The 72089-nt window shown below is 46.3% G+C and overlaps 1 protein-coding gene across 1 annotated transcript; it reads left to right on the top strand.

Moving 5' to 3' along the window:
- The first annotated feature begins 15000 nt into the window (after positions 1-15000).
- Positions 15001-35061, top strand: LOC136573417 (vomeronasal type-2 receptor 26-like). The gene is made up of 6 exons (XM_066574708.1): positions 15001-15039; positions 23505-23738; positions 26613-26809; positions 26915-26975; positions 29104-29248; positions 34154-35061. Exons 1-6 carry the CDS (start codon positions 15001-15003, stop codon positions 35059-35061), a joined length of 1584 nt encoding a protein of 527 aa, XP_066430805.1.
- Positions 35062-72089: the final 37028 nt, after the last annotated feature.

The following is a 72089-nucleotide window of genomic DNA, read 5'->3' on the forward strand; positions in this document are numbered from 1 at the left end:
GACGCCTCTGCCCCCTACAACTACTGGGTGTCGAAGCTGGACACAAGGCCTGAACTCGCGCTGTATGCCCTGGAGGTGCTTGCTTGTCCTGCGGCTAGCGTTTTGTCAGAGAGGGTGTTTAGTGCGGCTGGGGGAATCATAAAGGATAAGCGTACCCGCCTGTCAACTGACAGTGCCGACAGGCTTACACTCATAAAGATGAGCAAAGCCTGGATTTCCCCAGACTTCTCTTCTCCACCAGCGGGCAGCAGCTGTACCTAAAGAATTCGTAGGCTGCACCCGCGGATGGAAGCATCGTTCTCTATCACCGTAAAAAACGGGGACCTTTTAGCTTCATCAATCTGTGTATTATATTCCCCCTCCTCCTCCTGCTCCTCCTCCTGAAACCTGACGTAATCACGCCGAACGGGCAATTTTACTTAGGCCCACAAGGCTCAGTCATATTACTTTTGTAAACAATGTTTATACTTTTTAATTCTCATTAAAGCATTGAAACTTGCACCTGAACCAATTTTTATTTTAACTGGGCTGCCTCCAGGCCTAGTTACAAATTAAGCCACATTAACCAAAGCGATTAATGGGTTTCACCTGCCCTCTTGGTTGGGCATGGGCAATTTTTCTGAGGTACATTAGTACTGTTGGTACACCAATTTTTTTGGGCCCTCGCCTACAGTGTAATCCAATTAATTTTTATGGGCTTCGCCTGCACTCATGCTACAGAAAGGTGTGTGGGGTTGGCCTACACTTTTGCTACATAAATGTAACTGGGGCCTTGTCTATACTGCAACTACTGAAATGTGAAAGAGACTGTTATCTCCCTGAACTGCTGCAACGGGAATGTTGCTGTGGCCTGTCTTGACTGCTACTACTACTGAAATGGAACTAAGACTGTGCTCCCCCTATACTGCTGCTAGTGATATGTTACTGGGGCCTGTCTTGACTGCTACTATTACTGAAATGGAACTAATACTGTTCTCCCCCTATACTGCTGCTAGTGATATGTTACTGGGGCCTGTCTTGACTGCTACTACTACTGAAATGGAACTAATACTGTGCTCCCCCTATAATGCTGCTAGTGATATGTTACTGGGGCCTGTCCCTAATGCTACCGCTGAAATGTTACTAATTCTGGGCTCTGCCTATACCGCTGCTAATGCTATGTCACTGGGGTGTGGAAACGGAGGCTTCCCAAAGACATGATGGTGGCGAGGCCATTTCCCACCAACGCGGTTACTGTTAAGGTGCATATAACCACGGACACGTGGAGAGGACACGTAGTGCCTCAAAAACATCCCCCTCCTCCTCCAACAATGAAAACATTCTTGGCAAATACCATTGCATTGGTCCGTCTGGTGGCAGTCCAAGAATTTCACCTTTACCGACACAACAAGAGAGCCCCCCCCACCATCCTTGCCACATTCCGAAAACCAACTAAATAAAACCGCGCTACTAGGTCCGCAATCGCCACCACATTCCCACCAACGCGGTTACTGTTAAGGTACATATTACCAGTCTGACTGGGGCATGCACTGTGGGCCGAAGCACACCTGTATTGTATGTGATGTTAGCTCTGCTGAGCAGGGCACTGCAATGGGATATATTTATGTACCGCCGGTGGGTTCCAGGGAGCCACCCATGCTGTGGGTCCACAGGGGCTTCACATTAGGGATTTGTACCTGCCAGTGTCTATGTATTAAAAACTCCGGTCAGACTGGGGCATGCAGTGTGGGCTGAAGCCCACCTGCATTTAATCGGATGTAACCTCAGCTGTGCTGGGCAATGCAATGGGATATATTTATGTACCGCCGGTGGCTTCCTGGGACCCACCTATTCTGTCGGTCCACACGGAGTTGTAACTGCATGTGTCTACTTATAAAGAACCCCAGTCTGACTGGGGCATGCAGTGTGGGCCGAAACCCACCTGCATTAAACCTGACGTTACCTCAGCTGTGCTGGGCACTGCAATGGGATATATTTATGTACCGCCGGTGGGTTCCAGGGAGCCACCCATGCTGTCGGTCCACACGGACTTCACATTAGTGAGTTGTACCTGCCTGTGTCTATGTATTAAAAACCCCAGTCTGACTGGGGCATGCAGTGTGGGCCGAAGCCCACCTGTATTTAATCTGACGTTAGCTCTACTATCCGGGGCACTGCATTGGGACAAACTACAGGAGCAATACAGCGATAATGAGACGTGCACAGCTACGCTAGCATTGGAGTCCGCTGTAGGCCCCCGATTGCTGAGGGTTTGTGCAGAGGCCTATGTCCTGGGTGCAGTGAAAGTCCGCTTCCTGCCTAGGATTGCTGAAGCTGTGGGCCGAGGCCTATGTCCTGGGCATGGTGCAAGTCTGCCATGTTTGGCCGCTCAGATCAATTTTTGGTTCATGTCTTGGGCTTCCTAGGACCCCCCTATGCTGTTGGTGCAAACTTAGTTCCCATCGCGGTGTTTGACCTGTCTGGCACAAAGGCACTGACTGACTTGGGTAGAGGGCAGAGCGCTGATGGCTTTCCCATTGCAGTGTGGATTGAGCTATGCGACACCTTGACAGAATGAATACTGTGTGGCACATGGATTCCCCATTGCTATGCCCACGTTTGCAGCTCCTGACGGAGGTGGCACAGGATTGGAGTTCTCATTGCTTCTGTACAGCATTGTGGGCTATCGCCCCTCCCCTTTTAACGAGGGTCGCTGCCTGGCCCTGCCAACCCTCTGCAGTGTGTGCCTGCGGTTCCTCCTCATGGCAGACGCACTTATAAATAAACATGAGGGTGGTGTGGCTGTAAGGCCAGCGTGTGGCATGAGGGCAGCTGAAGGTTGCGCAGGGACACTTTGGTGTGCGCTGTGGACACTGGGTCGTGCGGGGGGGGAGGGGTTTGGGCAGCATGTAACCCAAGAGAAGAGGCAGGGGTGTGTCCCGCAGGCAGTGATTGTGCTTTGTTGGAGGTTGTGTGGTGCTTAGCTAAGGTGTGCCTTGCTAATGAGGGTTTGTCTGAAGTAAAAATAGGTAGGGGGGGGCACTCTTGCCGCTATTGTGGCTGAATAGTGGGACCTGGGAACCTGAAATGCAGCCCAGCATGTTGGCCTTCGCCTGCCCTATCCGTTTCTGTGTCGTTTCTAGCACTTTCTTGGGTTTTGCAGATTTTCACAAATGAAAACCTTAGCGAGCATCGGCGATATACAAAAATGCTCGGGTCGCCCATTGACTTCAATGGGGTTCGTTACTCGAAACGAACCCTCGAGCATCGCGAAAAGTACGTCTCGAGTAACGAGCACCCGAGCATTTTGGTGCTCGCTCATCTCTAGTTATAACATATTTGAGAGTACATTATAAATTCAAAAAGCAAGGTAGATTGACGATAAAACTGCTAAATTAGCAGTCTTTGCACATTATATGTCTCTGTGTTGTCCTGCGGTATTTTTGATACCAGTGTTCGTATCTAGGTACTTGCAACTTCAGGTACTAGAACATTGTTGTGTTTGTGCCCTTGTGTCATATATATATTTTTAATAATTTATGAATAAAGATTGGAATTTTTTAGCCTAGTCCTAACTGTGAAGGGCTAAAATCTTATAGAGTCACTGTCAGCTAAACATCAAAACATCCGGGACTTCCTAGACTCGGTTAAACTCCTTAGTGTGTCTATAGCTAATTACAACCTCTCCTTGAACCAATCTTCCCTCGGGAAGTGGAGAGAAGTATTCATTCAGCCCTGAACAGGAAAAGCCCTGGCCCAGATGGCTTCGGATCCCTATATTTCAAAACTTTCAAAGAAATCCATACTCCACATCTTGTCCATTATTTTAACTGTATTACTACTGCAAACCCTTTCCAAAAAGAAGCGTTGATAGCACATATAACATTAATCCCCAAAGAGGGAAAAGATGCAGCAGTTATAGACCCATATCCTTAATTAATAACAATATTAAAATATACGCCCAAATTTTAGCTAACAGAATAAAAGTGATCCTACTCGGGCTGATTAACTCTGAGCAGGTGGGCTTCATACCGTTTATAGAAGCAAAATATAACACCTCAAAACAACTTAAAGGAGATGTCTCGAGGAAGCAGTTAATTTTTTTTTTTGCCCAGTCCCCCCCATTAAACACACATTACTAAGCCCCCCTGTAAATGACATTTCTAGCTGGTTCGTACTTACCGTTCCAGCGTTTCAGCAACTTATAAAAGTTTCCTCAAGATGGCCGCCGGCTCTTTCCCCGTCGCTCGCTGCAGCCCGACGTGCGCGCTCCCGAGACGCCGCCAGCTGTGTCTCCATGGCAACCGGACGCATCGCAGCCGCCGACCAGACGCCCCGCAGTCGCCGACCAGACAGCAGGTAACCGGCGCTAGCCCCCGGCTCCCCAGCGCTAGACCCTCAGCCCAGGTGAAGGCCCCGGAGCCCAGCGCTAGGTTCCGGAGCCCAGCGCTAGTTCCCCCGGCCTAGCGGCAGCCCCCCCCGGCCTAGCGACAGCCCCCCCGGCCTAGCGACAGCCCCCCCGGCCTAGCGCTAGCTCCCCCGGCCTAGCGACAGCCCCCCCCATCGCAGCGACAGCCCCCCCGGCCTAGCGCTAGCTCCCCCGGCGCAGCGACAGCCCCCCCGGCCTAGCGACAGCCCCCCCCATCGCAGCGACAGCCCCCCCGGCGCAGCGACAGCCCCCCCGGCCTAGCGACAGCCCCCCCCATCGCAGCGACAGCCCCCCCGGCCTAGCGCTAGCTCCCCCGGCGCAGCGGCAGCCCCCCCCCCCCGGCGCAGCCCGGCGCAGCGGCAGCCCCCCCCGACCCATCACTTACCTGGGAGGCTTCTCGGGGCTGCTGGGCTGGTCTTCTCCGCTGGGCAGCTCCAATTTCTGCACCTTCCTCTAACAGAGGATGGTGCAGAATGGCCGCTTCAGCGCGCTCCCGAGCAGTGACAGCTCGTCTGCGCATGCGCAGAAGAGCTGTAGCGGGGAGCACACTGAAGCGGCTCGTGCTGAATGGAGAAGACCGGACTGCGCAAGCGCGTCTAAAAAAGCAAGCTGCCAGCGAATTTAGACGGAACCATGGAGACGAGGACGCTAGCAACGGAGCAGGTAAGTGAATAACTTCTGTATGGCTCATATTTAATGCACAATGTACATTACAAAGTGCATTAATATGGCCATACGGAAGTGTATAGACCCACTTGGTTTCGCGAGACCACCCCTTTAACTTGACACATATAACCTATCATGATAAATTACCCCTAGCCCTTCTCACTACAGATGCCAAAAAGGCATTTAAAAGAGTCGACTTGCTATTTTTGAGAATGTTCCTTTTAAAAATTTGGTTTTCCAGAAGCATTCATAGACAAGATTATGACCTTATACGCCCTTCCCTCAGCTTGAATCAAAATTAATTCTGATCTCTCCCCTAGAGTCCAAAATAACAATGGAACTAGAAAGGGCTGCCCTCTGTCTCCTTTATTGTTTGTTCTAACCATGGAGACCTTTCTGGAAAAAATCTGACAAAATAACAAAATCAAGGGCATGAAATATAGCTCCAGTGAACACAAGTCGGCCTCATATGCAGACAATGGGCTGTTTTTCCTCACATACCTCAAGACCGCAATCCCTCACATTTTACACATTTTACAAAAACTTTGGTGAGATTTCCAACTTTAAATTAAATCTCTCAAAATCAAAATTATTAAATATAAACATTAAGCATGACCAGTGGACAGAAATCGTAAAAATCTCTGCATTCAAAAACACTAGCAAACATATTACATATCTTGAGGTGAGCATCTCCTGGAACCTTGCAGATCTTTATAAGTTAAAGTTTATACCCTTACGTGAGAGATTAGAGAAGGATCTTATTTCTTGGAGTACACTGCTGATTTTGTGGTTTGGCAGGAAGAACCTAATAAAAATGGTCTGCCTGCCAACAATTTTATATGTACTGCAAACGCTTCCAATAGAGGCCCCGCAGACCTTCTTTGCCAAACTAAAACAAAGTTTATCTGGCAGGGAAATGGACATAGGGTTAATCATGCAACGCATATCATAACAAAATGGTATGGTGACATAGGGCTCCCAGATTTTGAGCTATATTGGATTGCATCCCACCTGAACCGTATGGTAGACCTTACTCGCCAAACAAGTCCTAAGCTAAGGGTGAGACTGGAACTCCTTTCATTAAACAATGATCAGAAACTATCGCTCTGGTCCACCCTATATAACAAAGTTCAACTGAAAGAGATCCAAAATCCTTTCACTCAACCAACCTTGAGTTTATGGCATAAATCTAACAAAAAGCATAAACTAGTACCTTGGATCAGCAGCTTTTCTGCATTCCTCATCCATAATAAATTTAGGCTGCTTCAACAGAAAATTGCGAGACATACCCATCTATCGGCATTCCAATGTGACTACCTCATTAATTACAAGTCTGTACTCCAAAATAGTCTCCAGGTTGTATAAGACCCCAGCCCTACTCAACAAAATAGACCCAGACTATTCTTGTCTATGTTGGCGATGCTCAGATAGTACCGGTTCATACACCAATATCTGGTTCTCATGCCCATCCTTACGACCTTTCTGGAAAGAGATCCAGAGGTTACTCAGTCTTATTTTTAAAACTAACATCCCCCTTACACCCGAGACTGTCCTCCTAAAAATGGATGTTCCAGGCCTCACAATTAAGCACAAGTCTACTCTCCCGTTCTTCATAAACGTGGCTAAAATCCTAATTCCCAGACACTGGAGAGACAGGACAGCTCCTTGTATTTTGGAATGGTATAATGAGGTGAACACTATCTACTCCTTTGAGAGGGTCAGAGCTAGGTGAAAAGGAGACTTAGAAACATTTGCAAACATCTGGAACCTCTGGTTCTCCTACACACTCAGAGATCCTGGTCCACCACCACAATTCATTGATGCATCTTAATTATTGAGTCTTTTTTTATCTCCCCATTTTACTACACTGCACTAACGTCTATTTTTTTGCATAGGTATCTTTTTGCATCTGATGTTTTTCATTGCACCTTCAACAGAGCTGTCACTGTTTTTGTTATGTTCAAGATTGATTATTTTACAATGTGATTACCCTTTGATTTCACCTTACTTTTGCTGTAACCCCTTGCCTTTTATATATATAGAAACAAGAGGCGCTGAAAGATGGTGGAATGTCACTTTTTTTTTTACTCAACCTAGAATTTTTTATAAGTTTTTCAGTACATTATATGGTACATTAAAGAGTGCTATTGAAAAATACAACTTGTCCCATGAAAAACAAGCCCTCGCACAGCAACGTCGATAAACAAATAAAGAAGTTATGATTTTTTAAAAGGGGAGAATTCACTGAATTCAATGGGGTTGCAGAGAGAAGATTGCATTATTTTTTTCATTTCATGACACTTAGTTCTTAAAAGGTTTTGAAGTGCATTATTCAGTACATTAAATGTTGTTCATTACATGAAAATGGAAAGTAATCTTAGCTGATTACCCGGCGTTGCCCCTGTATGTTATTTTTAGACACAAAAAGAATTTAAATATGTGTGTGTGTATGTGTGTATATATATATAATATATATAAAATGTACTGATTTAATATATTAGTATATGAGGAGGAAGAGGTCATCTGTGTAATATATTAGTATGTGAGGAGGAAGAGGTCATCTGTGTAATATCTTACTGCATGAGGAGGAGGTCGTCTGTGTAATATTAGTATTTGAGGAGGAAGTTGTCTGTGTAAGATTTTATTATCTGAGGAGCAGGAGGTCTGCGTAAAACTCACCGACTTCCCCTGTAATTGGTGTTGCCAATAGCAACCAATCACAGCTCAGCTTTTTTATACTGCTGAGGTAAAATGAAAACTATGCTGTGATTGGTTGCTATGGGCAACACAGATTTCCTTTTGGACAGCTTTCCTAAGAGTGGGTGCTAGGCTCATCTCTGTGTGGTACACAGTGGCATAGTGCTGGTATGATACTGTGTGGTAGTTGGAGCAGAGGAGGAAATTGTCTGTGTAAGATATTATTATCTGAAGAGCATGAGGCCTGTGTAACGTATTAGTATTTGAGGAGGATGAGGTAGTCTGTGTAGTAGATTACTTTATGATGAGAAGGAGGTTGTCTTTGTTAGATAAGACTGTGAAATAAAAACCATCTGCTCAAGGGCAATTCCGGCATTCACCCCCAACCCCTAGAGGTAGTGGGGCTGTCTAATCCCCACCAAATGTGTCCCCATGAGATGAGTTATATATGTACCAAATTTGGTTGAAATTGTTTCAGGCGTTCATGAGTTGCCACAAACACACATATAATATGTCTCCATATTGCCCTGCACTGACTCCATGCAAGCTGTAAACTGAACTGACTGATTTGACCCTCTGCTATTTGCTGTATTGCTGCCCCAAGCACATTTCATGTTTAAACTGTGAATGGTATGTCTCCATATTGCCCTGCTTTTTGGCTTTATTTATTACTATATACATCCCCCCCCCCTTCTCTGTTTTTTTTTTTTTTTTTTTTAAATCTTTTTATTAATAAGATTTTTCAATAATAGTGTACAAGGTATAACAATTGACATCCATATACAGTATGCTTTTCGATCAAGATTGCATCCAATATATCTAGTTATGCAAGTACAGACTATTGCAATCATAAATAACTTTGGGCGTCGTATGATGTGGGACAGTGTCGGGATATTAGGCTCCGTTCCTATTGCGTCTTCCACTTATATCCCGATTGTCTCCAATAATTTTTAACAAAAAATGAACTAACGTGTGCAAGGTGGGTTGGGATAGGCGAGTGGGGGGGGGGGAAGATTGTAGGGTAGTGGGGGTGGGGGGGGGGTATCTCCATATGTATTTTAGTGCAAAGTTTTACTTACTTTCACTGTCTTCTCATCCTACTCTCAGGTGTGGGGCTGATCCCCTCCGGGGGATGTAAGGGACTTTCTCTCATCTCATCTGGTCCCGCCTCAACGTCCGGGGCGCGTATCATGTTTTTACAGCCTTGGGTGGCTAGGCCACCTTCCGGTGGGGATTAGAGGCCTGAAGCTCCCTTCGGTCAGTGCGCCATGGCCTACGCCATTTATCCCAACATTTTTTATCTATTTTGGGGTACCAACATTCGCTTCCACAGCTCCCAGTCCTTCATGAATTTGTCATGGGTACCTCGTTTCCAGCTAGTGAGTTCTTCTAGGTTGTAAATTAAGTCTACTCTATCCCTCCATTGTGACACCGTGGGTGAATGCTTTTGGAGCCACATGGCCGGAATGAGTGCTTTAGCTGCGTCAATGAGGATGGCGATCAAATTGTCTTTAAGGGGGTGGAATGTGGCTGTTGGCTTCCATAGAAAAATGATTTCGGGTAGTAATACAAAGTCTGGTTTAACGCTTTTAATCGCTGCCTCCACATCCCTCCAGAAGGCGGAGAGCACTGGGCAGTCCCACCATATATGTCTGTGGGAGCCCTCATCTGCATCGCATCTCCAGCATTTTTCCTGTGTAGCTAGTTTATGTGAGTAAAGCCACTGTGGTGTCCTGTGCCATCTCGCCAATGTTTTATAGTGGCCTTCTTGCGAGAGGACACACGGTGAGAGTCCAAAGGCTAATCTCAGTATTATTTTTGTGTCTTCCGGGGTAATTGTAATGTTTAGCTCACGTTCCCAAGAACTAAGATAGGCTGGTTTGTAGCTTGTGGTGGGAGAGATAAATTTCTTTTGAAGATTGGATATTAGTTTGCGTTTGGGAGCCCCTTCCAAGCAAAATTTTTCAAATGCTGTTGTGGGTCTTGTAGATCTAAACCCCTTAAAGAATTTCTCTATGGTTCTGGTTATGTGAGCTTCCTGCAGGAAGGACAGGCGTAGGTCTGGTGCCAAAAGGCGAAGGGCCTCCCCTGGGTTGCTACTGCTTAGGTGTTGCAGGTCGCCCAGGTTGGTACCTGTGCACCTGTTCCACAAGCTTCTAACGCTGGGGTCAGAAGTGATGCCCAGGAGGGGACAGATGGTACTCAGAGGGGCCATTGGAGAAGGGTCCGGAGCCAACCGGGTCCGCAACATTTCCCAGGTCTCGCAGGGGGCCCTCAGCAATGGGTTGAACTCCTTGGAGGTGTACCTACGTCTTGTCGGATGCCATAGGTCTTCCGTCATAGTCTCGCCGTGTGTGTTACCTGCCAGGGCTTGGGTAAGGGGGTCTCTTGTCGCATGAGTCAAGTCCACCCAATTGCTGAGTTGAATAGCTCTGTATATGTCTGGGACATTTGGCATGTCGATACCCCCTTCCCCTCTCCTTTTAGTCAGTAAGCTATAAGCTATGCGTGGTCTTTTTTGCTTCCAGATGTAGTTTGAGAATAGTTTGCGTAGGGAATGGAAGAAAGTTTGAGGGATGTGGATAGGCAACATCCTTAGTTTGTATGTAATGATGGGAAGTACATATGATTTAACTATATTTTTTCTGCCTAGCCACGAGATGTACGGTAGATCATAACGTCTCAGTAAGTTCTTTATTTGTGGGAGAAGTGGTAGAAAGTTAGTTGTATATAGGTTTTCCGCTTTCTTTGTAATTTTTACCCCTAAATATTCTATCGAGTTCTCCTCCCAGGAGAAGGGTGATTTGAGTTTCAGGGTGGTGCTCTGTTTTGCGGGTATAGATACATTGAGTATAGTAGACTTTGAATAGTTTATTTTAAAGTCTGAGAATGTGCTGAATTTCTCAAGGATTGTGACCAATTCTGGGATCCCTCTCGTTGGGTTGGATACTAGGAACATGATGTCATCAGCGAACGCCGCTGACGACAGTTGATGCGGGCCGGCTTTAATGCCTTCTATGCCCGGGTGCAGTCTAACTTCCTGTAACAGCGGTTCGAGTGCCAGGACGAACAGGGTCGGGGATAATGGGCACCCCTGTCTCGTTCCGTTCCGGATCGCGAAGGGGAGAGAGAGGGAGTTGTTAATCCTCAGTCTCGCATAAGGATTGCCGTATAGGGAAAATATTGCCGATATCCAGTCCTTTGGGAAGTTAAAGTTCGCCAAAACTCTTTCTAGGTACGACCAATTCACGCGGTCGAATGCCTTTTCGGCGTCGGTACCTAGCAAGACCAGAGGGATTTTGCGAATTTGCGCTAGTCTCATCGCATGTAGCAGTTTATGGCAATTGTCTTTCCCCTCTCTTCCCTTCACGAACCCCGCCTGCTCCTTATGGACTAGGGCTGGGACCAAGTCCTCCATTCTTTTCGCTAGAAACTTTGCCCAAAGTTTCGCGTCCATGTTAATGAGAGAGATAGGTCTGTAATTTGAGCATATTTCCGGATCCTTATTTTCCTTGTGTATGAGGGTGATATGCGCCTCCAAAGATTGTTTCGGAAGCTCCTCTCCCTGCATTAAGGAATTAAAGAGGTCTTTCAGTTTGGGGATTAAGTTTTTTCTAAAGGTCTTATAATAGGTAGCCGAAAAGCCGTCCGGCCCAGGACTCTTGCCCGACGGGCTAGAGGTAATTAGATCCTCCATTTCTTGATCTGAGGCTGGCATGAGCAAGGTTTGGGTGGCTTCTTCATCTAATTTAGGAAGTTTTAGGGCTCTTAAGTACTCGTCAATATTGTTTTTGAAGGATTCTTGTTCTATTGGGTTAGGTTGGTCTCTTAGGTTGTATAGTTTGTTGTAGAATGCTTGGAATGCTTTAGCTATTTCCCTGGTTGTAGTTACTACTTTTCCCCCCTGAACTTTGATTGCATTAATATGATTTCTGGTTTGGGATTTCTTAAGTAATGTTGTCATATATTTGCTACCTTTGTTCCCCTGCATATAGACCGACTGTTTGAGGAATAGGTGTTTTTTGTTGAATCTCGATCTGATCAGTCGCCCCAGTTCTCTCCTTTTTTCTGTTAGTTCTATAAGATTGTTTTTGATTAGGGAGTGTTTGGCTGTCCTCTCTAGTCTTGCTATTTGATTAAGAAGAGTGTCTATTTCTTGGTTCAGTTGCCTTTTTCTTTTAGTCCCAAGGGCAATGAGTAGACCCCTCATGTAGGCCTTGTGGGCCTCCCAGATTATGGGAGTCTTCACTTCCTTGCTATCATTCAGCTGAAAGTACTCTTCCAGGAGCTCTGAGAGTTTTTGCCTGTCCTCTTCTCTATCTAGGAGAGTGTCATTCATTCGCCATACCCACTCTTTTGGGCCTTCATGTATAATCTCAACGTCTACATGTACTGGCGCATGATCTGACACTGATATGACATCTATTTTAGCCCGTTTTATATTTGGGAGGAGGGTGTTTGATATGAATATATAATCGAGTCTTTGGTAGGACCTATGCTGCTGTGAGAAGTGGGTGTAGTCCCTATCCGAGGGGTTTAGCGTCCGCCAAACGTCCACCAAGCCCAAGTCTCCCATGGCCTTAATAACTTTACTCAAGCGACCCTGCGGGACCTGGGATCTACCCCTGGAGGAGTCAAGGTGAGGGTTAAGGGTTACGTTCAGGTCCCCTCCCAGTATTATCATACCATTTGCAAACTCTTTAAGGATATTAATCTGTTTGGATAGCCATTCTGCTTGGTGAGTATTCGGGGCATACAGGTTAGCTATAGTTATTTTTACCCCATTTAAGGTGCCTTTTAGGAATAGGGCCCTCCCCTCTTCGTCGGAGTATTCCGACTGAAGAGTGAAATTGACTGATCTATGAAATAGAGTCGATACACCCTTGGAAGCCGATCGGGGGTGGGAGCTGTGGAAGCAATGCGGGAACTGTTTCCCCGGGAGGGCTAGGCGTCTGTCTCCTTTGAAGTGTGTCTCCTGAAGGAGCAGAATTTTTGTTTTGTACCTTCTTAGTAGTTGGGAAACTCCATACCTCTTCCGTGGTGTATTGAGGCCCCGGACGTTGAAGGACGTGCACCGCAGAGGTTCCGCTTCATGAACGGTGTGAGAGACGTCTCCCTGCATCTAAAGAGTAAGACAATGAAATCAAGCTCAAAAATATAAAGAGGTTATGTGAGTTGTTGGTGGATCTGTTTGTTGTGGGCTCTGATGTCCCTGGAGGCCACTGAAAGGTGGTATTCTTGTGTCAGCAGTATATGCTTATTTGGAGTTTTGTCGGTAGTGAGAGAGACTGGAGATTCTGGGGTAGGGTAGGGAAAGTGCGGGAAGGCAGGGGTAGGAAAAAAGGTTAGGGTGTAAATGGGGTGGGGGTTTTCACACACAACAAGTAGACAAACAAACAAAGTTATCTATCCCACTATAAGTGAGATGTACGGACAATAATTGGGTTAACGGTTACCCTCGTCCGTCGGTTGGCGGTGTAAACTATATATCATTAACTGTAAATAACACTCTAAGTGCCTGATCGGGTGTAGACAGACAGGCGCCCCTTTTTGCATATGCGCCATGGTGCAAGAACAATCGTGGGAGGGCGAAGGTGCCCTTAGCATGTTAGTAAGGGTGGGGTATGTGGGGGTGGGGGGAAGTTAGAGGGGGGGCTCCGCCTGTGCCGGCCAGTCCGGGTTGTCGATACTGAGGGCGAAATATAGGGGGTAAAGTCCCGCAATGGTCTTTTGTGGCGGTAGTCCTGTGATGATCCAAGTCCTCAAATCAGACTAGTTTCCAGGGTGGGGATCTCGAGGGGGGGGATCCCTCATGGATTGTCTCCTGTATTATCTTCTCTGGCTTTTTTCTTGTTTTTGTTTCTAGGCGACTTCGCATATGGCACTATGTTCCAGTTTTCTGCTGATGGTAGGTGAGGCAGATCCGGGAAATCTGGTAGGGGGAGCCAGTTCGGCAGGTCAATGGGTTCTAGCTCCAAAAACTTCCAGCTGCTCTGTAAATCACTTGGTGTTCTGATATTAATCCTCTTCCCTTTGTAGGTTACCCCCAAACCGAAGGGGAATAGCCATGCATATTTGGCGTTTTTAACCCTTAAAGCGTCCAACAGGGGCCTTAAAAGCCGTCTCTTGGCCAGTGTGGTAGGGGATAAGTCTTGATACAGCTGTATCGCAGCACCAGCATACTGCAAGCTCCTGTGATTTCTTGCTGCCTCTAAGATGGCCACAGCGTCTGGAAAGGACAGCAATTTACATATCAGGTCCCTGGGGGGTTCCCCCGCTGCCGGTTGTGGACGTAGGGCTCTATGGGCTCTTTCTATGGTCATTGTAGCGGCTTTTTCAGGGCCCACTAATGATGTGAAAATTTCTAGGATGACTTTAGGGAGGGCTTCCGTCGCCCACGTCTCCGGGACCCCCTTTATACGAACATTACTCCGGCGGCTGCGGTTCTCCAGGTCCTCCTGCATTAGGAGGGACCTGTTGAGGTGGTAATGCTGCGCCTTTAGAGCCTGTGAGAGTTCTATTGCATGGGAGGAAATGGCTGCTGTAGATCCCTCCAGGTCCTCTACCCTCCTCCCCATGTGTCTTATCTCTTCTTTTATTACTGTCAGTTCAGCAAGGACTGGGCTCATGGCTTTGCTGATGAGATCCCTCATAAATCCTCTTGAAACCCCTTCCTCCTCCTCCCCCTCTGAGGATGACTCACATTCTCTCCCGGTCCGAGGTGCTGCTGTAGCTGCCGGCATTATCTTACTTGGAGCACGAGGAGAGTGGGAGGCTCTTTCCTTCAGGTATTTTTGTAGATCAGCTTGTCCTCGGGCCGGTCGGGGGGTCCCCAGGGGTTCTCCACTCCTTTCTTTAGTTAGTTTGCCCATGATAGGTAAAGATAGCTGCTGTGGGGCGTCTGTTTCTCTGTCTCAGCAATGGAGCAGTTTCAACATGCAGCCATTGCTCTCCTCGGTCAGGCTCCGCCCCCCCCCCTTCTCTGTTTCATCTAGTGTTGCTGGGCACATTTTGTTTATTCAGAGGGCAATCACCCCCCCCCCATCCTATTCATTAGCCTCCAGGATGGGGTCAGCTGGTTGATTAGTGCTCTACACCTGTCACTCCAAGCTGTAGTCTTTTAGTTGGAACTTTAAATTCAGTGGTAGTCTCTATGGCACATTTGTGGTTGGCACGCATGTGTGCCTAGGACTTAGTGTCTGGAAAAAAGTGTATTTGGCAGTCGAGCAATGCAGTTTAACATTGCAGTTCGACAGAGCAGGAGACAGGTAAACTTCATGCCCACGCACACCCTGCACACTAATATCCTCCTCTTCAAACTAATCTCCACCACTATCCTCACTGCAAGCCTCAACACCTTCTTCCTCTGCTCAGCCCCAACACACTCCATTCACATCAGCCCCTCCTTGCTCCCCTCACCTATGCACAGCTCCCATGCACTTTTCACCTTCCTCAGACGCCTCCATCCTCCCCATACTGCCAAGAAACAACTAAGCTCACAAATCCCCCAACCACCAGCTTACCCTCACTACCCTGCTACTCCTAGCTGCAGGGGACATATCCCCCAACTCTGGCCCACCCTGTCCTGTTCTCTACCAAAATCCTCCAACAATCATACCAAACCACACTGCTATACCACGTGCCGCCCCTGACCCATTCAAATGCACCAAATGGAACCCCAATCAGCGTACAAAAAACTCCCAACTATGCACAACATCTTCATCACCAAACACTTCAACATGCTCGCCCTCACCGAAACCTGGATATACCACCTCGCCTGCTGCATTGTCCTATGATGGCCTGCAGTTCTCCCACACCCCCAGATCGGAAGAAAGGTGCCCTACTCGAACTGTACCTTCCAAGTCATTACCTTGGCTCTCTTGCTCACCTTCCAGTTAATCAAAGTCCGCACCCTACAACTCTTCCACCCACTGTCCCTGCCTGTCGCAGTTATCTACCAGCCCCCAGGTCCCTCCCGGCTATTCCTAGACCACTTCGCCACCTGACTCCCCCACTTCCTATCCTGTGAAATCCCAACCTTCATCCTTGAAGATTTTTATATCTCTACTAATGACCCCAAGTCCTCCTCTGCCTCTCAGCTTTTAACTCTCACCTCCTCCCTCTGACTATCACAACTCTCAGACTTCCTCACTCACATAAACGGCAAAACTCTTGATTTAATCTTCGTACACCTCTGCTCTGCCTCCCACATTACTAACTCCCCCTTTCTGCTCTCGGATCACAACCTCCTCCCTTTCTCAATTGGGCACCCTAGCATCTACCCTGACCCTCCCATCTATTACACCTCCAGGAACCTCCAGACCGTCCACACCCATCATTTCATCCAGTGCTCCCTGTCCCCTATCTCTCTCCTCTTCTGTCCTAACCTGGCAGCCAAACACTACCACACCACCCTCAGATGAGCACTGGCTAAAGTGGCACCACCTGTGACCCAAGCTGTAAACCGCAGACCATGGCAACCTTCACTCACAGCCCAAACATGCTTCATCTGGCAGTGCTCTAGGTGTGCCAAATGGCTGTGGAGAAAATCAAAGCTGCTGCAGACTTCCTCCACATCAAATTCATGCTTAAAACCGATAATCTAGCCCTTCACCATGCCAAAAAGTCTACTCCACCTCCCTTGCCTCCTCACTATCCCACGATCCCAAATGGCTCTTCGACACCTTCCATTCCCTCCTCACCCCCAAAGAACAGGTCCCTGTAATGAATATGACTGCTGGAGAACTAGCCACCTATTTCAAAGAAAAAATTGACAACAACCAAAGAGAAATCTTTAAAAACTGCATGACTAGCCTGACTCCGGTCTCCTCAGCACTGCATCCAACACTCAATCACTATCTATATTAAAACCAATGACAGAGGAAGTCCCCAGGCTGCTCGCCCCACCACCTGCACTGGCGACCCTCTTCCCTCTCACCTCCTCTGGTCCCTTTCCCCAGCTGTCCTTACCCACCTCACTACCATCTGTAAACTCTCCATAACCTCTGACACCTTCCCCTGCTCATTCAAACACTCCATCATATTCCCTGTGCTTAAAAAACCCCTTGACCTGACCAAAGCTACCAACTGCCAATCTCAAACCTCCCCTTCAGCCTCAAATTACTAGAACGTCTGGTCTACTCCTGCCACACGTGGTTTCTCTCCCACAACTCTCTCCTTGACCCCCTCCAGGCAGGCTTCTGCTCTCTACACTAGACCAAAACCACCCTCAAAAAATTACCAAATGACCTGATCATGACAAAGTCAAGACTTTTCTCTACTAATCCTCTTTAACCTCTCTGCTGCATTTTACACTGTCCACCATACCCTCCTTCTGACTATGCTCCACTCTATCGGGCTAAAGGACACTGCTCTCTCCTGGTTCTCCTCCTACTTCTATGACTGCTCTTTCAGCGACTCATTCGCTGGCTCTATCTCTTCTCCTTTTTCTCTTGCTGTCAGGGTCCCTCAGGGCCCAGTCCTTGGTCTCCTTCTCTTCTCTATCTTCACAGCCCCTAAATGGACAAACTATCTGCACATTCGGCCTCAAATACCATGTCTACGCTGATGACACCCAATTATACACCTCTTCCCATGACATCTCTGAACCATTGCTCCAAAATATCACAGACTATCTGTCCACTGTCTCAAATACTATGTCCTTCCTTTTTCTCAAACTTAACTCCTCTAAAACTAACCTTCTCTTCTTTACGCCTTCCAACCAACCTCCCCTCAACATCTCCATTACAGTGTCTGGCATCACCATAACCCCCATATAGCACATCCGCTGCTTGGGGTCACACTGGACTGTAACCTCTCCTTTACTCCCCACATCCAATCTCTTGCTTGAGCATACCACCTACACGTTAGAAATATTCCTAAAAGCCATCCATTCCTCACCATGGACACGTTAAAGACACTTCTTAACCTAATCCACTCCTGACTTGACTACTGCAACTTCCTCTGCATTGGCCTTCACCACACCAGACTCACTCCTCTCCAATCCATACTAAACGCAGCAGGTAGGCTAATTTTTCTATCCAGCCATTTCTCAGACGCCTCTGCATTATGCCAGTCACTGCATTGACTGCCCATCCACTGCAGAACTAAATTTACACTCCACACCCTCACTCACAAAGCTCTCCATGGTGCAGCACCACCATACATCGCCTCCCTCCTGTCTGTATACCACCTAGCCCGCTCACTCTGATCTGCTAATACACTTAAACTAAACACCCCTCTAATAAGAACCTCACATGCTTGCCTACACGACTTCACCAGAGCAGCACCCATCCTCTGGAATGCTCTACCCTAAGGCATCCAGGACAATCCCCGAAGCATGAAATTTCAGACGTGCCTTAAAAACGTACCTCTTCAGGGAGGCATACCAAATCTCCTGACCTAGTCCACCTGCCTTTCCCTATGGCTCCCCACACTTTGCACCCTGCTTATTGCATACAACCTCTACCCCTGCACTTCTTTACCACCTCTTCCCTGTTTGCTTCTTAATAATTAATTTCCATATGTAATTTTCGTACAGCCTGTGTTCCCTCATGCCCGATTTTCCCTCCATCCTTATACCTCCTGTATCACCCCTACCCCATTTGTTTTAAACTGATTGTTTATCACATGCTATTGTTGTATTGTCTGCGTTCTTACGTGCTTGAAAATGCTGCATTCTGCATGCTGCTACATTCATACATACATTCTATTTTATATAGAGAGATGTTAAATAGAACCTAGTTTATCTGATAAGAAATGCATACCTTAGTAATTTGAGCTTAAAGTTGCCATGTAAATGAGGCAGAGTAGTCTGGTGGTGTGCCGTATGTAAATTAGGCAGAGTAGTCTAGTGGTGGGCCATATGTAAATGAGGCAGAGTGGTCTGGTTGTGTGCCGGCCCTGTTAACTGCCTATTCATCCCCCAACATAAACAGATAGTCAGGGAGGCGCTCCAACTAGTTAACTGGGGGGTGTCGCTGGGTGTTCAGAATAAGTGAAATAAAGATAAAGTATTAAAATAAAATAAAATAAAATAGGACTTACCCGGTGTATGGTGGAAACCCCTGTGGAGAGGGGTCCCACCAACACCTCCTAGTCCAAGTTTGCTTGTCAGACCTCTCAAGGGTCTTAATCCTCTGGTGTCGACCTGGTTCCTGAGTTGTTGGAGTCTGCTGCAGAGCTTCTGTGTCCAATAATAGATTGGACCCACGGAAAACGTGATGACGAAAAAAAGTTTGAAAAAAATGCTCTTGCGCTGTCTCAACAAAACAACTGGAGTTGACAATGCAATATTGTCTAAAAGATTTAATAAAGTACAACGCGTTTCATCGCGTAAAAGCGACTTTATCAAGTACATAAAACATAACATAACAATGCATCCTTATATAGGGACTTACATGTATGTAATGGTGTTCATTAGGTGAGTAGGAGGAGGTGGAGGTCATGTGAGCTGCTTACACCCGGTTACTCACCTAATGAACACCATTACATACATGTAAGTCCCTATATAAGGATGCATTGTTATGTTATGTTTTATGTACTTGATAAAGTCGCTTTTACGCGATGAAACGCGTTGTACTTTATTAAATCTTTTAGACAATATTGCATTGTCAACTCCAGTTGTTTTGTTGAGACAGCGCAAGAGCATTTTTTTCAAACTTTTTTTCGTCATCATATTCATCCCCCAAGTCTGCCTCTCTTGCCTTCTCAGACACATGCAGCGCTGCCAAGTCTTGCACGAATGCTGTGCGCTCGTCAGCTGCACATACGTAGATGAACTGTCCCCTATGTGAGCAGATTTTAGTTGCTCATTGTGGGAGATGGCTGAGAGGTTCACCATCTTGTCTGCATTTTCTGTATTTTTAGCAGCTGTGAAGATGCTATATTGTGTCTCTAATCTAAACTTTTGGGGGAAGGGAACATCGCCCCCCCCCCTTCCACAAGAATTGAAGGAGCAGTGCTTTGTGTCCAAAAGCAGGTCAAACCGATTTTTAACCAGTTGAAAACTTATCCAGGAATGTCTTTGTGTAAAGGGACAGGAAATCGTTGGCTGGAGAGAAACACAGGAAGCATTTCCTTCGGACAATACGTCAAGAATGAATAGAGCATGCTCAAGGGAAGCTCCTCCCGGGTGAATGATCTCACAGCTACCACACAAATACCTCCTTATGAGAATGACCTATCAGCACACAGCCTGAATTACCTAACTTCCTGTCTTTTATTGGTTTATATAAACTTTTACCCGGCTAAATAACGAAATAACTTTTTTTGGCACACCTGATCTAGACGTGTGCTCTTTGGAAAGCGTCTCTAGGCCTGAACATTATTCTTATCTAATATGGCACCCACAATATATCGAATAGCGAAAATTGCGCTGATGACTGCACACTGCTTTATTTATCGTTTTTTTAAACAATTTTAACTAGTTTATTTTTATGTTTCATAGACGCAGAGAGGCTTAAGGAAACGCTAAATTATGCTTCACAGGAAATCATTTGTTTTTACTTAAGTTTTGAAATTTACAATAATGCCGAATGCACACGGCTGGGTTGGATTCCGGCTGCGAAATCTCTTAGTGGAATCAGACCTTGTGCCTGGCATTGACCCCCGCGTACCTGTCTTGAAGTCTTCTTTCTGGTCTGTGGATGTGCCAGGTGTTGTGCCGCCACACATGCCTGGTTCAGAGAGTCACTTTGGTGACCACACGGATCCGCTGCGAATCGCTGCATGATGGGCAGCTTACATTGACTGCAATGGAGGATGTCCATGCAAGGCTTGCACTAGAATAGGACATGCTGTGATTTTTGCCCGCGAGTGGAAAATCACAGTTGATTTCCGCTCATGGGCAGGGTAAAGCATTTTTCATAACATTTCCTATGGGGAGTCTTGGCTGTGGGATCCAGAGGCGAACACTCACTCCTCATCCCGCAGTGCAAATATGGCCCTGGGTAGTGGGCTTAAGGGTGCCTTCACAGTTGTGATCGTGATATTACTGCTTTTTTTTAATGAGACTATCAATAGGACTTTCAAATGTTAAAAACGCATTGCACAAAAATCGCAAAGCACAAACACGCAATTTTTGTGCAAAGTGTTTTTAACATTAGAAAGTCCTATTGACAATTGCATTAAAAAATGCAGCGATATCACGATCACAAGTGTGACGGTACCCTAAAGGGAACCAACAGCGAATGAAGCACATTGTAGATGAGCTATATATCAAAATAATGCGTAAAGCAGTAAAATAAAGATACAACAGGTGACCCTCCAGAAGATACATTCACTATACTGGATACCCTATAGATACTGGAAGGGTTATAAATAAAGTACATTTCAACTATTATATACATATATTGATAGTAATCTTCAGAGCCTTAAAGGGTTTTTCCACTTCTCATATTGATGATCTGTCCTGGGAACCCCTAAACCCAACATCAGCCTAACACAGTAAGATACAACCCTCATGTTTAGGATCAATAGATTGGTAAAACTGTGCGCCAAAACATGATGATCATAATCTCTCCCTAGGAGCTTCTTACGAGAAAATAGGACATAAATAAGAATTAGATCTTGATCTATGTGATCTTGGATGTAATTAGCCCACCCTATCACATGGTTAGGGCTCGTTCACATGAGTGCTGTCTGTGCGCAGTATAGGTGCATGAAAAGATTGTGTCTATACTGCACCAAAGATCGTGTGAACGGGTGGATTCCAACTATTTGAATTAGCCTGTCCACGCAATCTGAGGTGTGTGGTGCATGTTATCCTGCTCCTGTAGGAGTCTACGGAAGCACACCTAAGGTAGGTCAGGTCCTCTCTTTTCTCGCACCACAGACCTTAGATACGCGCACAGTACTTGCATGTCTTATCTTAGTTAGATGCAAGTATTTTGCGTTTCTAAAACTCCTTCATGTAAATGCATTTGTAGGAAACCATTGGTTCTTATAGAAGCGCAAACTTACCAATCTGACCTTTCTCACAGTAAAACAGTCTTCAGTGATAAGGGGACTCCCCGCGGGCATGAAGGAATCCCCTGCCACAGCTATTACAGCTGTGGCAGAGGAGTGCGATGCTATTCCATTGCTTTCAATTGGGCTGGTGCTGTTGCCACCCCATTGAAAGCAATAGGATGAAGGCAACCCCCTTCAGGAGGATTTTCAGTTGGGAAGGGGCTTGAAATATAAACCCTACTCTGAAAAAATCCTTTGCTGCAGAAAAAGGAATAATAATACATCACCTTTAAAGTGCTGCCATCTCTGGCTTGTCTTCTTTCAGGTCCCAGGCAGTCTTCTTCAGCATCTCTTCTGCCTAAGGATTGAAAAATAACTGCCTCCTGAAAGCGCTGCATCTGTTTGGCTGAGCACTGTGACCAATCAGAGGCAGTGCTCAGCCATTCAATGAATGTGACAGCATCTAGGGGTTTCACATCCAAGGAATCCCCTGTTGCAGCTGTCATAGCCACAGCAGGGGATACCGATTGCACTATTTATGTGTGATTTTTTGCAATGGTCACGCGTTTTTTTACACATGCGATGTGCGATTTTAAACACTGTCCTATCTTTTGCAGGTGCGATTTTTTTGCACATGTAAAAATCGTATATGTGACCACTTTCATTGGAAAGCATTAGTTCAAATAGAGTTTATCTTTAATCGCACCTATACATGCGCTAAAAAAAATCAGTCATCTGACTGCGGCCTAGGCCAAATCCAACAGTGATGTTGTGGGTTCATTCTTAGTCCAAAGGTCTGTCTGTGATACTAACTATAGTCAATCCTATAGTAAATAGTGTTGTACAAAATTTCACATTGTAGTGGCCCAGCAGGCACTACAGGACACTAGCAGCACACTTGTCCTGTCTCACCTGTCTGTATGCCTTCCCTGGATACAGAAGTTGCCGTCTGTGGAAGAGACCCTGTGTCTCCCCTTCTGCTAGAGCTCATCACTGACGTCAGCTAGCCTCTCATTGGCTGAAATTCAGGTTTAATCTCACTGCTGCAAAGTCCCAAAGGCAGAAAACATACAAGTTCCTGTGCAAGTGGGCAGGTAGAGATAAATGGATAAAAGGAAGTGATGCAGAGCAGTTAGCAGACTCGGCCAGGAGAGATTAAGGAGGAGGTTGCAGTTTCTGTAGTCAGCGAGGAGGAGTATTCAGTAAGTTATTCCTAGCCAAGGTAGAGTGTGATGAACAACCCGCTCCCTTGCTATTCTACAGCAGAGTTCCAGAAGACGCTTTCCGAGGCACATCTTTATGAAACAGCAAGTTACAGCTACCCAGTGAAATCAAAGCCAGGATTAGCATATAGTCACTAGTCTCCCCGCTTCACAAATAGACCTTCAGTTAAAGCAAACTTACATTTGTTCATCTAATTTCACTTGTGGGGAAATTTGTATAGTAAATCAGTCTTCGGTTAAATAATAGAGAGAGCGTTGAAAACCAGCGAATTATCAAATGTATCTTATTGTATCTTGCCTGTCTTATTGCGTCCCTGTTCACCAGAGATAAAGACCTCCATAGAAAGTTGTAAAGTTAACCTGTTGTTTGCCAATACCAAAGTTAGTAAAACTGCTCACTCTCAGTTTACTAAGCTATACTGGACTGGTCTCTGTTATTTCTGCGTCATCATCATCTGGAGTGTCCAAATACAGTGTGGCGTCACAGTGACAAGTAAAGGCCTCTGGCCATACCAACTGTAAGCGCATTAGGGTGTTACATCTTTATCCCTTTTTTGCAGTTTAACAAATACATGAAATACGTCAATTACATAGATCCGGATGGAGAGAAGATTACCTTTAATGACAAAGGTCAAGTGCACTGTCAGTTGTGCATAGCAAACTGGATTCTGCACAAAACCAAGATCAGCGAGACGTTTCTCTTCACAAGCCAACCCATAACCATCATGGAGAAAACATCAGAAGGGAATCAGCAGATAAGATTCAAATATTCTATCACATGGAAAAAAGGCCAAGTAAGCGGAACCGGCCATCACAGCTCATACTAAGCTCCTCTGTAAGGGCCCTTTTACGTAGGCCGATATATCATCAGATTTCTGCACCCATTGGGAATCTGGATGATTCACTGGCCAACAAAATTGTAAAAAATTTTTGGTGCCAGAAATGTTGCAACTGATTAAGTGTATATTTGGCCTATTATTTACGAATATGCAAACAGTTTCTCTCCATCAGCTATAGTTTCGGCGAATGCACATGGCCAGCCACACCGTGTCGCATCATCAATCTTATTAGTACATTTAGTTTGTCACAACCAGTAGTGAGGAACGGTTGTGTACATTTGTCGCCCAAGGTGTTGTGGGGTTTTATAGCTATACAATCGTTGTGTTCAGGAGTGTACCTAAAGGCTCAGGGGCCCGGGTGCAAAAGTTCAGCTTGGGCCCACCCCTTGTTGTAAATTGTTACATAGTCTACTTTGTTTTGTTCCTTGCATCACAGTATTGTAGAAAGTAACACTAATTTGTACGGTATTTGTTTAATTATATCGATCATATGTGTAATATGGAATAGGATAATAAAATTCAGTAGGTGCCTATATCACAGAAACTAGAGCTGATAGGGGAAAATGGATGGCATATTTAAAATCAGCACACAAAATATACCTTAGATCCGCTATCAAACGCTCTGCACCAAAATATGTGTTGGCCAGTGTTATCATTCAGTGTAAATTCAGTAAATTCATGCCTCGCCTGATTTGACGATGAACAAGAAGCAGATGAATTGTCATTTGTCAATTACTGCAAGCAGAAAACAGAACAACAAATGTGCGGTTAGTTATCTATGGACGACTGGCTGATTATTGTGGATGGAGGCGGGCGGGCTCTCCACCTCCATTCACTGAGCAAGGAGCGTTCCTGTGCAGAAGCTGGAGGTCTTGTTGGGCCCCTACACCGACACATCATCCTGTATAAGAGGGCCCTAAGCAGTCGCTGATCCTTCTTCTGGAACTGCTTGTACTTTCCGTTTTGTAATTTGACTAGAGATGAGCGAACCTACTCAGCCACGCCCCTTTTCGCCCGAGCGCCGCGATTTTTGAGTACTTCCGTACTCGGGTGAAAAGATTCAGGGGGTGCCGTGGGTGAGTGGGGGGTTGCAGCGGAGAGTGGGGGGAGAGTGAGAGGGCTCCCCCCTGTTCCCCGCTGCTACCCCCCGCTCCGCCATGCCTCCCCTGCCCCCCCGGCGCCCCCCGAATCTTTTCACCCGAGTACGGAAGTACTCAAAAATCACGGTGCTCAATTGAGTAATTACTCGAAACGAGTAGGTTCGCTCATCTCTAAATTTGACATTTTTTTTTTTAAACTCAGTCTCTATTAAATTTTTGCCTCAGAATACTAATAAGGGATTTTACCCACTAGCGTTTTTGTTAATGCTGCAATATCGCTGCTTTTTTTTCAATGAGACATTCGAATGTTAAAATTGCACCGCACAGAAATTGCAAAAGTACAAACTTGCGATTTTTGTGTTATGCGGTTCCAGAATGCAGCAATATTGCAGCACTAAAAAAAAAACAAAAAAACGCTAGTTGGTAAAAGCCGTAAATCTGTATCACATACATTTTTTAAAGTGACAGTAAGTTAGTTGATAAATTTAACCCCTTAGTGCACAGCCTCTTTTCTGCCTTAACGAAAAAGCACTTTTCAACATTCCATTGCTAGAGCCATAACTGGTTGACATAGCAATTTTTTTTTTTTGGGGGGGGGGGGAGGGGAGGGTGTGAGAATTGTATATTTTAATAACTGCTCTCTGCGGTACATATAATGTGTTGTAGAACTGTTATTACTTTTTTTTTGGGGGGGGGAGGGGGTGTAGAGATGTGAAAACAGCCAGAAGTTACAAAAATGTTTTGTGGTTTTGTTCTTACATTGTTCACCATTCAGTAAAAAAGAAAGTAATAACTTTCCTATCTGGATCAGCACGATTACTGTGATACCAGGTGTTTACAGATAATTTTATATTTTACTGTGTTATCACAATAAAAGCATGTTTTTAAAAGGACTCTGACAGCAGTCAGTCATTGGCTGGATGGCGAGGGGGTGGGATTAGCCTGCAGCTCATGAATATTCAGGACTAATTCAACCAGTCCTCTGTGTATGCGCTGCTTTTATAAAATGTAGGTTTCTCCCAAACTCCTGCAGAGATTCGTAGAGCAGACACATCACTGTAATAAGTGTTCATGTCACTACTTTATGCTGCCCTCAGATAGTGGTGTAAACAGATGGTGACAGAGTCTCTTTAAAGAAAATAATTGAATCTGCATTGCTGCATTTTGAGACCCAGAATATTTTTATCTTCCTGGCAGCTGAGCTGTGAGAGGACTCGTATTTTGAGAAAGAGTTGTAGTTTTTATTGGTACCAGTTTGAGGGACATGCGACTGTTAAAATGCTTCTTATTACATTTTTTTGGAAAGTGAACAAAAAAAAACAACTATTCTGACATTACTTTTTTAAATTATTTTTACGGTGTTCACCATAACAAACTATCTTTGTTGCTTGGATCATTATGAACATGGTAATACCTATTATATGTTGCTTTTTTTGTGGTGACCCAGAGGGTCCACTCGAGAAAAGAGACTCATGCGGAGGAGCTGGGAGGGTAAGATCAGCACTTGTCATGGTGGCATTTACCAGACTCCTTCCAGGAGGGATAACACGTGACTTCAGGCCAAGCACCACTAGGCCTCTCACAGGACACCCCTTAATAGGGATGACCAATAAACAAATAAATATATAACAGGTTGTCAATGGTGACGCCACTGTTCCCTTCCCGCCGTTATAGGACTTCGGTGGAAGAAAGAAAAGATTCCACAACTATGTAACTTTAAGTACCTTAGGTCCCTGGGAATGGTCAGGGCCTGGAAATTTTACTTGCAGAAAACGTGGTACAAGACACAAATGTAAAAGATGGCCATGCAGGCAAAACTGTAGATTGGAGGTCAGGGAGGAAGCACAGGATGACATCGGTCCTGCAGTCCAAGTTATCTGTCAGGAACCGCTCATGGCAGAGGAACTCTCCAGAGAAGGACAAGGGGTAGGATTGCTCCACAGACACTCAAGTAAGGCAGTACCTCTGCACGGTGATCCTGGCCTTTTCTTATTCACACTCACTCTCAAACTCTCTTTCTTTCTCTCTTAGACGGTTCCAGGCATATAATGCTCAGGAAACTGCTCTTCTTCTTCCATCTTCACCACATGAGGTTTGAAGGTACCCTCATAAGGCTGACACTCTCAAGAACCCAGAAGAATAGACTTCAATCACACCTAAGTCACTCACATTTTTAATCGCACTCATACCATGGGACAGGGCAATGATTGATACAGACATCTCCCAGTCTCATGCAGAGATTAACCTCTCACTTGCTGCAGCTGAGCAGTACACATAAAAAAGACAAGACAGTTTACAAAGTGCATACACTCTAAAGACATGATATGTATGGCACTTATGGAAGGGACCAGGAATAGATATTCTGGGCCACTACAGCTCCCCCCTACTTATAATAGGCCGCCCCCGGCGCCTCTAATACAAAGTGTATCATCTGGAGAAGGGATATCTCAGTGTTCTCCAATTCACCCTCAGGGCTTTTACCCACTAGCATTTTTTTTAACGCTGTGATATTGCTGAGTTTTTTTCAATGGGACTTCTAATGATAAATTCACATTGCACAAAAATTGCAAATTTGTGCTTTTGTGATTTTTGTGAAATACAATTTTAACATAAGAAAGTCCCATTGAAAAAAAATGCAGCGATATCGCAGCATTAAAAAAAGCTTCTGGGTAGAAGCCCTTAGGCCTCTGCATAGTCACAGAAACCCGTAAACACAGCTTCTACCCCCTAGTTACTTTACTAAAAGATTAATCCCATTCCTGGTGTTCTGAGACCACCTAACAAATGTCACTTTCTGAATATAGCCTTTGTTTATGACAGCGTGTATGAAACTGGTTTGGCCTAACCAGGAGAAATTCTACTAAGCTGAACAGAATTAAGGATGCACCAATATGGCTATGGAGCGCATGCATAAATATTCTCTCCACAGACAAAAGGACTGAGGCAAGTGGAATCAACATTACTTCCTTGTGTAAAAGAGCGAATACAACACTGTAACTACACTTCAAAATAGAGAAGGGTGACTAGCAGGAAAAAAGTAATAGACAGTAGCTTAAGTCAATAAGGTGAAAGGAATGCCCGCCTACTGAGACAGACTAGGACAGAGGACTGATACTGGAAAGAGACAAGGAGAAACAGAAACCCCCAGCCATACACATACATCATGCACACCAGTCACACAGACCTAAACAGGAGTGTTTTTTTCTTTTGTAAAGCAACACCCCCTTACTATAGGCCCATTTATAAACTACTTCCTCTGGCACGACACTTCAACTATAACATTGCAAAAATAGACATAACATTTCCAATATGAACATTATTATAAGCAGGCTATGAAAAAGGGACATAACTTGTGAGTCCTTTATAAGAAGGGGACAACATTCATTTATTTTTCTAAGTGTCTGCACACGCTCTATTGAGATAGCCGTGCCTGTTCTGCACTGGGCATGCTCTGGCAAAACACTATGGTTGGTGGAGCCACCAATATGGGATTGGTCAAACTATAGCACCATTCACCGTCTGTCAAGATTTTCTCCCATCATTATTTGCTGCTGCCTTGTCTCTGGTCTAGATTGGCTACTCAAAAGATTGTTCCGCCTCTTTTCTATTTAAGAGTTATCACTTCAGCGCTTGGCCCACTACAGCGCTGGTTGTTGTTCCCCCTGAGGACTCCGCAAGGCGAAACATGTCGGGGAGGCTATATATTAGGTTTTAATAGGGTTTTGGTGGTGCTGATTAACTAATCTTTACATAGGCTTTTGGAAGTTGGCCATCCAGGCCTATGTTTTGGTGTGTACATGCACAGTTACACACATGATACTAACTGATGACTACTGGTAGAGAATGAGGGATCCAAATTTAATGTGACAGAGCTTTTAATGTGACACGAGGAGAGGGCAGAGATTGTGTTGATCCCTGGGGAGCACAGTACCCCAATCCTGGATGCCTGTCCAAGCATTTCTGCTGAGGTGTTTCAGGAATAAACTACATGGCACTTAAATATAGATTTGCGTTCCTCATAAAATTCTCTATCAGATACATCTATCACATGCACTACTTTCAATTGGAAAATATTGACTTGGTTCCAAGACGGCTGCTTTCAAAATGGCAACTATGTTTGGCATCGCCTCTCTCAGATTTGCCCCCTACCGGCTTCCCCCCAGCTACTGTTTTCCTTTAATTCTGGTGTCTCCACACCTTTGGACCACTCTGTATTTCAGTTCATATTTCTTCTCTTCAAGAAGCCGCAGTCTCGCTGTAATGATCGATGTTCTCCAGGATACAGAAAACGTTCTAATGGAGGACATCATGTCTGCTGCTATGACTGTGTCCCCTGTTCTGAGGGTGAAATGTCCAATATAACAGGTAAGAATATTGCATGCCATGGATATACTAACCTGCAGGCAGGAACAGAGGCTGAAAATTATCGGATATAGGTAAAATAAAATCCTCCACAAGTAGAGGTGGGATTTCACAGCACGGTGTGATGGAAATGGACAGTTGTGTTAATGCTCATGCAAAGTGCTACTCTACGCCTGGTCATATCAGATGAGGAGTTCAGTTCTCACTGTCTGCCAGTCAGGTAAAAACATGACAGAACTGTGCGCCTTTTAGTACATTTGGTGGAAATCATTCCATCTGCTTCCTTTTTTGATACTTTAGGCCAAATTTATTAAAACAAATGTTTCTCACATCAGTCTTAGTAAACAGGAAGGTGGAGTAAAAGATGTGCCAAACATTTTAAGAGGCGGGTTGAACTACAGAAATTCTGTCTGGGGTGAGTGAGATACAAATGTCCCAGAAGAGCTGAACTTCAGTACAGCAATTATTATAGTAAGTCTCTTGGCTTCATCGTGTCTATCCAATGGGGAGAAGATTTCTCTGCCAGGATTATCCTTTCATTACCTTGTACAGTGCCGTAAATGTACAGCAGATGGCACAACAAGAGGTTAACATAAAGGGAATGTACAGAGGAAACACTTGGTATCAAACTAATGGCCCTTATAGACACAAGGAGAACCTCACGAGTCTCATCTGCTCAAGTGAATGAGCTGATGATGTCCGCGCATGAGCCGCCTGTTCAGATTGCAAGATTCACTTATTGTTCAGTGTTTCACATTCATGGAATCGGTAGATCAGGCAGCATAGCCAAGTCTTTGGAAAATCACTGCATCCAAAATTATTCCTTTATTGCTTCCAAATACAGAAAAAATTCTATGCTTCAACCCCTCAGAGGTCCTTGACAAAGACCCTTGAGGAGTTGAAACGCTGCATTTTTTCTGTATTTTGGAAGCAATAGAGGAGAATAATTTTGATTTTTCAAAGACTTGGCTATGCTGCTTGATCTACCTATTCCATGAAGTATTCCTTGGATCCTAGGGGTCGGGTCCTCTCTTTGATCTTTGCATGCCCTGTATGCCTCGCACCATTGGTGCTTTACTTGTGGAGTGTTGCTGCTTCATTCATAATTTGCCAGTGTTTCACTTTCATCAGTGAACGATCAGCGTATAAATTGCCCGACGGGCACAAGCCGGCGCTGATTTTTATGTTGGCTGAAACTGAACAAAGAACCTCATGATTCTGGTTCGCCGTTCAGTCGTTGGCTCGATTATCATTCAGTTTTGCTTGTTTGAATGATTTTGTGAACGATAATCATTCAGTCTAAATACACCTTTAGAGTGGGCACCATTCTCCACAATGGCTTTAATTGCATTTAACATGTATAACATAATACTTTGTCTGAGAGAGCTCGATAAATTATAGAACTATTAACCCTTTAGTGACGACGCCTGTTTGCACCTTTATTACCAACTTGTTTTTTTTTTTTTTTCTTCATTACATTCTTAGAGCCATACGTTTTTAATTTTTCCATCTGCACACCCATATGAGGGCTTGTTTTTGAGTGAAAAGTTGTGTTTTTAATTACATCATTTTGATGTACATATAATGTATAAGTTTTGATAATTTTTTTAGGGGGATTGGGGAAATAAAAATCACAATTCCTCCATTTTGTTTTTTGGATTTCATTTTCACGACGTTCAGTGTGCAAAATAAGTAACATAATAAAAATATTCATTAGATCAACACATTTCTGGCGATGCTAAGTTTATGCAGGTTTTTTTATGGTTTGATATTTTTGTGCGCAAAAAACACATTTTTTAAAAATAAATATTTCCTTTTGTGTCGCAGCATTCCAAGAGCCAGAACATTTTTACTTTGCCATTAACGGAGCTCAATGAGGGCTTCTTTTCTGCAGGATGAGCTCTAGTCTTCATTTACCCCATTTTTGGAAAACACCTAACATTCTGATTGCTTTTATTCCACTTTTTTCCCAGAAGCAAGATTTACAAAAATTGCATTTGCTATTTTTTTTAACTGTATTCACCATTCAGTATAAATGGAATGTTCAATTACTGCTGCAGCTCGGTATGATTGAGTCAATATCACATTTGTATAAATTGTTTGCAAGCTTTTCACATGGTTTTAAAAAATGTTGTTTTTTTTTTCTTGCATTCAAAGACCCCTAACATTTTTCCTATTTTGTCAGCAATGCTGTACAAGGGATATTTTTTGCAGGTTGTGTTGTAATTTATAATTTTACTGTTTTTGAGCCATAAAACATTTTGATCGCTTTTCATTCTGATTTTTGTAAAGTGAGAGACAACATTTTGCGATGTTATTTTATGGTGAGCACCATGCTGGTTAAAATGTTTTTTCTCTGGGTTTCGAATGTGGCAATACCAGATTTGTAATTTTAATTTTTTTTATTCCCATGGTAAAGGGGAAAAGGTAGGGCTTTGACATTTTTTCTTTTCTTATTTTTATAACTTTTTATTTTTTTCTCACTAGGAGAGATGAATATCAAGATATTTTATCATTCTCATATTACACTGCTATACTTTAGTTTAGCAGTGTGTTACAATAGAGCTGGTAGGCCACCGTAATTGGCAGGCTCTCAGGCCATATTGAAGCCTTCTAGTGCCATAGCAACCACTGCATGTAAAGGGTTAAACAGTGGGGACCGGTAGTTTCACCTACCTCCTCCATTTGAGCAAGTGTCAGGCTGTTATCCAATAGCCAAGCACCACTCCCCATGGAACTGGAGACCCATGCCAGACTTCTGATGTAGCACCATAAAAAAGCAATTGCAACAGAATAAAGCCCCTTAATGGCCATTGTAAAAAGGCATACGGTCAGTTGTTAAGGGGTTAATGCAGCCACCATTATGGGGAACCAACTACATTTGGGTTGCTACAGCTTATTCAAAGCGCAATAAGGTTGGGTTCACATCTGACTAAGATACACTGCTCTACATTGAAATTCCAACACCAAGAAGGACAAGTTGTTAAGTTATGCAAATTAAGCAAGTTGGAGATGTTGCCAAGATATGCAAATGCTCAATCTGTGGCATGTGGGAGGGGCTTCAATAGTATCAAATCCAGATTGAAAGCAAGTTTTTTCTGCCGTGTAAATCTTGAAATATCGGATAAAGTATTGCAGTATAACTGTGCCATGCAACATGCCAGTTATTGCCACTTGTTAAAACTGAGATGAACAGAATACTTGAACTGAGAGACCTTGGTTTATCACTTCAGCAGATTTCTATATATTTTTTTAAAAAAACCCTCTCTCATAAATCGTATTTCTTGCTGATTTTCAGTGCATAGGCAGATAGAAGAGATATTTTTCATTACATACAGGCCAATTAGATTCTTTCAGTGTATAGGCTGATAGAAGAGAGGTTTATCTCAGACTGTATGTGAAAATGTCACCCCACACACGCTGCTCATAACACACAGATCAGATAGATTCCTCTCAGTGTATAGGCAGAGAGGAGAGAGATTTATGTCAGACTGTATGTGATAATGTAACCCCACAGAATGTGCCACCTCTTACACTCCGCTCATAACACACAGATCAGATAGATTCCTCACAGTGTATAGGCAGATAGGAGAGAGATTTATCTCAGACTAAGTGAAAATGTCACCCCACAGAATGTGCCACCTCACACACGCTGCTCATAACACACAGATCAGATAGATTCCTCTCAGTGTATAGGCAGATAGGAGAGAGATTTATTTCAGACTGTATGTGAAAATGCCTTTACACAGAATGTGCCACCTCTCTCACACTCCTCATTTTTACCTTGAAAGGTAACGCCCCTTTTTATTCTAATTTCCTACCCAGACTGAAGGTTGCAAAACCTTGTTATACTTAAAGGCACACTCCATGCCAGCAGTCCATGTCCACTTCCTTTTGTACTTTACAGCCTTTCAGCCTTATTCCTGTCAGTATATACTCATATTTCTAAATGCGTCTTGTATTGCTGAGAAGATAACTGTCTCAAATATTGCGGGGTACAGATATGTTACATAACATAGGAATGGTCATGCCAAATTTCAAGTTTGTGCAGTACAGATGTGTGTTATTAGTTACATTACATAATCAAGTTGCAACCCTTTAAATTTCCAATATTTAGTACGCAAAGAATGGTCATGGCAAATTTCACATTTGTGCGGTAAAAATTTGTGTAATTATTTGTTGCATTGGGAAGTGAGAGAATTAGATTACGTACATAAAATTTGGACGCTAATTCTTTTGCGCTTAGAAATGAATAATCGAGTTGGGACTAGAAATGAGCGAGCGTACTCACTAAGGCAAACTACTCGAGCGAGTACCAGCCCGCTTGTCTCTAAAAATTCGGGTGCCGGCGGGGGAGAGCGGTGAGATGCGGAAGTGAGCAGGGGAGAGTGGGGGGGGGGGGGGAAGAGTGAGAGCGAGATCTCCCCCCGTTCCTCCACGCTCATCCCCGCCGCTCCCCTCCGGCACCCGATTCTTTAGAGACGAGCGGGCAGGTACTCACATAAGGCACTACTCGCTCAAGTAGTTTGCCTTAGTGAGTACGCTCGCTCATCTCTAATTGTGACCCATTAACTTTTCCTATTTATGACATATCAATGCTCGTGCCAAATTTCAAGTTTCTATGACATCGGGAAGGGAGAGAATTAGATTATGTACTTAAAGTTTGGATGATAATTCTTTTTCGCTTAAAATTGAATAATCGAGTTGGGACCCATTAACTTTTCCTATTTTGGATATAATCCATGCTCGTGCCAAATTTCATGGTTCTACGACATCGGGAAGTTGGAGAATTAGTGGTGAGTCAGTCAGTGAGTTAGGCAGTGAGCGAGTCAGTGAGGGCTCTTGTCTTTAAAGATATAGATATGAATACCGCATGCTAAATCTACTATTTTATATATGCTACTATAGATAGTAAGATCTGTCATAAATGTCCTGAAGAAGAGTGGCCTGATGAGAAGAAAGTGAAATGTGTCCCCAAATTATATGAGTTTCTATCTTATGAGAAGGACATTTTGGTTGATGTTTTTTCAGCATTTGCTTTATTTCTTTGTGCTGTCACATTATTTATATCAGGACTCTTCATTTATTACTGGGACACTCCAATTGTGAAAGCCAATAACCGGACTGTGAGCTTCATCCTCCTGGTCTCCATCTTCCTGAGCTTTCTCTGTGTCTTCTTCTTCCTTGGACATCCAGTTCACATAACCTGCTTACTGAGGCAAACATTATTTGGGATCTTATTCTCTATTGGCGTTTCTTCTGTTTTGGCCAAGACCATCACAGTCTGCATTGCCTTCAAAGCCACCAAACCAGGCAGCTCCTTGGTGAAGTTCGTCTCATTCAAAGTATCTAAATATGTTGTCTTGGTGTGTTCTTCTGTACAAGTTCTCATTTGTGTTATTTGGTTGTTGGTTTCACCTCCATATGTAGAGTTTGATCATCACACTTATCCTGGAAAGATCATCATTCAGTGTAATGAAGGCTCAGATATCTGGTTCTCCTCCATGTTGGGTTATATGGGGCTCCTGGCATCCGTGAGCTTTGTTCTTGCTTTCATGGTGAGGACATTACCGGACAGTTTTAATGAGGCCAAGTACATCACCTTCAGCATGCTGCTGTTCTGCAGTGTCTGGATCGCCATGATCCCCGCTTATCTGAGCACCAGAGGGAAATACATGGTGGTTGTGGAGATATTTGCCATATTGACCTCCTGTGCTGGAGTTCTTGGCTGTATATTTTTTCCAAAAGTGTATATTATTCTTCTAAAACCTGATCTCAACTCAAAAAATATAATAATGCAGAAAATTAAGTTATAACTTATAAATATCACATTACAAGAATATGGCTTATGAGCATTAGCTGTGCTTTGATCGAGTTACATGATAATCACAGGATTTCCAATACTCTGATATGGCTCATTATTTTTTAAAGTATTTAAAGTGATGTAACGTTGTAGTAACTCCAGATTTAACAGTGTCCATCACATGAACAACAATATATGAGAATTAATTTGGATTCTTTGTATTTATTCTTGATTACTATATTAATATAATTATGTTAATAAAATACTGCTAATTATACATGTCATTACTGGCCTTGTGAACTCAGAGTTATGATTTGTAACCAGAAAGTGACAGAACTCGGCGCTGATCCCAAAACACACACATTGCCGAAAAGCACTTTAATACTTAACAGCATTTCATATCAATCAAGAAATAAAAAGAGCTACACATTTGAACCCCTGATTGGGGACTTCTTCAGGCTTGAGGAAGATCCCAATCCAGGCTAGACACATGTAGCCCTTTTGGGCGCAGAGCCAAGTTCTGTCATTTTCTGGTTTCCATTATTGACCCATTTTTAGAGCTCTGAGGACGGCCCTCGTGGTGCATCAGGACAAGAGATTACAGTTCTCAAATTGAAAAATATGCATCATCACCCCGATCTGTTGTTTTGAGGTGGTTTAGTGCAGTTGTGCTCATGTTTAGGACAACTTTTCCAGATGAGAGGGACAACCATATTTTTCCCATTATTGGTTGTTTTACGTTACTACACTAGTATGTTTTATGTTAAAAACAGGAAAAGAGTTTTTAAAAAAAACTTTTAATCTTTTTCAATTTTGTTATAACTAAAAAAAATCTTTTTTAACATACAATATATTATATTATTTCAGCATTTCAGTATAGTGTACTTTTAACCCCTTCCCTCTGCAGGGCGTAAGTTTACGACCTGGCAGCGGGGTACTTCCCGCGACAGTGCGTAAACTGACTTGTAACTTGCTTCACTGCATTTCTCTGCATCAAGACAACCAGTTTTGGGCATAACTGTCTCTCTTTTTGCTCTCTCAGAGTGATCATAATTGGTAAGAATCACACATGACCCACACATTTAACTCACCTGTAGCCGTAAAATATCAATCCCTCAATGACATACTTAAAAATTAAGCTTCCTCAAATTCTTAATTCATTAATCTAGAATGTCTACTGCAGTTGTCTTTCCCAGAATGACTACCTATCTAACGGCCACTTTTCAGAAGTCTAAACTGATAAGTGGAGTCCCAGACTCTACTTACCAAACAGCATAATAATGAGGTAGCCATTATACTGAATAAACACCATTCTACCAGTATAATAAGGTTACAGGGTACATCCATCTAGCAAAAGCTTGTCTCACATACTGTTACATTCATTAATACAGGTTATTCACACTCATTACCGATCCCAAGCCGAAGCGTATTTCTTGTAAATGGTTTCACAGGGACAGTGTACTAATCTATTAGCAAAAAGGAGGACCTTCCATAGTATAGATAGTTAAAATGTATTCCTCACTTATAGATATAGTAGGCTTATGACACCTGGCTGCACAATAAATACAATTGGTGCAGCGAATGTTATAAAATGGATCAATATAAGTATAGGATACAGGACATTTAGATTGTCAAACCCTAATAGCTAATGTAGGTGAAATTCTCCCCACCTCTAAGTGGTATTAACATTTATAAGGTGGGAGGTAAGTTGGTAGAGCCAGGTGCCATAAGCCTACTATATCTATAAGTGAGGAATTTGACACTGTGAATATCCTCACATTATGTTTGCCTAAGTTGTTGTAATGTTTGTCATTAGACCTTGATTGTCACCAATGCTTTGACTTTCAGGTCCGTTTGTTGTGAGCCCTAATTATTTTAGATATAATCTCAATAAAGCTTAGTTTTAGAATCAATCCTAATAAAGAATACATGTTAACTGTCCAATCAGAAGCAGAGGTTTCATTTCTTATGACTAGAGATGAGCGAGCACCAAAATGCTCGGGTGCTCGTTACTCGGGACGAAATTTTCGCGATGCTCGAGGGTTCATTTCGAGTAACGAACCCCATTGAAGTCAATGGGCGACCCGAGCATTTTTGTATATCACCGATGCTCGCTAAGGTTTTCGTTTGTGAAAATCTGGGCAATTCAACAAAGTGATGGGAACGACACAGCAACGGATAGGGCAGGCGAGTGGCTACATGTTGGGCTGCATCTCAAGTTCCCAGGTCCCACTATTAAGCCACAATACCGGCAAGAGTGGGCCCCCCCGCACTGTCAGCGTAAAGATCGTTCTCCTCTGCCATAGCTGTAACAGCTGTGGCAGAGAAGAACGATGTTTGCCCATTGAATTCAATGGAGCCAGCAATACAGCCGGCTCCATAGAAAGCAATGGGCTGCCGGCGATCGCGGGATTAATTGTCGGGAAGGGCTTAAATATATAAGCCCTTCCCTGCAATTCATCCAGAAATGTGTTACAATAAAAATATATACCGGCATATAAGGCGACGGGGCGTATAAGACGACCCCCCAACTGTCACCTTATACGCCGGTAATACAGTGGAGCAAAGAATAAAAATCATTACTCACTTCTTCTGACGTTCTGCGGCGCTCCTGCAGGCTGTTGCTCCCTCCTGGTCCCCGGCAGATCATTGCTTTCTGGACGCAGGGCTTTAAATCCCCGCCTCCAGAAACACAGCCAATCACAGCCATTCAATGACATCATTGTCATTGGCTGTGATTGGCTGAAGGCACGTGTGTTTCTGGAGGCGGGGATTTAAAGCCCTTCGTAGAGAAAGCAATGCTCTGCCGGGAACCAGGAGGGAGCGACAGCCTGCAGCAGCGCCGCAGAACATCAGAAGAAGTGAGTAATGATTTTTATTCTTTGCTCCACTGTATTGCCGGCGTATAAGGTGACAGTTGGGGGGTCGGCTTATACGCCCCGTTGCCTTATACGCCGGTATATATTTTTATTGTAACACATTTCTGGATGAATTGCAGGGAAGGGCTTATATATTTAAGCCCTTCCCGACAATTCATCCCGCGATCGCCGGCAGCCCATTGCTTTCAGTGGAACCTGCTGTATTGCCGGCTCCATTGAATTCAATGGGCAAACATCGTTCTTCTCTGCCACAGCTGTTACAGCTGTGGCAGAGAAGAATGATTTGTCTTCTATATGTTCTCAATGGGGTCGGCGCTGCTGCCGCCGGCCCCATTGAGCGCATATAGAGAAGAGAACAGAAATCGCAGATCACACATAGGTGCGATCTGCGATTTCTATGGCCTTAAGAAGGAGCGTTGGGGTTCTTGAAACCTAAAATCACTCCTAACACTCTCCCTATAGCAGCTCCAACACGATAGCACTTTCCCTGAACTAATGTCAGAATGCATCTGTGGCGAGCAGCGGGAGGGGCAGATTTTAATACTCGGGTGACACCTGATCTCGCCAGCCACTCACTGCAGGGGGGTGGTATAGGGCTTGAACGTTGCAGGGGGAAGTTGTAATGCCTTCCCTGTCTTTCTATTGGCCAGAAAAGCGCGCAAATTTCTCAGGGAAGAAAATGAAAGTAACCCGACATCGCGTGGTGCTCGTTACGAGTAACGAGCATCTCGAACACCCTAATACTCGAACGAGTATCAAGCTCGGACGAGTATGCTCGCTCATCTCTACTTATGACCCAACTTAATCAGACAAAAGATTTCTCTCTATTCCAGCAGTCTGTCTGTCTGTCTGTCGGGACAGTTTTTATCTCTGTACGCATAACAAATCTCATGGAAAAAGGAGGAGACATTCCATTGTGCAAACTATTCTTTTCAACAAAGTACATCAAACATTCTGATATACAACTTGAAGAAACTTTAGATCCTGCCTATGTAACAAACACTACAAACGCAGTTCACACAGTCCGTGCATGGTCTATTCATTCACACAAAATATACTGATTGGTAAATCAGCAAGAAATAGAAGCAGAGGATTGTACCTTTTCTCCAGACAGCAGACAGACAATGCATATAAAACAAGGGTCCTACTCACCACAATTGTTGTGCCTGACTGGTATCTGTTGTCCACAGGACCCGAACATTCCACTTTTCCGCATTTTCCTTCAAGAACTATTAAAGTAATCACTTAATTTAGGTGATACTTCAGGGGTATCAATCAGGTGTACCGAATTATAATTACAATGCATTAGAGAAGGAAACATGTAAAATAGTATGGTGTCTCAAGCTTTTCTTCTGAAGCACATTTATTGAATACATCCTATATAATAAACTTGATGTAGGCTGATCACATTCTTGCCTCACCCCCTTGGTATGCAATTTAATTGCAATAAGTATTTTACAGTAAATCATAGTAAGCTTATTATGTGTGTACATTAATAAGAATTTCATGGAAAATGTCTTAATACTAATGTAATAATCAGTTAGTAGATGTAGCCTTGAGAAATTACACTTTACCCCAAATCTGAGAACACTGTATGGGAATAATGCCAGTACATCTGCGGTATATGGTTGATTTGTATTAATACAAAGAACAACTCACTACACCATGTGGCAATGCAAGGACACTTATCACAAGGAATACTGTTAGAAATTATATTTACTGTAACTACTGCAGACCCTCTGCTTGGTAAAACGAGCAAAATTGCCAAAGGAATGATGTGCTTTATACCATTAATTGGTTGTTTTCTCAAAATTGAATGTAGTGCTAGAGTGTTTGTGCAACCAGTGCACCATTCAGTCTCCTCCATTACTGAAGGTGGGCAAGAACAGTTGCTTCAGTTGTCCATCTGATGTGAGTGATATTGCAACGGAACCTCAATCATCTCTTAACTTTGTGCTTTGTAGAATTATATACTGTATCCAATCTACAACATCTTCAAAGTGAATCTGGTCCGGTGATGCTACTGGTCTGGCTAGATCCTGTCTTGTTGCAAATCTGGGTTTTTACCTGATCCAGTCCTGTCCAGCTGTCCTGGATGCTTTCCAGGAATATGTTGAAAGGGATCTAATCCGGCTGTATTAAAGCACTTATGATCAGCATTTCAATGATAATCTGTATGCTGGGGAGTGAAAGGCACTTAGTGAACCTAAATCTATGCAGGACATAGTCATAGATCAAGCAGATAAAGGGGGTGCTATGGTCGTACTTGACACCACTATGTACAGACATCCGAATCTCCATATGTTATCTGGTGTGTTTACTTATCATGAGCTCCACAGGATTTCACTGAAGAGTATCAGAAAGTGTTATTTTCTCCAATAAACAAAGGTATTGGTTTGGGTGTACTTACACAAAATCACGCTGGTGGTATCAATGTGTAACAGCCTGTCATCCCCATTTTTAACTGATTCCCCAAGTTACATAAGGATGGTTTCCCCCTCCTATTTGTCTGATCGTGGCCGGCATAGGGTAATTGAATGAGCCCATTTGTTCATGAGTTGACAGTCTGCTCCAACCCTTGATTCCCTCATTACTAGGATGCATATGGGACACCAAGCATGTAGTTAGGGCACTAGCTGACGTGTCCTGACAGGGCAGGTCCATGTGGATTACAGCTGGTGTCCCTTCTCTATACATGGTCATACCCCATCATTTAAAGGATTTGGCATTACAGCAGTTTTTTTTTATCTGTGGCTAATACTCCCCTGAGCTCAGATATTACCTGAGTACTATAGTGCAATATTTGCTCAAACACAATCTTTTCTCCTTTGACTCCAGGTTCTACTTGCAGCTCACGGGCAGTATGGGTGCAAAATTCTCTCCTTTTATTGCCATCATTTATATGGCACGGTGGGAGCGACATTATCTATTATCTATATGAAGATTGTACATTTCAGCAAGATTTGGTTTAGTATAGCAGTTACATTGATGACCTGCTGTTCACATGGTCCAGCAGTGTGGCGGCCATTCCCATCCTGGTCATTTATCTCAATAATATTCGGTTCAATCTCAATTTGCATTTTCGTATGATTTAATTCACATTTCATTTCTGGATCTGAAACTGTCAGGCAATGCAATGTGGTCTTCGGTCAAAACATCTGTAACACCCCAATAAACTCATTGCAGTTATGGCCAGAGGCCTAGACCTTGTCAGGGTTACACCAAATTCTAATTGGACACTCCGGATAATATCTTGCAGAAATAACGGCGATGAGTCCAGTTTACTAACTTTGGTATTTGCAAAGACAGGTTAACTTTACAATTCTGTGAAGACGTATTTATACCAGGTATACTAGGATGTAGTACGAAGCAAGCATGATACAGTAATACCGAATTGATGATACTCTGACTTTAACGCTCTCTCTCTCTCTTCTGAAGATAGATGGACTAGACAATTTTCACCACTAGCAACTTTAGATGAACCAATTTAGTTAGATTTGACTGTAGGAACAAGTGGCTGTATGGCTAATCCTGGCTTTGACTTCACCTGGTAGCTATAACTCACTGTTAGATGAAGATAGACCTTGGAAAGGATCTTTTTTTTCCCCTCTGCAGCTGGATGCCAAGGGAGTGGATTGGTCAACTCCCTCTACCTTGGGTAACTCGCTGAACTACTCCGACCACGGAACTGCAAACTCTCCTTAATTACACCTGACCGAGTCTAACTGTTCTCTGTTACTCCTTTTTATCACCTCTTTTTCTTTCTCGCACTTTCTGAACTGGATGTTGTCTAGGGCCCAAAAAATTTCTGCTGAAAAAAATTGTACTGATTTGTTGAGAGTTAAACCACAGCCATTACGTAATAGGAGGGGCATGATGATTTTTTTCAACCACAAAAAGTGTAGAATATGTCAGATTATGCAGAAATATCTCGCTTTATTGCGCGCTGACAGGGATTTTGCCAGAATTCTTGATTTGGGCTCTAAATTTGTAGCTAAAGAAGCTCACACCTTGCAGCATTTATTATCACCCAGTATGATGATTGACATTCAATTGAATCGTCCTCCTGGCTTTGCTATCCAGGCTCTATTGTTCACACTACAGAAAACTTTGTGTCACGAAAAATACATTCAGCATAGCTGAATATATAAACTGTAATCCTACTGCTGTGGTTTATCCCATCACATGTCTGTCCTGCTAAGTGCAGTATGTGGGGTGTCTGCAGTTTATAAACCAGGACATGAAGACATATATCTGATATTGAACACGCTGAAAGGAAAAATGTATCGGCTGTTTCATCCCATTTCTTTTTGGTTCATAAAAGAGATTTTTCCTTTCTACAAGTCTGCATTATTGAAGGAGTTAACCGCCCATTACCGGGTGGAGATCATCACCGTAATAGAGATGAGCTAGCACACTTGTCTGAGCTTGATGCTTGTTCGAGTACTAGGGTACTCGAGATGCTTGTTACTTGAGACGAACACCACGCGGTACTCAAGACAATTGCATTTCCTTCCCTGCATCTTTAGCGCCATTTTCTAGCTAATAGACATGTGGGGAAGGCATTACCACTTCCTGCTGTGACGTGCCAGCCCTCCCTTCCCCCCACAGTAGTGAGTGGCTGCACCTTTGAATCCTCTGGCTGCTGCTCCTCCTTCCTCCCAGCCTCCTCACTCCATGAAAGTGACATATTCTGATGAGCAGGCAGACTCCCGGGAACTGTTCTCGGGTCCCTGCCATGAGTGGGAAAAACTGGTTCCTTTTTCAGCTGAGGAGTTTGTCGTGACCAATGCCCAACCTTTGGAGATTTCCCGGAGTCAGGGTGATGAGGCTGGGGACTTCCGGCAACTGTCTCAAGAGCTTTTTGTGGGTGAGGATGATGATGAGACACAGTTGTCTTTCAGTGAGGTAGTAGTAAGGGCAGTAAGTCCGAGGGAGGAGCGCACAGAGGATTCGGAGGAAGAGCAGCTGGACGATGAGGTGACTGACCCTAAGCCTACTGATGACAGGGCTTCAGAGGGGGAGGCAAGTGCAGCAACAGGACAAGTTGGAAGACTCAGTGGAGTGGCCAGGGGTAGAGGCAGGGCCAGAGGGAAGAATCCCCCAACTGTTTCCCAAAGCACCCCCTCGCGGCAAGCCTCCGTGCAGAGGGCTAGGTGTTCAAAGGTGTGGATGCTTTTTAGTGAGACCGCAGACGACCGATGAACAGTGGTGTGCAACCTGTTCCACACCAAGATCACCCGGGGAGCCATCACTACTAGCCTCACCACTACCAGCATGCGCAGGCATATGATGGCCAAGCACCCCACAAGGTGGGATAAAGTCCATTCACTGCCTCCAGGTCACACCACTGCCTCTTCCCCTGTGCCCCAACCTGCCACATAGATCCAATCCCCATCCCAGGAAAAGGCACAAGTGCCTCCCGGTGTCAGGACTCGGGGTCCGGGAAACTGGAAGTCCCTGAAGATACCCGCAACCCCTGTCCCTACCTACTTGCACCCCTGGGCTAAACCCCAGGGCGACAACTGGGCGACGGTCCCTACACTCACTAAGGAAGGGGGACACTGGGACAAAACAAACAGACAGACACTGGAACAAGCAACAGCAAGGAGAGTCAGACAATCCGGGTCAGCAACGAGAGGGTACGCGGTACAAGAGGGTCAGGCAAAGGCAATGTCAGGTCAACAGGCAGAGAGTCAGTATAAGGAGTCAGGAGTCAGAAATACGAAGTACGCTGGTGTAGCAGGAAATCCAAACTAACACTGGCACTGGTCTGCAGACACCAGCAGGTTTAAATGCTGTCAGAGCTCCCGCCCCTGTAGCTGATTGGGGCGGGGAGCCTGACAGCAGCTGAGTGCACCCAGCAGCACTGAGGAACCCGCCCCTAGCCCTGCAGAAGGCAGGAAAGGAGACACATGTCCGGTTGCTATGATACCTAGGACGCGGTGCGGGGCAACACCCACCGCGTCCCTAGCAACCCGGCGGCGAGGCGGAGCTTGGCGGGCAGGGGAAGTGACGAGGACCGGGGTCCCCCTGCGCCGCACAGCAGCCGCACGTGTGACAGGACCGGCGGTGCGGGCACGACGGACCGGCGAACCGCCAGTCCTTACAGTACCCCCCCCTTCTACGGGGGGACACTGGACCCCCATGGCCCGGAGCAGGCTTGAGGGGAAAGGCTCTGTGGAACCGTCTAACCAACAGTGGTCTATGTACGTCCCGGGCAGGAATCCATGTACGGTCCTCAGGGCCAAAACCCTTCCAATGTACCAGATACTGCAAAATACCTCTAAAATACGCTGAGCATCAATCAAACGCTCTGCCTCATACTCCAGTTCCCCCTGTACAAGAGTAGGAGGGGGCGGGCTCTGGGCAGGCAGGACTGGGGTTACATACTTCTTCAGCAGCCCCTTGTGGAAGATGTCATGAATCTTCCACGACTGCGGAAGAGATAGTCTGTACGCCACAGGATTGACCACCTGGGAGATGGTGAACGGACCAACAAAGCGGGGAGCCAGCTTTAGGGATGGAACCTTGAGTCTCAAATTTTTTGAGGCCAGTAATACCTGCTCCCCAACCACGAATGGTGCAGAGATCGTGCGTCTTTTATTGGCTTGACCAAGAAGTTTATCCTGGGAACCCTGAAGGTTCTTACGAACCTGGGCCCAAACTGTGCACAGTTCATTAATGGCAGAGTCCACAGACGGCGTGTCAGAAACTGAGGGCGCAGAAAAAGAAAATCAAGGATGGAAACCATAATTACAAAAGAACGGCGACACATGAGAAGACGAATTTACATGGTTGTTAATGGCAAATTCGGCGAGAGGTAGGAAGTTAACCCACAGATGCTGATTGTCAGAAACGAACAGCCGCAGGTATTGGATTAATTCTTGATTCATCCTCTCAGTTTGCCCATTCGACTCGGGATGAAAAGCAGACGAAAAGGACAAACCAATATTCAATTTCCTGCAGAAGGCTCGCCAGAAGCGAGCAACAAACTGTACACCTCTATCTGAGACCACGTCCTTAGGAACCCCATGCAACCGCGCCACCTCCTTAATAAACATGTCAGATAACTGTTTGGCATTTGGTAACTTGCTCAGAGGAACGAAATGTGCCATTTTGGAGACCCGGTCTACAATGACCCAAATGACCGTATTCCCCTGTGACGGCGGCAAATCTGTGATGAAGTCCATGGACAGATGTGTCCAGGGCCTGGACAGAATGGGCAGGGGAAGAAGAGGCCCCTCAGGACGTCTCCTGACACTCTTCCCCCTGGCGCACACCGGACAAGCAGTGACAAAAGCCCGAACATCCCTACTCATATGAGGCCACCAATAAGTTCTGGAAAGTAATTCCTGAGTTCCCCGGATACCGGGGTGACCAGCAAGGAGCGAGGCATGCTTCTCTTCGAACACCTTCAACCTTAATGGTACAGGAACAAAGAGTTTGCCTTCTGGAAGTGCTTCAGGGGCTGATTGCTGCGCAGCCTGAATTAGCGGCGAGAGGTCAGAGGAGACAGCTGCGAGAACCACCCCAGGGGAAAGGATAGTCTCAGGCTCCAACTCAGGAGGTTCCGGAATACCAAAACTCCTAGATAGGGCATCTGCCTTAACATTCTTTTAACCGGGTCGGTAAGTAACCAGAAAATTAAAGCGAGAAAAGAAAAGAGCCCAACGGGCTTGTCGAGCATTCAACCTTTTAGCAGAATCTAAATATATAAGGTTCTTATGGTCTGTGAGTACCATGATCTGATGGCGTGCCCCCTCCAAAAAATGCCTCCACTCCTCGAACGTCCATTTTATAGCAAGTAACTCACGATTGCCTATATCATAATTTTGTTCCGTAGGGGAAAATTTTCTAGAAAAGTAAGCGCACGGTCTAAGATTTGTGAGTGTAGACGGCCCCTGAGAAAGTACCGCCCCTACTCCAAACTCAGAGGCATCCACCTCCACCACAAACGGGCACGACAGGTCTGGTTGGACAAGAACAGGTGCGGAGGAAAAGGCAGCCTTCAGGGTAGCGAAGGCCGCCAGCGCATCTGGAGACCAGGTACCAACATCTGCCCCTTTCCTGGTGAGATCCGTTAAGGGTTTAGCCACCACCGAAAAGTTCTTAATGAACTTCCGATAATAATTAGCGAAGCCCAAGAAGCGCTGAAGGGCCTTTAGAGTGACTGGTTGGGCCCACTCTGTGATGGCTTTCACCTTCCCCGGATCCATCTGGATATCCCATGGAGTAATGATATACCCTAAAAAGGTTATCTTCTGTACCCCAAAAACACATTTTTCAAGCTTAGCAAACAGCTGGTTAGCCCTGAGTTGTGACAGGACCACTTGAACATGCACCTGGTGTGCCTCCCAGTCCGGGGAAAAAAATCAGAATATCATCTAGATACACTACGACGAATACCCCCATGATGTCCTGAAAAACTGAGTTCATGAAACCTTGAAATATAGCAGCGGCGTTTCACAACCCAAAAGGCATGACCAGGTACTCAAAGTGACCGAGGGGCGTATTGAATGCCGTCTTCCACTCATCCCCCTCCTGAATACGAATGAGGTTGTAAGCTCCCCTTAGGTCGAGTTTAGAGAACCACTGGGCACCGGTGACCTGGTTGAGGAGGTCAGGGATGAGCGGAAGGGCGTATTGGTTCCTGACAGTGATTTTGTTTAGCTCCCTGTAATCAATACAGGGTCTGAGACCCCCATCCTTTTTCTCCACAAAGAAGAAACCAGCCCCTACTGGAGACTCGGAGGGCCGGATGTGCCCCCGGGACAAACTATCCTGGATATAGTCCTTCATAGACTGCCTCTCTGGAACCGTAACATTATAGATGCGACCTTTAGGAAGTTTGGCCCCCGGGATCAACTCTATCTTACAATCCCATTCTCTATGGGGAGGCAAGGCTTCTGATAGCTGTCTAGAAAAGACGTCTGAAAACTCTGAGAGGGAGTCAGGCAGTTCAGCTCCCTCGCAGGTGGAGACATCCACCCCCACTGGGCGCACGTGGTTGTCACAGCGAGAACCCCACTTGACCAGTTCCAACGTGTCCCAGTTAATTACAGGGTTGTGTTCCCTTAGCCAGGGTAGCCCCAGCACAACATCCACAGACAGGTTCTTCATAACCAAAAATGTACAGGATTCCATATGTAAGGCCCCAATAGTGAACTGGACTTCCGGGGTAACCAGATTTACAAGACCAGCCTGCAAGGGAGTAGAGTCGACACCAGAGACCAGAATAGGGGGTTCTACACGGAAAAAATACTCAGACAGCTTAGCAACACAATCGAAATTAACAAAATTAGCAGCAGCTCCAGAATCAAGAAACGCTTGCCCAGCACAGTAGAAAGACCGGAATTCTAAGGTGCAGGGCAACAACATTTTAGACCTTACAGGGAGTACCTTAGCTCCTAGACAGTCCTCCCGATGACTGCCTAGGAGCGGAAGTCTTTCCTGCCGCGGCTTTTTCTCGCAGGTCCCAATGCGATGACCCGGCTCCCCACAGTAGAGACAGAGGTTCATCCTGAGACGATATTCCCGACGTTGCTTCGGGGTCATGGTTCCCAGCTCGATGGGTTCTGTGGAGGGAGGGGTTAAGGTCGGAACCACCGAAGACGTAGACGTACGGACAGGGCTGGTCTGAGTCGAGCGTCTGGCTCTCAAGCGTCGGTCAGCCCGGATGGCCAGAGACATGGCTTGCTCCAAAGTTCTAGGCTTCGGGTGTGCCACCAAGAGGTCCTTGAGGTTCTCCGACAGACCGGTCAAAAACAGATCCTTTAAGGCCGCGTCATTCCACCCGGACTCCGTGCAGTGTTGGCGAAATTGTGAACAATAGTCCTCAGCCACCTTCCGCCCCTGTCGCAAGGCCAGGAGTTTAGAGACTGCGAAGGCAGCCTGGTCAGGTTCGTCCAAAGTTCTGGGCTCCGGGTGTGCCACCAGGAGGTCCTTGAGGCCCTCCGACAGACCGGTCAAAAACAGATCCTTTAAGGCCGCGTCATTCCACCCAGACTCCGTGCAGTGTTGGCGAAATTGTGAACAATAGTCCTCAGCCACCTTCCGCCCCTGTCGCAAGGCCAGGAGTTTAGAGACTGCGAAGGCAGCCTGGTCAGGTTCGTCCAAAGTTCTGGGCTCCGGGTGTGCCACCAGGAAGTCCTTGAGGCCCTCCGACAGACCGGTCAAAAACAGATCCTTTAAGGCCGCGTCATTCCACCCAGACTCCGTGCAGTGTTGGCGAAATTGTGAACAATAGTCCTTAGCCACCTTCCGCCCCTGTCGCAAGGCCAGGAGTTTAGAGACTGCGAAGGCCGCACTGTCAGGCTCGTCATACAGCTGGCCCAAAGCAGTAAAAAAGGCGTCTAGTGACTGTCGGGTGGGGGAGTCAGCTGGTAAGGAGAAGGCCCAATTTTGGGGTTCTCCCCTCAGGTGAGTTATCACAAAACCCACTTTCTGGTATTCTGTGCCAGAGGTGTGGGGTCTGAGGTCAAAATAAAGCTTGCAGCCTTCTCTGAACACAAAAAACTGACTTCTCTCCCCGGAAAAGAAGTCAGGAGGTGTAGCTCGGGGTTCAGAAACCGTACCAGGAGTGGCAGGGAGCTGCATCATATTAGAAGCCCCTCGCTGCTCCTGATGCTGCAGGCGAGCAGTCAGGTCCTGGACCAGGTCCGTCAGAATCTGTACCTGGTTGGCTAAAGCCGCCACAGCCTCCATAGTGGGTTTCAAGGTTGCTGGTCGGATGTAGGGATCCGACTTCCGTTCGGCCAGTGTTACTGTCGGGACTCGGGGCCCGAGAAACTGGAGATCCCTGAAAATACCCGCAACCCCTGTCCCTTCCTACTTGCCCCCCTGGGCTAAGCCCCAGGGCGACAACTGGGCGACGGTCCCTACACTCACTAAGGAAGGGGGACACGGGGACTAACGAACAGACAGGCACTGGAACAAACAACAGCAAGGAGAGTCAGACAATCCGGGTCAGCAACGAGAGGGTACGCGGTACAAGAGGGTCTGGCAAAGGCAACGTCAGGTCCAAAGGCAGAAGGTCAGTAACAGGAGTCAGGAGTCAGAAGTATGCAGTACGCTGGTGTAGCAGGAAATCCAAAACTAACACTGGCACTAGTCTGCAGACACCAGCAGGTTTAAATGCTGTCAGAGCTCCCGCCCTAGCAGCTGATTGGGGCGGGGAGCCTGACAGCAGCTGAGTACACCCAGCAGCACTGGGGAACCCGTCCCCAGCCCTGCAGGAGGCAGGACAGGAGACACACGTTTGGTTGCCCGGATACCTAGGACGCGACGCGGGGCAACACCCACCGCATCCCTAGCAACCCGGCGGCGAGGCGGAGCCCGGCGGCCAGGGGAGGTGACGAGGACCGGGGCTCCCCTGCGCCGCACAGTGGCCGCACGAGTGATCGGACCGGCGGTGCGGGCACGACGGACCCGCGAACCGCCAGTCCTTACAGCTTGGTTACCTTGGTAACAGGGTAAGCCTCCAACCTGAAAAGACAACAACAAGCACATATTCATACCTCCAACAGGTGGGAGCTGAATGGAGTCAATTTGCAATCTCTGAAATGGGTAGAGTGGTCTAGGCAAGTGTTTTTATGGCACTTTTACCTTCTGTCCTGGGTTGCTCATGGCACACTGACTAGTGTCTCATTTCAGGGAGTGGCAGTTGGCTAATTTAGTACAAGCTCTCAACCCACGTCAAGGGTCCTCATTGTTTTGCAAGTCCTTAAATATAAACATGTGCCAATAAGTAGCTGACTAAGAAAAAAAGGACACAACCAGCTTAAAAAACAAACAAACACAAAAAAACACTATCTGGTGAGACCAGCTTATCTGCCTTCTTGCACATCGTTTGACTGTCAAGGAACCACTCCCAGAGGAGTCAGGAAGTAGTCTGCAAAGATGTCCCTGACTTGGAAAGCAGAATCTGCTGGTCTACCATACTATGCAGGCTTCTCCACAACTTCCCCTTAGAAAGTAGTCGATTGAGTCTCCTCTGCATTCCAAACAGTATTATTCTACCAAAAAAAATTTGTAGAAACACACAGGCGCAAATAACCGCACACATTTTGTCTGAATGTCACTTAGGAAAACTCTCTATCGGTTGGTAAGAATCTTAAACACACACTCAAGATAACGTCAGGCACATGTGAGGCGGTAATTAAACACCTGCCTCCTGGTGTCCTTGTCTCTGTGAGCAAAGGTATGTATAACATGAGTTGCCAGGCCAATCCCGGATATTCCACATGGACAAATGGGGCATCTGGACCTGTTAAAGCAGGAAGGTTCTGGGGCCCCAGCACAGAGAGCTGCTCGACCATGAGCCACCAAGCCATTCTGGAAGCCCTGAAAATGAGAGCATCCCAATACTTCTAAAGACCACAATATCAACCAGCAAGAATCAATAATTACCATCAGCTACTGCAAACAGAACAGCCGAAAATCACTGCCTATGGTTAAAATACAATCTTGAATAGGTTATATGTCAGCAGCACTCCTCTTCAATTACCATCAGGTCTCCAAGAAGTGAGATGTTGCAAGCCCTGCTATGGGCAGGATTCCAGTGCAAATAGATCCAGTAGAAAACATAAATGCACAGGACAGCAGGATTATGGTGTCAATGAAACAGACATCCATCAGGAAAGCAATTAACTTTCCCGGTGGTGCCTCAAGTCTTCATAAAGGGAGTCCTGTGTCCTTCCTCCTCCTTGCTACTGCAGGGAGGTGAAGAATGGAGAGCTGGTAGTGCAGCAACTCTGACACCCCATTTACTTTCAGTGAAATTGCAGAAATTGTTATGTAGCAAGCACTTCAGTGTTTTCATCAGCCCCTTTGAACTGAATGGAGTGCTGATCCTGTATGCTTGGCCAGCACTCCAATCATTCTGACATCACTGCTGCAGAGGAATAGTGACCCTGCAGAGACTGGCAGAGGGGGACATGGGACCCCATTCTCAAGATTGGGTGCTGCCTCAATGGTGAGTCCCCCATTGTTCAGCAAGTTACTTATAATCTTTATACAGCGCAGGGTCCCGCAGTCAGCGCGCGCCACCCCGGCGTCGGCTCCGGCGTCCTGGAGCCCTGACGTTGGGGCTCTACCGGCGACGTGAAACGGCTGGTGTGCGGCGGCGTGGGCGTGTATCCGCCCGTAGGGCGCCGTCGGCAATCCTCCATCTCTCTTGTCAGTAGTGGGGAGCTGGCTCCTCCCACTCTCCGCCCTGGGGCGGAGTCTTTCGTTTATAGGCTGGCAGTGACCTGAGCTCACTGCCAGTTATTGGTTCTGTTAGCCACTAGTCAGTTCTGCCTGTGTCAGTCAGTCAGTACTAGTTGCTAGTCAGTCTCTTTCTAGTGTGCCTTTTACTCAGTCTGTTCTGGTTCTGTCTGCTACTAGCTAGTCTGTCTGCAACTACCCTCAGCTAGCCCTAGTTTGCCAGTCAGTTTCCTTCAGCCTGCCTGTAGCTTTGTTTGTTCTTTTCCATCTGCCTCTCTGTCGGCACTCTGTCCCCCCCCCTCAGTTAGTTTCTCTTGTCAGTCGCCAGGTCCCTAGCCAGCGCAGGGACCGCCGTCCAGTTGTCCGCTTGGGATTAGCCAGGGCCGAGGCAAGTAGGCAGGGACAGTGGGGTGCGGGAATTTCAGAGCACCCCACTGGGCGCTCGGGGGACAGAGTGCAGTAACATAATAACTGCCCCTTAAAACTGTTTTTTCCATGGCGGTGATCAGCGCCCTCGCAAACCAGCTGCAAGACCTGGTGCCGGTGATCCGGGATTTATCAGCTCGCATGGTGGCCTAGGAGCAGTGGGCGTTGTCGCAGGGGCGGGACGCCTCAACCAGTCCTGAACCCAAATGCCCTCTTCCCGAGGTGTTCTCTGGGGAGAGGAACAAGTTTTTTGTTTTCCAACAGGCATGTCGGTTGTTTTTTCGGATGCGCCCCAGTTCTTCCGGGTCGGAGGCCCAGAGGGTCGGGCTTATAATGTCCCTGCTGCGGGGCTTTTTCCATTCCCGAGGGTTCCCCCTCCCTGCAGTCGGTGGACTCCTTTTTTCAGGAACTCGGGGGTATCTTCGATGAACCGGACCGAGTGGGGTTGGCGGTTTTGCGGCTGCTGGCGCTGCATCAGGGGTCGCTTTGTGTGGAGGATTATGCTCCAATTTCAGACGCTATGTGGGTGATACTGCATGGAACGATAGCGCCCTGAAAGACGTTTTTCTGCAAGGCCTCTCGGACGCGGTTAAAGAACTGTTGATTTCCCATCCCGTTCCCGGGTCCTTAAAGGAGGCTATGGAGCTAGCGGTGAAGGCAGATAGGAGGCTCAGTGCTGGGAAGCAAGATAGACAGGCCCATAGAGTCAGCGAGGTCGTTTGTCCTGTTCCATCCTCTTCTGTACCAGTCTCTGTTCCCGAGCCTATGGAACTGGACCCACTGAACCCCAAGGAGCAACGCCGGATTCGTTTATTGCATCACCTCTGCCTCTACTGCGGAAAAGCTGGACATCGGGTGATAACCTGCCCCCTAAGGCCTCAGCGTCCACAGTCTGAATCGGCAGAAAGACTCAAAGTCCTAGGCGATTGCAGGGAGGATCGCCTAGGACTACAGGTACGTCCTAGACTTCTGGTACCCTGCCAGGTTAGATTCCGGAACTTCTCCCTCCCAGGTCAGGCGTTTATTGATTCCGGAGCAGCCGCTAACCTGATAAGCATGTGTTTCATTGAGCCCCTGATGGCTGAATTTGTGGTGCTGAAGACGCCAATTCATTTTGCTAGCATTGATGCTACCCCTCTTGCTTCGGGCTTGGTATGATGGAGGACCCCAGTGTTACAGTTCACGGTGGGGGGGGTCACCACTCGGAAGATCTATTATTCCTGGTGATGGAGAAAATGTCGGTAGACATGGTACTAGGGATGCCGTGGCTGGTGTTGCACAACCCCCAATTCGATTGGGCCACTGGGGAGCTGACCCAGTGGGGACCATCCTGCCATAGCCATCTTGCTCCCCTTCCTCTCTGCTCAGTTGATACCGCGCTCAGTCCCCGTGGTCTGACTTCCCTTCCCACCCCGTCTGCCTGTCCCGCTGCTGATGTCGCCACCGATGTGCGGCAGGGGGGACGGAAGGAAGTGCAAAAGAATCTAGAAGTGGTGGGGTCTCGTATGCAGTTGCGTAGTGGGAAGAGTCTGTCTGTATCTGAGCCGTGCAGGGTGGGACAGAAGGTGTGCTGGTCCTCTGGAAATCCCAAAAGGAGGGTTCGCAGGGGGTTCCATAAGTCTTTATCAAAACCTTTTGTCCCTTCGGTGATCTCACCTGAGCTCACTGCCAGTTATTGGTTCTGTTAGCCACTAGTCAGTTCTGCCTGTGTCAGTCAGTCAGTACTAGTTGCTAGTCAGTCTCTTTCTAGTGTGCCTTTTACTCAGTCTGTTCTAGTTCTGTCTGCTACTAGCTAGTCTGTCTGCAGCTACCCTCAGCTAGCCCTAGTTTGCCAGTCAGTTTCCTTCAGTCTGCCTGTAGCTTTATTTGTTCTGTTGGTCTTTTCCATCTGCCTCTCTGTCGGCACTCTGTCCCCCCCTCAGTTAGTTTCCCTTGTCAGTCGCCAGGTCCCTAGCCAGCGCAGGGACCGCCATCCAGTTGTCCGCCCGGGATTAGCCAGAGCCAAGGCAAGTAGGCAGGGACAGTGGGGTGCGGGAATTTCAGGGCACCCCACTGGGCGCTCGGGGAACAGAGTGCCATAACAATAAGTTCACTTACTTTTCCTTGCTAATGTAGAATATGAAATGTATTTTTTTTTATTTTTGCAGTCTGTACAGAGTTAAATTCTGAACACATTTCTGTAAAAAGAACAGAGGTAAAGGTATGCAAAATATAGACATTGGTATTATATTTATTAAGACCATCACCATTGTGCAGCTGCCTCTGAGTCTAAATCAGTCCCAGGATCTGCATATAAGCAGCTGCAGACTGACGGCAATGCCGCTCCTCAGCTGATTTCTGCTGAGCTGTTGGGCCATGTACTGAATGAGAAGACCTGGTCTGTGCCATGAGCTGCTCTCCTGTTCTCAGTGCCTTTTGTCTGTCTATATTCCTACTACTTGTAACATCTCATAGAAGCCATAATCCTCAATGCAAGCTGTCAGGATACAAGCCCGTTATTGAATATGAATATTACCAGGAAGGAGACATCATTATATCTGGGCTAACTGCAGCTCATTACACCGTTAATAGACCTGATGTTTGTGATATCTTTCATTCTTTACAATTGTACTGTATAGGGTGAGTATCTCTCTCTTCTTCACAGACTCTAGTTGCTACGCTATTTATTTATATTGCGGACAAATCGGAAAAACTGTCCAAAAGCATCTGAAAACCCATGATAAATGTGCTGCAAGCTTGTAAGACAGTTTTCTAGGGTAATGTGCACCAGAACAAGGTCGTATTTTGGATAGTAAATAAGCCCCTATAAGTTTCATGTTCGTTAGTCAATAAAAGGTGTAAATGACCCCAGGATCAGAAGCGGTGTCGGCTCCTGCCAGATACCACACAGTATAATCTGACCGCTACCGATCTACAAAAGGTAAGCCGATATACAATACAGTGACATAATAACTAACAGATGAGAGCCTCCATGGAGAAGGAGAAACAACAATGTGCATGAAGTACAGAGGAAACCTGAGACAGTAATCACAGTGCCATGGGGGCTTCAATGAGGGATTTATGGCAGAAGCCTGCAGACATGGAGGTGCAGTAAATACATCAAGCTGGAGAAGCACAAATATCAGCTGCAGGATTATAGATTTTACCGCATTAATGACCGGACGCTTCTTGTTTTTACACTCTTTTTCATCTCCAGGTTCCAAGAGCGAAAAGTTTTTTTTAATTTTTGCATATAAAGGGTCATTTGCTGTTTTTTTTGTGTGACGACTTAAATGGCGTCATTTAATGCTCCATATGATGTCCTGAAAAAAATTCAACATTTTCTAAGTGTTGTGAAATGACAAAAACCACAATTGTGAGATCTATATTTTATTTGGGGGCGGGGCTTGTCTTGCTGTTATGGCATTCACAGTGTGATGAATGACAAGTTGTCTCTATTCTGCGGGTTAGTATGATAACGACGATACTTAATGTAGAAAGTATTTTAGGTTTTATTACTTAAAAAAACTACAAAACATTAATAAATGCTTCCTGGCCGCACATTCTGACCTCTTCCCCTTTATAAAAGCTCTATGAGGACTTGTTTTCACAGGTCAGGGTAATACACGCTCGTCTGAAGCCACCCTCACTCTGTAGCTTTTTACTGGATATCAGATTTCATCCTTTTTCTTCACTTTGTTTGAAGTAGCGGGTGATCACCGAAGGGAAAAAGGTTTCAATAAAGACTTATGGAACACCCTGTGAACCCTCCATGTAGCTGGCAAACCCAGTTCGTAGGCAAGCGAGTTCATCACACGTGTGATGACAAAGGGCCCCACGTAACGCGGCACCAGCTTCAAGGACGGGACCCTTAATGTGAGATTTTTAGAAGACAGGTATACCTATTGTCCCTCCCTGTAAGGTTCAGATACAGACAGACTTTGCCCCCGTTGCTTCCAAGTTTTTCTGTACCTCTTTCCATACTCCCTGCAGCGTATCTGTGGCGACGTCAGCTGCAGGACAGAAAGATGGAGTAGTGCGGTTGTCTAGTGCAAACTCTGCCAACGGCAGGAACTCTGCCCACTGATGAGCCTTTTCGCCAGCAAACAACTGTAAATATTGCACTAAATATTGGTTCTTCCGCTCAGTCTGACCATTGGTTTACGGGTGGAATGCTGACAAGAAGGAAAGCGACGTTCCCAGGATTCTGCAGAAGGCTCGCCAAAACTGCGAAACAAACTGAACCCCGCGATCAGATACAATGTTTTGAGGAACCCCATATAGGCGAATGATTTCTTTTACAAAAATCTTGGCAAATTCTTTTGCCGAGGGTAGCTTCTGTAACGCCACAAAATGCTCGATCTTTGAGAAGCGGTCGACAACCACTAAGATAGTGGTGAACTTCTAGGATTCTGGTAGATCGGTGATAAAATCTACCGATAACTGCAACCATGGACGAGAAGGTACCGGTAACGGTCTCAGAGGACCTTCCCGAGGACGCCACCAACTTTTATTGCGTGCACAGACAGAGCATCCCTTAACAAAGTCACGGATCTCTCAGACATGCCTGGCCACCAGTAGTGACTAGAACAAAGATCCAGGGTCTCCTGAAACCCTGGATGACCTGCTAAAACCGATGAGGGAGATTCATCCATGACTCGGAGATGTAAGGTCTCTGGCACAAACTATCTGCCCTCCGGCACCTCTGAAGGAGCGTCTTGCTGAGCATTCTGTAGTTGAGGGACGAAGTTAGATTCTACAGCTGCCACCACCACGCCAGGTGCAAAGATATTCTCAGGAGTCATAGTTTCACTTTACGGCACCCCGGAACTCTGTGACAGGGCGTCCGCCTTCACGTTCTTCTCTCCTGGGATATATGTCACGATAAAATTAACCCTGGCAAAAAACAACCCCCACCTGGCTTGACGAACTGTGAGTCTTTTAGCATTGGCTAGATATACCAAATTCTTGCGATCGGTATACACGGTAATGGGGTGTCTAGCACCCTCAAGATGGTGTCGCCACTCTTCGAAAGCCTATTTGATCGCCAGTAACTCACGGTTACCCACATCGTAGTTGCGTTCTGCTGAACTAAACTTCCGCGAAAAGAACGCACATTGACTATACCGGGATCTCCCACTGACTTCCTGCGACAATACTGCTCCTGCCCCCACCTCAGACGCATCTATCTCAATGGAAAAGGGTAGTAGCCCGTATGGCTGTATTAGCATCGGGGCAGTCATAAACGCTCTTTTTAGATGATTAAAGGTCTCTAGGGCTGCAGGCGACCATTTTACCAAGTCATCCCCCTTCTTAGTCAGATCGGTCAAGGGTTGAGCGATAACCGAGTAATTCTTAATGAATTTGCGGTAGAAATTTGCAAAACCCAAAAACCGCTGGAGAGCCTTAAGGTCGTCTGGTCTGACCCATTGGTATTCAAGGCCCGATAATCCACATAAGGCCTCAATGTCCCATCCCTCTTCTCAACAAAGAGACCTGCCCCGGCAGGGGACCTGGACTGCCGTATATGTTGTTTGGCCAGAGACTCCGAGATATAGGACTTAAGAGCTTAGTGCTCACGCCCTGACAAATTGAAAATGTCTCCCTTAGGGATGTGACTTTCAGGAATCAGATCAATACCACAGTCCCACTCCCTATGTGGAGGAAAAGTCTCAGACAGTTTTTTTGAAGAATATGTCCTAAAAATCTGACAAATACTCCGGGACAAGCACAGTATCTGCTGAGCACATAGCTATAGCAGTTAAGTGATTATGACAGGATGACCCCCTATGCGTCAATTCCTGGGTGGACCAATCAAATTGGGGGTTGTGCAGTGCCAACCAGGGCATACCTAGCACCACATCAACAGATATCTTTTCCATAACCAAGAAAAACAGATTCTCAGAATAAAGAACACCCACAGTGAACTGCAGAACGGGAGTCCTCAATTTAACAACACCTGTGGAGAGAGGGGTCGAATCAATAGTGATGAAGCGTATGGGGGGCTTCAGCATGGAAAATTCGGTCATCAGAGGTCTGACAAAATTTAAATTAATCAGATTGGAAGCAGCACCCGAATCAATATAGGCTTGACCGGACCGAATAAAATTTCGGAAGCCTGACAAGGCACCAACAGCCTAGGGAGTACCTGTGATCCTAGGCAACCCTTCTGAGAATTGCCTAGGATCTGTAGTTTTTCCGCTGGTTCAGACTGATGTTGCCATTGCTTCTGTGGACAGGTTGCTACCCGATGTCCGGCTTCCCCACAGTAGAGGCAAAGACGGTGAGTCATCTGGATCAGTTGCTGTTCCCCGGGACTTAGCTGGTCCACTTCCATAGGCTCGGCCCCAGTATCTGGCATTGGAGAAATGGGAACAGATCTACAGGACTCCCTAGTTTTACAGGCCTAACTTTCCTTTTCTCTAGATCTCAGTCTCCTGTCAGACTTTACTGCCAATACCATCGCCTCTTTAAGTGTCACAGGAGCGGGATGGGAAATAATTAGAGATGAGCGAGCACCAAAATGCTCGGGTGCTCGTTACTCGGGACGAACTTTTCGCGATGCTCGAGGGTTCGTTTCGAGTAACGAACCCCATTGAAGTCAATGGGCGACCCGAGCATTTTTGTATTTCGCCGATGCTCGCTAAGGTTTCCTTGTGTGAAAATCTGGGCAATTCAAGAAAGTGATGGGAACGACACAGCAACGGATAGGGCAGGCGAGGGGCTACATGTTGGGCTGCATCTCAAGTTCACAGGTCCCACTATTAAGCCACAATAGCGGCAAGAGTGGGCCCCCCCCTCCCAAAAACTTTTACTTCTGAAAAGCCCTCATTAGCATGGCATACCTTTGCTAAGCACCACACTACCTCCAACAAAGCACAATCACTGCCTGCATGACACTCCACTGCCACTTCTCCTGGGTTACATGCTGCCCAACCGCCCCCCCTCCCCCCCACAGCGCACACCAAAGTGTCCCTGCGCAGCCTTCAGCTGCCCTCATGCCACACCACCCTCATGTCTATTTAGAAGTGCGTCTGCCATGACGAGGAACCGCAGGCACACACTGCAGAGGGTTGGCACGGCTAGGCAGCGACCCTCTTTAAAAGGGGCGGAGCGATAGCCCACAATGCTGTACAGAAGCAATGAGAAATAGAATCCTGTGCCACCGCCATCAGGAGCTGCACACGTGGGCATAGCAATGGGGAACCTATGTGCCACACACTATTCATTCTGTCAAGGTGTCTCTGCATGCCCCAGTCAGACCGGGCTTTTTAATTCATAGACACAGGCAGGTACAACTCCCTATTGTGAAGTCCCTGTCGACCGACAGCATGGGTGGCTCCCTGGAACCCACCGGCGATACACAAAAATATCCCATTGCATTGCCCAACACAGCTGAGGTAGTAATGTCGTGCTTAATGCAGGTGGGCTTCGGCCCACACTGCATGCCCCAGTCAGACTGGGGTTCTTTACAAGTGGAAACAGATGCATTTATAATTCCCTGTGGACCCACAGCATGGGTGGGTGCCAGGAAGCCACCGGCGGTACATAGAAATATCCCATTGCATTGCCCAACACAGCTGAGGTAGTAATGTCGTGCTTAATGCAGGTGGGCTTCGGGCCACACTGCATGCCCCAGTCAGACTGGTAATATGTACCTTAACAGTAACCGCGTTGATGGTAATGTGCTGGTGACTGCGGACCTAGTAGCGCGGTTTTATTTTGTTGGTTTTCGGAATGTGGCCAGGATTAAGTGGGCTGTGGTGGGGGATGTTTTTGAGGCACTACGTGTCCTCTCCACGTGTCCGTGGTTATATGCACCTTAACAGTAACAGCGTTGGTGGGAAATGGCCTCGCCGCCATCATGTCTCTGGGAACCCTCTGTTTCCACACCCCAGAGACATACCATTAGCAGCGGTATAGGCAGAGCCCATAATTAGTAACATTTCAGCCGTAGCATTAGGACAGGCCCCACTAACATATTACTAGCAGCATTATAGGGGGAGCACAGTATGCGTTCCATTTCAGTAATAGTAGCACTCAAGACAGGCCCCAGTAACAATTCCGAAGCAGCAGTATAGTGGGAGCGCAGTCTTCGTTCCATTTCAGTAGCTGCAGTATAGACAAGGCACAAGTTACATTTATGTAGCTAAAGTGTAGGCCAACCCCACACACCTTTCTGTACCATGAGTGCAGGCGAAGAACATAGAAATTGCTATGATTACACTGTAGGCGAGGGGCCACAAAAATTGCTGTATCAACAGTACTAATGTACATCCAAAAAATTGGCCATGGCCAACCAAGAGGGCAGGTGAAACCTATTAATCGCTATGGTTAATGTGGCTTAAGTGGTAACTAGGCTTGGAGGCAGCCCAGTTTAACGAAAAATTGGTTCAAGTTAAAGTTTCAATGCTTTTAAGAGCATTGAAACGTATAAAAATTGCTTAGAAAAATTATATGAGTGAGCCTTGTGGCCCTAAGAAAAATTGCCCGTTCAGCGTGATTACGTGAGGTTTCAGGAGGAGGAGCAGGAGGAGGAGGAGGAGGAATATTATACACAGATTGATGAAGCAGAAATGTCCCCGTTTTGGATGGTGAGAGAGAACGATGCTTCCATCCGCGGGTGCATAATACGTATTGCTTAGGTATCGCTGCTGTCCGCTGGTGCAGAAGAGAAGTCTGGGGAAATCCAGGCTTTGTTCATCTTGATGAGTGTAAGCCTGTCGGCACTGTCGGTTGACAGGTGGGTACGCTTATACGTCATGATTCCCCCAGCCACACTAAACACACTCTCTGACAAGACGCTAGCCGCAGGACAAGCAAGCACCTCCAGGGCGTACAGCGCGAGTTCAGGCCACGTGTCCAGCTTCGACACCCAGTAGTTGTAGGGGGCAGAGGCGTCATGGAGGACGGTCGTGCGATCGGCTACGTACTCCCTCACTATCCTTTTACAGTGCTCTCGCCGACTCAGCCGTGACTGGGGAGCGGTGACACAGTCTTGCTGGGGAGCCATAAAGCTGGCAAAGGCCTTGGAGAATGTTCCCCTGCCTGCGCTGTACATGCTGCATGATCTCTGCGCCTCCCCTGCTACCTGGCCCTCGGAACTGCGCCTTCTGCCACTAGCGCTGTCGGATGGGAAGTTTACCATCAGTTTGTCCACCAGCACCCTGTGGTGTTGCATCATTCTCGAACCCATTTCCTCTTCGGGAATGAGAGTGCAAAGGCTCTCCTTAACAGTGGGTCGAGCAGTGTGTACACCCAGTAATCCGTAGTGGCCAGAATGCGTGTAACGCGAGGGTCACGAGAAAGGCATCCTAACATGAAGTCAGCCATGTGTGCCAGGGTACCTGTACGCAACACATGGCTGTCTTCACTAGGAAGATCACTTTCAGGATCCTCCTCCTCCTCCTCTTCCTCCTCCTCAGGCCATACACGCTGAAAGGATGACAGGCAAGCAGCATGTGTACCCTCAGCAGTGGGCCAAGCTGTCTCTTCCCCCTCCTCCTCATCCTCCTCATGCTCCTCCTCCTCCTCCTGAACGCGCTGAGATATAGACAGGAGGGTGCTCTGACTATCCAGCGACATACTGTCTTCCCCCGGCTCTGTTTCCGAGCGCAAAGCGTCTGCCTTTATGCTTTGCAGGGAACTTCTCAAGAGGCATAGCAGAGGAATGGTGACGCTAATGATTTCAGCATCGCCGCTCACCACCTGGGTAGACTCCTCAAATATTCCAAGGACCTGGCAGATGGCTGCCAACCAGGGCCACTCTTCTGTAAATAATTGAGGAGGCTGACTCACACTGCGCCGCGCAAGTTAGAGTTGGTATTCCACTATAGCTCTACGCTGCTCATAGAGTCTGGCCAACATGTGGAGCGTAGAGTTCCACTGTGTGGGCACGTCGCACAGCAGTCGGTGCACTGGCAGATTAAGCCGATGTTGCAGTGTCCGCAGGGTGGCAGCGTCCGTGTGGGATTTGCGGAAATATGCGCAGAGCTGGCGCACCTTTCCGAGCGGGTATGACAAGTGGGGGTAGCTTTTCAGAAAGCGCTGAACCACCAAATTAAACACATGGGCCAGGCATGGCACGTGCGTGAGGCTGCCGAGCTGCAGAGCCGCCACCAGCTTACGGCCGCTGTCACACACGACCATGCCCGGTTGGAGGCTCAGCGGCGCAAGCCAGCGGTCGGTCTGCTCTGTCAGACCCTGCAGCAGTTCGTGGGCCGTGTGCCTCTTCTCTCCTAAGCTGAGTAGTTTCAGCACGGCCTGCTGACGCTTGCCCACCGCTGTGCTGCCACGCCGCGTTACACCGACTGCTGGCGACGTGCTGCTGACACATCTTGATTGCGAGACAGAGGTTGCGTTGGAGGAGGAGGAGGAGGAAGGTGCTTTAGTGGAGGAAGCATACACCGCCGCAGATACCACCACCGAGCTGGGGCCCGCAATTCTGGGGGTGGGTAGGACGTGAGCGGTCCCAGGCTCTGACTCTGTCCCAGCCTCCACTAAATTCACCCAATGTGCCGTCAGGGAGATATAGTGGCCCTGCCCGCCTGTGCTTGTCCACGTGTCTGTTGTTAAGTGGACCTTGGCAGTAACCGCGTTGGTGAGGGCGCGTACAATGTTGCGGGAGACGTGGTCGTGCAGGCCTGGGACGGCACATCGGGAAAAGTAGTGGCGACTGGGAACTGAGTAGCGCGGGGCCGCCGCCGCCATCATGCTTTTGAAAGCCTCCGTTTCCACAAGCCTATACGGCAGCATCTCTAGGCTGATCAATTTTGCAATGTGCACGCTTAACGCTTGAGCGTGCGGGTGCGTGGCGTCGTACTTGTGCTTGCGCTCAAACTGTGGCGCTAGCGACGTCTGGACGCTGCGCTGAGAGACATTGCTGGATGGGGCCGAGGACAGCGGAGGTGAGGGTGTGGGTGCAGGCCAGGAGACGGTAGTGCCTGTGTCCTCAGAGGGGGGTTGGATCTCAGTGGCAGGTTGGGGCACAGGGGGAGAGGCAGTGGTGCAAACCGGAGGCGGTGAACGGGCATCGTCCCACCTTGTGGGGTGCTTGGCCATCATATGCCTGCGCATGCTGTTGGTGGTGCCTCCCCAGCTGATCTTGGCGCGACAAAGGTTGCACACCACTGTTCGTCGGTCGTCAGGCGTCTCTGTGAAAAACTGCCACACCGTAGAGCACCTTGACCTGTGCAGGGTGGCATGGCGCGAGGGGGCGCTTTGGGAAACAGTTGGTGGATTATTCGGTCTGGCCCTGCCTCTACCCCTGGCCACCACACTGGCTCGGCCTGTGCCCACACCCTGACTTGGGCCTCCGCGTCCTCGCCCGCGTCCACGTCCTATTGGCCTACCCCTACCCCTCAGCATGGTGTATTACCAGTGATTTGATTTCCCAGGCAGGAAAGAAAGTGGCGCAAGCCTGCAGCCAAAATAGAATTTTTTCCCTTGTTTTTCAAAGGACAAGCCACACTGCGTGTATTCAATGAATACTACTAAGTTTAATAACTGTGTTGTGGCCCTGCAAATGTGTCAGAGAACTGCAGTGATGCAAAGTTATTGGCTCCAGCAGATCAGGGATTTCCCATGCAGGAAAAAAATTGGCGCAAGCCTGCAGTAAAACGTAGCTGGCTGCGTCTGATTTTTTTTAACGTTCTGCACGCAGCACACACGTACCCAGAGCCCTGAGGACTGTCAGAGGCAGCGAAATAGAATTTTTTCCCTTGTTTTTCAAAGGACAAGCCACACTGCGTCTATTCAATGAATAATGTATGTCTTCTGGCCCTGCCTACACAATTCTATCCCTGTAGTATTAATGCCGGGTGCAATGGTCTGCACAGCCGGTTTTGAGAAAAAAAAAAAATGCAACACTGCTAACAGCAGCCTGGACAGTACTGCACACGGATAGATGTGGCCCTAGAAAGGCTTGAAGCCTACACTCACTGCTAACACTCTCCCTGCCTAACCACCACTTCTGTCCCTATTGCAGGGCGCAATGCTCTGCAGATCCAATTTTGAAAAAAAAAAAAATACATTGCTAACACAGTACTGCACACTATTAGATGTGGCCCTGAGAAGGACCGTTGGGGTTCTTGAAACCTACACTAACTCCTAACGCTCTCCCTACAGCAGCTCCAGCACGATACCACTGTCCCTCAGCTAACTCACAAGGCATCTGAGCCGAGCCGCGGGAGGGGCCGATTTTTATACTCGGGTGACATCTGATCGCCCCAGCCACTCACAGCAGGGGGGTGGTATAGGGCTTGAACGTCACAGGGGGAAGTTGTAATGCCTTCCCTGTCTTTCAATTGGCCAAAAAAGTGCGCTAACGTCTCAGAGAGGAAACTGAAAGTAACCGGAACACCGCGTGGTACTCGTTACGAGTAACGAGCATCCCGAACACCCTAATATTCGCACGAATATCAAGCTCGGACGAGTACGTTTGCTCATCTCTAGAAATAATTAGATACTCGACAGCATCAGAAAAACCCAACAAAAACACATCTTTGAGGGCACCATCGTTCCAGGAGGTTTCACCGGCATACTGTCTAAACTTAGAGCAATAGTCTTCAGCACACTACTGCCCCTGACCCAAAGCCATGAAGTGAGATATGGCTAACCCCGCCCGGTCCGACTCATCAAAATTACCCCCTAGTTCCTGAAAAAATAAATCAACAGACTGCAGGCAAGCAAAACTCTCGGGTAAGGAGTAGGCCCATGTTTGGGGGGTACCCTCTAGTAAGTATAGAATCAGTCCCACCTTCTGGGACTCAGAGCCAGAGGATCCGGGCCACATCTGGAAATATAGTATACATGCCTGCTGAAAAACAAAAGACTTGCTTCTCTCCCCAGAAAACACCTCAGGGAGAGGACATTTGGGCTCAGGAATAGATGGGGCGGCCGGAACCTGCGCCAACACCCACTGCTCCTGGGCCAGCATATGACCGGACAGGTCTTGGATCACGCCCACTAGCTCCTGCAACCGATTAGCAAGGACGCTCATAGTCTCCATTGGAGAGCAAACAAAAACCCGCAGGATAATTTTAAGGGCAGTTATTATGTTTCCCCTTCGTCACCTTCGGAGCACGACTCCTCCTCCTCCCCCTTGCTAGGAGCAGATATGAGTTCCCTTGCCGGTGCCATCTTGGCAGAGGGGCGTGGGGATCCTGCAGACCGATTTCTGAAGAATCACTGCATATCTGCTTGGCCTTTTGTAACTCTAGGTGTTCCTTGAAGGTCAGTGTTCTTTTCTTTTGATGGCTTGCCCATTATTCCGTCCTTTGACTGCTGCTAGGGGTCAGCGTGGGTGCTCGGTCATAGGAGCGCTTCTCTCAGGCCGCCATTGCGCTCGGCGCCTAGGCTCCACCCCCCTGCTCCTAGACTTCTAGCAACAGTTATTAGTTTGGAACTCTTCTTCAGGGAGTTCCGGAAAAAATTAGAGCTAGGCTCTCTGTTTAAATCTTTTGCATGCAGTTGCAGGCAGTTAGGTATGTGGATGGGAGAAGGAAAGAGAGGGGGGAGGTGGTGGTGGGGGATATGCCTCCCTGTGCTCTTTTGTTATCCTTGGGCTTGCTAGCTTGTAGTGGGCCGGTGTGGGGGGTATCCCCCTGTGCACAGGGATCTCTCAGGCTCTCAGCAGGGCTCTGCTATTCTGTGGGCCCAGGTTCACTCCCCTCTGATGGATCTAACCTCTCTCCTCCGACGCTTCTGCCTCCTCTCCTCCTCCTCAATCCACTGCAGGGAAGCTGTGTTCACCGCTGTCTCCTAGCCGGGGAGGGCTACAGGTTGGTGGATAGTTCAGCAGCCAGGTTCCGCCGCGATCGGGCCGCCGCTGCAACTTCCGGTCGGCCGAGGCTGGCACTTTAGCCTGGGGATCCGCCTGGTGATGTAGGCCGCGCCGGTGAAGGTGCCACTAGGAGGCCCGGGATGGTCTCTTTTTAAAGCTCTCCTATGCGCGGTGCCAGCGGTGCTGTTTTTAGGCCTGAATGTGGCCTCTATTCAGCAGGATCCCTCACGGAAGCGCTGCACACTCAGGAGCCTCCAAAATGGCGCCTGCTCCCGTTGCCGGCCAGGCCACGCCCCCCATATAGGGGGTTTTTGCACCTTTTTCACACTTTTTTTTTTTTTTTTTTTAAAGTACTTTTGTTTATTGCCTTTATTGTATCTTTGTTCATTTTTGTCAATCATGCAGTGAAAAGTTTTTTTGTTTTTTTTCGAGGATAGGTTCTACTTTTTCATGGTACTATTGATTGATCCATATGACATTTAGATCACTTTCTATTCCATTTCTTGTAAGGCAAAATAGGCAAAATTAAGTAGTTTGGGCCTGTTTTCTTGCATTTTATTTTCATTATGTGCACTTTGAGGATTAAATAATGTACTATCTTTTTCCTCTGGGTAATTACAAATGCAGCAACATCTCATATATGATTTGTTTGTATTTTTATTTTTTTTGTTGTAATGTGGTAAAGGTGAGGTTTTGACATTTTTATAATTTTTTTACTAATTTTTAATACTCTTTAAACTTTTTATTTTGTCTCTCTAGGGGACCTGAATATCAGCATATTTTATAATTCTTTTAATACATTACTATTATAGATGAGTGAGTATACTCGCTAAAGGCAATTGCTCGAGCGAGCATTGCCTTTAGCGAGTATCTCCCCCGCTCGACGGAAGGTTCGGGTGTCGGCAGCGGGCACGGAGCTGCGGGGGAGAGCGGGGCGGAACGGAGGGGAGATCTCCCTCTCCCCCCCCCTCTCCCCTCCCCGCTCCCTCCTGCTGACAGCCGCTACTCACCGCTCCCCCGCGCCGGCACCCGAACCTTTTGTCTCGAGCGGGGGAGATACTCGCTAAAGGCAATGCTCGCTCATCTCTAATTACTATACATCACTGTCACTGAAGCAGAAACGATCTATTATCGAATAGCAATTTCACTGACTAGATGCCTCTATTCAGAGAATCTATCCATTTCCTTTTTTCTCTATATTGCATGACAGACGAAAACCACCTCCCTCTGTCATTCTTTTACATGCTCTTTGGTCCCTGATGTTAGAGCAAGTGACTGGCTGTCATCCCACAGCTGAGCACCTACTCAAAAGACTTATGGGCGGTCATTAAAACCGATTCTGCCTTCTCCTCCAGTTACTCAGCTGTCGGTAACAGCCGAGGACCTGACCCGCTCCAGCTAGATTGCAGGATATTTAATCCTGCTCCATATTTTTACTTTTGGTCAGGATTAAAGTCTGCTATATTTATGGTGCTTTGTCCTCATCGGGTAAAATTTTGAAAAAAAAGGAAATGCCAATTAGAAACTAAATCCAAAAAACCCCCAAAAGAACCTTTAGAAAAATCTAAATGGTGGTTGATTATATCCAAGACATGAGGGTGTTTGCATATCTGCTGTATATAGTGTATAGTGGACATGGTGTATATAATGTATAGTGAACACAGTGAATGTGCGCATCTGTACCTCCCACTCATCTCTATTTACCTGTAAGTGAAAGTCATTGAATGTGACCTCATCCAATACTGTAGTTACTCTGTTACATTTATCTCATCCTGACTCTTACCCTGAAAATGTTTCTAGTGTTCAAAATGAAAAATATAGAGGCGTCTTGTCCTTCATCTTTGCTGTTGATGAGATTAATAAGGATCCCGACCTTCTGCCCAATATTACGTTGGGGTATCATATAGTGGATACTTGTGGAGATTCACTGAAAACCGCACATGCTGTCTTCAGAATCCTGTCTGGAAGACACAAGGAGGCTCCTAATTACTCCTGTATGGATCGTGGTCAAGTGGCCGCTCTAGTGGTGGATTCTAACTATGACACTAGCCACACAATGCTTCCTATACTCAGCCTATATGGGTACATACAGGTAAGTGACATCTATATAGTATCTTTGTGAAAAGAGATAATTTATAGATTGAAAATGTAAGGGACTCCCCTAAAGGGTTAAAAGGTTACTATTAGAGATGAGCGAGCATACTCGTCCGAGCTTGATGCTCGTTCGAGTATTAGGGTGCCTCGAGATGCTCGTTACTCGAGACGAGCACCACGCGGTACTCGTCTCGATTAAACGAGCACTGACCATTGAATTCAATGGAGCCGGCAATACAGCCGGCTCCATTGAAAGCAATGGGCTGCCGGCGAGCGCGGGATTAATTTTCGGGAAGGGCTTAAAAATATAAGCCCTTCCCTGAATTTCATCCAGAAATGTGTAAAAAGTAAAAAAAAAAATATACTCACCTTGTCCCAGCAGACGGAGTTCAGCCGCCGGCAGTTCTCCTTCTCACCAATCAGAGGCAGCTCTCACTCACCCATTCATGAATTCATGAATGGGTGAGTGCTGCCTCTGATTGGCTCAGCGCACGGACCAATCAGGGGCAGCTCTCAGCTGTCATTCAATGGGCTAACATCGTTCTTCTCTGCCACAGCCTTTACAGCTGTGGCAGAGGAGAACAATCTTTATGCTGACAGTGCGGGGGGGGGGGAGGAGTAACGAGCACCCGAGCATTTTGGTGCTCGCTCATCTCTAGTTACTATACAGATGAACTGTAAAGTGCACCAAAATCACTGCATGTGCCAAAATTTGCGATAAATATTTGGCCATAAAAGGGATAATTCTTGCTGTTCAAGAAACAGGGGTTGGAAGCAAGCTTAGAGGAGCTGATGCCTGACTGTCTGAGGAGAGAGAGGACACCAGATAGGGTGACAAGGGGCTGCTGGCTGACAAGACACAGGTGCAGGATTGCATCATTCTTGGGAGCAGGAGACCAGACTGGAACCAATCACAGGACTGAGAGTAGAGCAGAGCGCAGCAATCCTGACACACAGGCAATGTAGAGGGATTACTGGGATTGATTGTGGAAACTAGAAAGGAGGAGGGGTGTGTCTGTACATTAAGTCCTACTTTATGCCGAGGCTACGGGAGGATATAGGGGGAGAAGATGAACATATGGAATCTCTGTGGGTAAAAATACAGGGAGAAAAAAAAAGCAATAAAATACTGATAGGGGTTTTCTATAGGATACCAAAAGCAACAGAAGAAACTGAAATCTTATTATTAAGGCAGATAGAAGAGGTGTCAAACCGCAACCCAAGTAATTATTATGGGGGACTTTAATTATCCGGATATAACATGGGAGAACGAGACTTGCAAATCTCATGGGGTGATAAGTTCTTGAGAGCAATTGAAGATAACTATCTTAGCCAACTAGAGGGAAGACCATTCTGGACTTAATATTAACTAACAAACCGGACCGAATCATGCGGTACAGGTTGAGGGACACTTGGAGAACAGTGTAAATCATAACAGCTAAAATCATAACAGTAAAAGAATTTTCACTGAGAGCGCTGTCCTTTTAACAAATAATACAGGAGAGCTCATAGAAGACCATGGGGGTAAGGCAAACTTATTAAGCAGTTTCTTTTCAAATATATTCACAAACGAAAAGGATATATCATATGAGCTGCAGGGTAATAAAATGAATCCCTCGCGAAATATTACATACCTAACACAGGAAGAAGTGCAGATCCGGTTGAAGAGGATTAAAATCAATAAATCGCCAGTTCCAGATGGAATACACCCAAGGGTTCTAAGGGAACTAAGTGATGTGAGAGCTAGGCCGCTATTTCTAATATTTATGGATACTATCAAGACCGGGGTTGTACCAGTGGATTGGAGCATTGCCAATGTAGTTCCAATATACAAAAAGGGGTCCAAAAGAGAGCCTGGTAACTACAGGCCGGTAAGTCTCACTTCAGTAACTTGAAAAATAGTCAAGGGGGTTTTGAGAAACGCCATCCTAGAATACCTCAAGGAGAACAATGGAGTAACTCATCACCAACATCGATCATGTCAGACCAATCTGATCTGCTTCTATGATAAAGTAAGCTCTAGGCTGGACTTGACTCACTATCGGGATGCCACCAGTTATCACGGCCACTCCCCTCCTCATTTTCTAATCATCCTGATGAAGCAGTTTATCTGTTATAATACTGCAGAAACGCGTTGATGACGTAGTATAGTGAATTAGTTACTCCCCCTTCAGGTAGTCAGTTTGGTGTAGTGTCAGCCGGCTGCTCGATATCATCTGTCAGGCAGCTACAACAATGCCGATCTAGCCAGCTATGCATCATGGCGGTTAGTGCTGTGAGAGGCAGCAGGGACTTTCATGAAATCAGACTGATATATCTTTATAGAGGAGGTTAGCACTGTGTTTCAGACCTCAGGCAAAGCTGTCAGCAGCGCGCCGGTCTTTTAAGCCCACGGGAGATATTAACCCTTAACGTGCTGGGTCCCACAAGCTGACAATGTGCAATTATCATATGCTCTTCGGCTATTAAAATATTAAACATGGAGCTTTGATTGGGCCAAAGATGTGCCTAATGTAGGGGTCCAGCATCCGATAATTAACCCTTTCCTCTCACTCTTTGGTCTTTATAGAACCTGTGTGATAAGAGGAAAAATTAATTGGGTTTTCTAGGAGCCAGCTTTTTACATCAATATCGCTAACTTCTATTAATACCTAAACACATGGGGATTATTTAACCCTTCGCGTATCGGGCCTTGCAAATTGTTAATTGCACTTTCTTTGGATACACAATATTATGGCTTTTGGAGCAATATATTCCATACCTCAGAAGTGCTAATCCCTGCTCCCACATTAGTGGTCCTGACCTCCATTAACCCTTTCTTCTCTATTGCGCTCTCTCAGGATTGGGGGTTATTTTTAACGCCAGATATCAGCTAAGGGTGTTCATTTCTCTTTATAGTCACCATATAATAAAATAATAAAACCCAAAGAGCAAACACTATGCACCCGCTTCCCATTATAAAGATCATGGATGGGGGCTTTAATCTAAGGAAGTGCAGGTTTGTGCAATTGCAACACATACAGTACACTACCTTCTGACTCTCTGAAAACTTGGATTTACCCTGGAGTCCTTATCCAAAGGGAACTCTGTGAATTTGTGAATAAAAGGCTTTGCCTCACCCGACCTTATGACCGTGTCTGATTAACGGTTGGAGGTGATCACCCCACGTACTGTATAAACACTCACTTAGTGGTTTGATACCCAGTATCCGTTGAATAGCGAGGTCACTGACAAACGGGTCATTTGATTGTGGAGTCAAGGGATTCTCTCATCATAAATTCATTCCCGAAGGCTCTCACTTTCTCTATATTTGCTTTGTTCTGTCTATTCAAGATTTTAGATTTCTTTAATAAAGTTAGTACGTTTTAATAGGTTCTTCTTCGGTGATTATTTTCGGACTTATTTGAAGAATTACTGCCTTGGTGACAGTTTCGCATAGTGGATTGATATACAAAATGAGGCAGCTTGGACTGGGTGAAAACGTGTGTATCTGGGTAAAGAACTAACTCAGAGATAGAAAGCAGAGGGTAGAAATAAATGATTCGTACTCTGATTGGGCCACCATCGCTTTTTGGGCACCACAGGTTTCTGTGTTATGCCCCATTCTGTTCAATATATTTATCAACGACCTGATAGAGGGACTGCACAGTAAAATATCAATATTTGCAGATGATACAAAATTATATAAGACAATTAATACAACAGAGGACGATGTACGACTACAAAATGACCTAGATAAGCTGAGGGCTTGGGCGGAAAATGGCAAATAAAGTTCAATGTTTACAAATGTAAGGTTACACACATAGGCAGGAGAAACGGTGTCACCCATATACACTAAATGGGGTACTACTAGGGAAAACTGAGATGGAAAAAGACCTGGGAGTACTAAAGGATTGTAGATTTACCTGGGGTACATTAAAAGAGGTATAGGGGCGAGGGACGAGAACATTATTCTACCACTATATAAGGCACTTGTCAGGCCTCACATGGAATACTGCGTACAGTTCTGGTCACCGGTGCTCAGGAGAGATGTTACAGTGCTTGAGGGGGTTCAAAGAAGGGCAACTAAATTAATAAATGGAATGAGATGACTGGAATACCCAGAGAGGCTACTAAAATAGGGATTATTTACCCTGGAAAAAAGACATTTAAGGGTCAGCCAAATAACTATGTATAAATACAAGAAAGGGGACAATATAAGGATCTCTACTAGAGATGAGCTTGATACTCGTTCAAGTATTAGGGTGCCCACCCACTAGCGTTTTTTTTTACTGCGAAATTCGCATCGTTTTTTTTTTCTGCAGGGGTCTTTGGGCTATGGGACATGCAAAGGTAAAATCGCGATCGCGCAAAATCGCGATATCGCGGTAAATCGCGATTTTGCGCGACCGCGATTTTTACATTACAAGTTCCATAGACCCCCTGCAGAAAAAAAACCTGCGAATTTCGCAGTGAAAAAAAACGCCAGTGGGTGGGCACCCTTAGCGTTTTCGAGATGCTCGTTACTCGAGACGAGTACCACGCAATGTTCGAGTTACTTTCACTTTCATCTCTGAGACGTTGGCGCGCTTTTCTGGCCAATAGAAAGACAGGGAAGGCATTACAACTTCCCCCTGCGACGTTCAAGCCCTATACCACCCCCCTGCAGTGAGTGGCTGGTGAGATCAGGTG

Source organism: Eleutherodactylus coqui, chromosome 7, assembly GCF_035609145.1.
Source record: "Eleutherodactylus coqui strain aEleCoq1 chromosome 7, aEleCoq1.hap1, whole genome shotgun sequence".
NCBI classification, from domain to species: domain Eukaryota; kingdom Metazoa; phylum Chordata; class Amphibia; order Anura; family Eleutherodactylidae; genus Eleutherodactylus; species Eleutherodactylus coqui.

Coding starts and splice junctions, on each gene's coding strand:
- LOC136573417 (XM_066574708.1), top strand. CDS start 15,001: ATGCAGTTTAACATTGCAGTTCGACAGAGCAGGAGACAG. Junction 26,810..26,914: donor TCTCCAGAGAAGGACAAGGG/GTAGGATTGCTC, acceptor TTTCTCTCTTAG/ACGGTTCCAGGCATATAATG. Junction 26,976..29,103: donor TTCCATCTTCACCACATGAG/GTTTGAAGGTAC, acceptor TCTGTATTTCAG/TTCATATTTCTTCTCTTCAA.